Source organism: Leguminivora glycinivorella, chromosome 8 (assembly GCF_023078275.1).
Source record: "Leguminivora glycinivorella isolate SPB_JAAS2020 chromosome 8, LegGlyc_1.1, whole genome shotgun sequence".
Lineage (NCBI taxonomy): Eukaryota > Metazoa > Arthropoda > Insecta > Lepidoptera > Tortricidae > Leguminivora > Leguminivora glycinivorella.
This window is the reverse complement of record NC_062978.1, coordinates 3,324,465-3,396,553: the sequence shown is the minus strand read 5'-3', so window position 1 is coordinate 3,396,553 and position 72,089 is coordinate 3,324,465. Positions and strand designations below refer to the sequence as shown.

General features: G+C 39.3%; 2 protein-coding genes across 3 annotated transcripts; both read right to left on the bottom strand.

Annotated features, from left to right (window-relative positions):
• Positions 1–41,249: 41,249 nt before the first annotated feature.
• On the bottom strand, positions 41,250–42,236 carry LOC125229209. The gene is made up of 2 exons (XM_048134004.1): positions 41,650–42,236; positions 41,250–41,575 (listed from the first exon to the last, which is right to left on the bottom strand). The coding sequence occupies exons 1-2, from the start codon at positions 42,149–42,151 to the stop codon at positions 41,571–41,573; spliced, it is 507 nt and encodes a 168-aa protein (XP_047989961.1). The 5' UTR covers positions 42,152–42,236; the 3' UTR covers positions 41,250–41,570.
• A 5,551-nt stretch (positions 42,237–47,787) lies between these two features.
• Positions 47,788–65,284, bottom strand: LOC125229054 (cytochrome P450 4d2-like). 2 transcript variants are annotated; one of them, XM_048133831.1, is made up of 10 exons: positions 65,143–65,284; positions 56,302–56,471; positions 55,465–55,574; positions 53,151–53,244; positions 52,398–52,653; positions 52,005–52,131; positions 51,467–51,679; positions 50,938–51,181; positions 50,395–50,562; positions 47,788–49,163 (listed from the first exon to the last, which is right to left on the bottom strand). In XM_048133831.1, the coding sequence occupies exons 2-10, from the start codon at positions 56,462–56,464 to the stop codon at positions 49,000–49,002; spliced, it is 1,539 nt and encodes a 512-aa protein (XP_047989788.1). In that variant the 5' UTR covers positions 56,465–56,471; positions 65,143–65,284; the 3' UTR covers positions 47,788–48,999. The 2 variants fall into 2 exon arrangements, with proteins under 2 accessions (XP_047989788.1, XP_047989787.1); XM_048133830.1 differs by lacking the exon at positions 65,143–65,284 and adding an exon at positions 57,425–57,564.
• Between the last annotated feature and the right edge of the window lie 6,805 nt (positions 65,285–72,089).

The following is a 72,089-nucleotide window of genomic DNA, read 5'->3' as shown; positions in this document are numbered from 1 at the left end:
GTTAGCGACTACTGTTGATTTTTGCTGTAACTCGTCCCTTTTAAATGGATAATGAGCTTCGGACTACGTTTTAAGTCCCGTCATTTCGGCCCGATGCGATCCTGTTAACACCGATCAAATTGATTTAATACTGTTACGGAGTTTTCGAAACATAGTGAACCCAATTAGTGAATCATTGACAGTTTTGTCAAGATTATTAAGCTCTTCATGCTTAATGAAAATCGGTGTAATTAGTATGCATTTTTAAGGGGTCAATTCTCCATACGAACGCTCTCGACTAATCCTCCCTGGTTTTTGAAGATAGATCAATGATTTTTTTCAACAATTTATTTTTATCTGTGTCAAAAAGGGCGTGGTATTCTAAATTGGTAACTATTAGCCAAAAAACTAAACGGCCCGACATAGACCATTTCATTGTTAAGAGTTTTGAATGATTCACGGTTATTTTCATTAGAATTGAACAAACGTAGTGACACTGTGAGTGTAGTGTGTTTGGACAGACCATCGAGTGTGAATGCGACCAGTGGTAACGCTGAAAGTGAACGCAGCCGACGCGCGCGAAGGAGGGTAGATCGCGCGCTGTCTATGCAACTTTAACATCCACCCGCCGTCGTCAGTTTTCCGTGATCACGATGCATGCAACTGCGTCGAAATATCGGGAGCTCGACAAAAATCAAAAAGGTAATCACGGTCTATATCCCGGTCAATATAAGTCATTTCATTGTTATTCAGATTCTCAAATTTCGTTACGATTGATTAAGTTTTCAAGGAGGAAACAGTCGGGACCGGAACCTCGATTTTAAAGATTTTTTTGCAATATCTTTTAACTGAGTTGTTCTGAATGGGCATTTTTTTTAAATAATCTAGTTAATAACACTAGTATATTTATCAAAAATTCCCAAATTTAAAGGGGGGCTGCTTTCTATTTTAGCATTTTCGCTCCTGTAGCGTCTAATACTTTACCTACTTTTATTATATTGTTGAAAGCATTTGTATGGAGTAATGTCTCTTCCTGTTGCATCTTAAGTATCGAATTCAGTTACATCTTGACCTTTAAATACTGAATTATACAACCATTTTCTCACCATACAAAAGCAACACCAAGTGTGGAATTGGTGTCATCGGAGCACCAAACTAAATTCACTAGAGAGGTCGGAGCAAGAGGTGTGACACAAGAGACACTACCACGACTATGTCGTTATATACGATACTCGCTAGTGTAAATCAAAATCTAAGAATATTCCTTTGCTAATTTGCAGCCAGTTGCGATGCGCTTACGATGCAAACATTTTTGACTCCTTGTGTATTAAACGTACAATTTAAACTTAAGTGTTAGGGTCTCCCCAAACCTATCGACTTTCGCTATCCATTAATCGCTCGTTAGTACGAACATGTATCTACTTCTACGGATTAGTTAAGCATCGATGACGAGCGATTTGTGTTAGGCTAAATAGAGTCGATTTCGCGTCGATAGATTTGGGAAAACCCTCGATTAACCCTTCCAACGCCTTGTTCCAAATCTGTCCCAGACAATTTAAACTGTAACTAACAGGTTGAAGTAGTTATTAATTCAGTAGCAAATTTTTGACAACGGCGTTCCAGGGGTTAAGTCTCGTATAAATTTCATAATATTTGTGAAAATCGTGTCAATTTAATTCAATGTCATGTGACAGTAATCCATACTAATATTATAAATGGGACAGTGTGTGTCTCTGTTTGTTTGTCCGTCTTTCACGGCAAAACGGAGCGACGAACTGACGTGATTTATTAAATGGAGATAGTTGAAGGGATGAAGAGTGAAATAGGCTACTTTTTGTCTCTTTCTAACGCGAGCGAAGCCGCGGGCAAAAGCTAGTTGTTTATAATTTTTGGCAATAGAAAGTACGAGTGAGTATAACTGTTATAGTCCTTGAGTTTCGCGCTATCAAGTAAGGTATTTAATCAACAAAACCCGTGGTAGGGTCCGGAGAGGCCGGGCGCAAGAGGTGTGACAAGGAGGGTTGGCGCGAGAGTTCCTAACTTAATTCATTATACTGCTCCGTGTTTGTGTTCCTGAGCAGTCGCTTGGCTAGGGTTACCTAAGGCATATCAAGTATGTTATATATTCGGATAACTGGATACGATTATAGGAGAATTTGTTTATTTGTGGAAACTAGTTTGGCGATAAGGAATCAGACCGTACGTATATGGTGGATATGATATGCAAGGTCAAATTTAAACAGTTTCTTTATGTTATGTGGTAAAGGGCTAAAAGGTAAGCAGGTATGCAGCCGGCGTATTGTGGTTTTGTCACCGTATCGTTTATCATTTAGCTACTTGACATCTGACAAAACGATAAGTGATAAAATCTGGTGTATCTCCTTTCTGGCAATCCTAAACATATGCGGCTCGCTTTTTCACGTCGCCTCCTCTAAAAAACCATTTGATTGACACCCATCTATCTAGAGACTAAAGTAGGTGGCTGTAGGATTTCTAGCAAAAAGCATCCTTTGTTTCGCTGACTGGTGACTGGTAATACGCTATTATCAATAAGTGAGGCCTATGTCTATGTCTAATGTGTATAGTGTGTATATATTTACATTACAAGTTTATAAGTCATAAAAATGGTTGTCTCCTTCTTTGTTTCTGCGCTTTCCTTAATCATAGTTTCCCAGCGTTATAGCTACAACCAGATAGCCATCATGGTGCAGTTTTTCATTCCAAGTTATATATGTAGTTCTCCTCCACATACGAAGCTACAGCTGTCATGATCATCTTATTGTATCGCTCAACCAGGTTTACTTGTGGAGTATCAAGGTCCGTAAAAAATGTTACGTAACGCTTCATTGTTTGTATACTAAGTATGTAATTTATATTAAATACAAGCCTCAACACCGTACAAAAACAGTTGTCTTGTCGGCAACCCTAAGCATATGCGGCTCGCTTTGCACGTCGCCTCGTCTAAACAACCACCTGATTGACACCTATCTAGAGTCTAAAGTAGGTGGCTGTAGGATTTCTAGCATCTACATAATTGGAACCAAAATTTAAGGGTTCAAATTTCTTGGAAAATTATGGCTTGGTCTTATATAGGTATAAGGTCTTAGAAGTTAAAGAATAGTAGATAAAAACTATAAGAAAGAATACAAAAGAAAGTAATATGCCAATGGGTTTGAATATACCCCACTGTCGACTTCTACAACCCCTTCGACGGGAGGCAAACGGGTGGTGAAATTCTTATTCCGTGGTACACAGGAACCAAAAAACTGTTTAAGCAAAAAATACACTTTTGATACAGATATATTCATATTCATATTCATCTTATTTAGTATTAAGCATACATTGTCAATATATTACATAGATCTTAATAGTAGGATCGAATATTATTATATTACACGATAACATGCTAACTATGACCTTACATAATATATTATGTGGATCTTATGCGCCATTAAATGAACAATTGTAATAAGCTATAAATAAATTAAATTATTATTTATACATCAAACATGTACAAACAAGCGTGCTCCACCGTAGACCGCATCATCACTTACCATCAGGTGTGGTGTGATCGTGGTCAAACGTCTACCTATTCATACAAAAAAAAAACAAATTGTATGTGGATACAAATAAAAGCATGTTAGTCAAAATATTACTGATAAAATTAGAGCGTGATATTGGTAAAGTCATATTTACCTATTTTACTGTACAAATACATTAGTGCCCGACGTACCCGTGTAATTCTAGCGTACATAATGGAACCTATCAAAATAATATTGTAATAACATCATGTATTAGGAGTTCTAACCGTGACTCGGAATAAATAATATACAGTGTGGTGAAAATAGAGGAGGGAAAATTAAAATATTTAGTTTGAAAAGGAATGATTATTATTCGGAATTATATTATTTTGTTAATGCAGTAACCTTAAATTTTCTGTACACTTTTCACAACAAAAACCCTCTTTCAGAACATAAGAAACTAAAAGAAAACTTTTATACGACCAGTCTGGCTCAGTCGGTACCTATAGTGACCCTGCCTGCTAAGCCGCGGTCCTGGGTTCGAATCCCGGTAAAGGCATTTATTTGTGTGATGAGCACAGATATTTGTTCCTGAGTCATGGATGTTTTCTATACATGTATATAAGTATGTATTTATCCATTTATGTATATCGTCGCTTAGCACCCATAGTACAAGCTTTGCTTAGTTTGGGGCTAAGTTGATCTGTGTAAGGTGTCCCAAATATTTATTTATTTATTTAGACAGAGTTTACAACTCGATAAACTAGTCCACTTCTCTTGTAAAACTGTAAATATTCACGAAAAATCTACCTCAGAAATATATAAAACTGGAAACGCGTAAAACCTTGACAAATTATAAACCGAAACCTTCCTCAAGATGTACTCCCTTGATAAGTGAATACCGTAAGGAAATGAGTGTGCGTCGCCGAATGCACAAACGCTCACGAAACGCTCACGATAATATCTCTTTCGCTCTTGCGTATTGGCACGACAGAGACAGACTACCTTTCTGCGGCGTTCCGGTGGCGTTTAGCGTCGCAGAAATGCCATTCGGCTACGGAGCCAGTAGTTCTTAGTTTATCGCGACCATACAGACACATTCGGTCTATACTAGGGACCGAATATTGATTTGGCCGACTAGGTCCACTACCGACTAGTCGGCGCTTGGGTGGCCGATTAGTCGGCCGACTAGTCGGCTAGTCGGCCAGAACATAATTTTCGAGTAATTTATCAAAATTTTTGTATTACATTGGTCCTTTGTTGGCGCTTTTCATTATTTTTTAAAGGTTCAAAGGTCAATGAGAATATTGATATACAATTTCCATTTTTAACAAACGGTTTGGCTTGAGAGGGTAGGAATCCTGCCTATGAAACCGATAGTCCTTGGTAGGACATTTCTTTCTGTGATTAGCGCAGTTGTTCTTTTGACTAACAACATAACAAATAGGTTCATAATACAACAATATCAGCTGTTAATTTATGTTTGTACTGTTTTCCTATCACTTATAATGTGCCGACTAATCGGCCTTTTCGCCGAATAATCGCCGACTACAAATGTGGCCGGATAGTCGGCTTTCCCGACTAGTCGGTACATCCCTAGTCTATACAAAAAGATGCGGCATGCGGGACCGTTGTTTCATAATTGCATAGATATCAATCTACTCGCACTTTTAACTGGCCTCTATTGGTTCCCATAAAGTATTAAGTCATAATGTATCGTTTGTCCACATTTTCGTTAGTTGTAATTTAATTTTTCTCAGAAATGGGTAACTTTTCAGGATTGCTATAAACCTAAACTAACCTAACTTATCAATAGATGACCTTAATAAAAACGCTGAAAAGTTAACTGTTTCAGAATTAGGACTAACTAGCATTTGCTCGCGGCTTCGCTCGCGTTAGAAAGAGACAAAAAGTAGCCTATGTCACTCTCCATCCCTTTAAGTATCTCCACCTAAAAAAACAAAACAATTCATCGCCCCGTTTTGACGTGAAGGACGGATAAACAAACAGACACACACACTTTCCCATTTATAATAGTGTGGATGGTAATGATAATGTAGCAATCATTACATTATGACTGGCATTGTCACGGTTGCATAAATTTATAGTATATAAACAATATAAGTATGTCAGATATGTACAACAAGAACTATATAACTAGGTATAACAAAAAAAAACTGATAATTATAATAATATAAATTTTGTTTTCACTACCGTCCGTTCCAATACGTTAGGCAAATATCAACTTACAATCTACGAGTATATGTCAAACACAGGGACTTTAAACATCTCTGTAACCAAATTATTATAAAAAGTAAGAGCAAAAGTACGAGCACCTATTAAGCCTACCTCACGACTGAAAGTTATTAAGACAATTTCACCGGTACAGCTCCATGTCAACGGCAGAATTTACCGGAACAAAACAACCTTCAAGTTAAATTACCTCACAAATCAAAGGATTTTCGGGCATTAGGTAATTTAAATACTTTTGAAGAACCGCTTTATGGCTCAATTGCTATTGAAGATTGTTTACCTGGCGGTTTCATTATAAAGATGAAACAGTAACATAAAATAAATATCAATATTGAATTATAATTAATATTATTTACCAATTACTTATACGTACGCCCCGTGTGGTGACGGGTTAAGAATTTCACCACCCCCTTTCTGTCGTGGGTGTCGTAGAAGTCGATGGTGGGATATGGGTTAAATTGTGGCGTAGGCGAGAGGCTGGCAACCTGTCACTGCAAGTTCACAATTTGGATTTCTTTCAACCCCTTTTTGCCAAGAGTGGCACTGAAACTTAGTAGTTCATGTGCTCTGCCTACCCCTTTATGGGATACAGGCGTGATTACATGTATTTATGTATGTACCTATACGTACCTACCTTGAAATGTGACTTTTTTGTGTTACAGGTAGATGTGCAGGCGAGAATGTTGTACCTTTCGGAAATTCCTTCTTATCAGAATTTCCACACTTCTCTTAGACGAAAATATGCGAGAAAGTTTAATTTTCTTGTAAATACTTCAAAAAAATTACTCGTGACCAAGTATGAAGACTAATTTTTATTTAAGTGGGTAACAGGTACTGTTTATTTAAGAAGGTATATATTCACTCGTATACTTCATGATTTGCTGTGAATATCATCAGAGACTAGTTTGCAAAAAACATTATTTATGAGTAAGTACATACACTATTACTAATTTAAAAAAAGCTAATAACTACGGTAAATTTCATAGCACAGAAAAGGCGCTGGCAACTTGGCAAGCCACATCTTTGTTATTCTTCCACTATTTAGATCAAAAATAGGTTCTACGCATCATGTCCTTCAAATAATTACACAAGTTAAATATAGATTAATTGCGATAACCCAAACAGTCAAAGTAACGTAGCTACTTAAGACTTCCAGCGAGCGATAATAGCGACAAAATCGTACTAATGAAACAAACTTTGTCCTCCCGAATGTCGCACTTGTAGTAAGCCATTATCGTCGGCGCTTACAAGGTAGACGTCTGGGTACGTAGCCAAATGCACAAAAACTTACGATAGTAGCTAGTTGTCTCTATCTATCGCTCGTCCGTATTAATGGCGCGATAGAGCCTGACTGTGTTTCGGTCGGCGTCTGGCGTCAACGATTGTCATTTCTGGCTGGCTTTATATTTATATCCTAGAGAACTTGACGTTTTGTAGCGATCGAAACGCAATCTGGCTCTGTCACTTAACAATTCCAATTGGGACCGTGCGCGACGACAACGCCACGTCGTGACAGGTGACCATTATGGACAATATTGTAACCGCTGTCAAGCGAGAAGTAAGTAAACATTGTGAAAAAAATAATTAGATCGTATGTTATTTTACTACATTAGACAATTTTGGGCGATGGTGGTTACAACATTATCGCCAATAACATTAAAATTGTTTTTTCCCCTCACTAGCTCGGAAACACGTGTTTTGTCCTTTAATACCAGCGGGTAAAAACGCATTTTATCCACTAGTGGGTAAAGTAATTTGGCCTTGAATAAAGACAAATTTACTGCTGTAAAATTGATAAAAGTAGGTAAATCTAGTAATAAAGATGATTTACCACCCTGTGGAACTACTGGAAGCAATGATAAACGCTTTTTTTGCGTTGTAGTTTCCTCGCTATATTGAGGGGAAAAGTTTTGTATTACACTCGGGTGCAAATGTATTTTACTTCTCGTGTGTTAAAAAACTCGCAAGTTCAGGATTCTATTCTCGAACCACTCGCTTCGCTCGTGGTTCAACTATAGAATCCTTTCACTTGCTCGTTTTTCAATTCCACACTCGGCGTTAAAATACAACTTTGCCCCCTTGTATAACAAATAACTATTTTCAGTGAGAAATTAACAAACTGTTGACTAAAACGGGGTTTCGTGCCATCGCTCACGAAATCATTTTCCAACCAGAGACGATGACGACGACGATGAATAAAGGCAAGAAATTGGTGCTAGCTGGGCATTTTCTACAGATTGAAGACATTATTTCACCATTTGTACCTTTGTGCAATAAAGTATAAATAAATCATTGGCTTTTGAAATTGTTGATCAGTTCACTGCTATACTATGTCATTTTCATAGGCTAACTGTAGGTATTATAAATATCATTTACAGGGTACAGGGTTTATTGTAAAATAAAAACAAACTAGCTATAATAACTTTTAATTATAATATACATTACAAAAACTTGTTTCATTTACTTGAAAATATTGGAGGTTTACTCTGGTAAATGGTCTGGGTCTGGGTCTGGGTCTGGGTCTGGTATCTGTATCACATCAAATATGTAATCATCAATGCGATGAAATAAGTTCTCAGGAATTTTATTTAAAATGTGAGAAGCCTTCAGTGGATGGACTGCTTCTGCTTCTATTGTTCTCGTGCTCCTTCGTTCCATTGAATCCTCGATATTTACGCATTTTCGTCAATCCGTTTCGATTTGTACACAGGAGCACACATGAGGAAACAAATAAAATGATTTTGGAAAATAACTGGGATTGGCTTCCACGTCGGCTTTTCTACCTTCAATAAAATTTGCTCTATAAATTCACCGTAAATTCAATTCAATACTTGTATCAAATGATTACGCACTTTAAGTAAAACTTCAGAGGTTGGACGACACTTTTCTTTTACGGCAACTATTCACTTAAACGGTGGTTTCGTTTCCACCACGGTCTTGGAAATAGCTAAAATTTAGTCGCTATTTTTCTTGGAGTTATTACAATTCACCATAACAAATTTTACTAGGCCCATATTAAATTTACTTATCTCAAAAACGATATGAAAATGTTTACTGCAATATGGATTTGACAGCGTAAGTCAGCGACTAAGATGTCAATTTTGGCCGTAGTGAGCGCTGTGATTGTTTTAGCTACCCCCTCCACCCGCTTTGCACCCTGCCAATAAAAGAAAATTACAGTGGCTTTTTAACCACAGTGACATTGACACTTGACAATTAGGAGGCACACTGACATTTGATCCCGCCAGGCGGCGCCTGTGCAAGTGCCTAGGATGAATGACAGTGACATGCCTAGGCTCTCTCTCACATATTATGTGAAAGAGAGAAACAAATATCATCTTCTCGCTCCCGCGTATGAAATTCTTTATCTCTGCAATGGGCTAATAAGGTGGCGCCATCTGACATAATCTTTGAGTGTGCTTCCTCATTCTGTGCCTATTTTCAGATTGATAGCATTATTATGATCGTCAATATGTCTTTATTGAACAGGCAATGAGCGACGCAGTGTCACTGTCGGGCGACAATTGTTACTTTGGTGGAACAGGTCACAGGTGATCGATAACCGAGCGCCTACTATTATTAATACGATAAATTGGTGACCTTCGAAAGACGCATCGCGTAAGTTTCTCAACGCGTTGATCAGATAAGCAATCACGGAGCCACCAATTAAACTAATATTATCGGCACTCGAAGTTCCGCGCCTAAGTGGGGCGATACTCTAAAGTTTCTGCCCTGCATAACGGTATTATCCGACCGGACCCGACTCCCGGGTCTAAGTGTTTAATTACTCCGTCTTTGTTGTTATAAACACGGCCACAATCCTACGCTGGGGCAGCAGTGACATTGTAATAACTTAACTAATATTCATATGTGGAAATATCAGACAAACCAGTATAAGTGCCTTACCCAATTATAAACACTTTTCATGGTACTCAGGGTCAGACTATACTGGTTAGTACGGAAAGCCAACTCGCGATTCGAAAGGCGTGCGGCCAAGACCACATCTGTGGCGGCTGCCGACATAAATTGCTGACAATGCCTAAGTAAATTTTGCCTCTAATCTGACACTTTTTGAATTATTTTAGCTTAACACATACGTACTTGCTTACGCTCAAGCCTGTTTCCACAAAAGCGGTAGGTAAAGCACATATTGTTCTTGAACGAAAAAAAAACAGTGTTCAAGAATAAACTTAAAAAACATCTCTTGGATATCCTATATCTATAGGAATGGTGATGGCCATTACTTCCTACCGGATTGTCCAATAGATTATTCTCGTTAATATAGCGATATTTTTGTTTTGTTATATTAGCGAGCTCTGGGTGCGTAGCCGAATGGCACAAACGCTCACGAAACGCTCACGAAACGAAACGCTAGTAGATATCTATCCTTATCGCTCTTGCGTATTGGCGCGACAGAGTCGGACTACGTTTCGTTTTCGTTTGGCGTTGGAGAAATGCCATTCGGCTACGGGGCCTGACTCCACAGTCAAACTATATAAATCGTTTTGTGGAGCAATATATTTAAAATAATGTTCTTGTATCCACATGTATATTAATTGAATAAATAAATAAAATAATAAATAATGTAAACGCTCAAGTTTCAGTGTCATTCTACAGGGTTGAAAGAAAATGAAATTGTTATAGGTATTGGAGTGTCAGGTTGCTAGCCTATCGTCTATAGCATAATTGAATCTTTTCCCACAGACGACTTCTACGACACCCATGGGTAGAAACGGGGTGGTCAAATTCCGTGTAACAGACTGATATAAATAATTGTGCAATTTGCATGGCATTATGGGACCCTTTTTTACCCCCGACGCAAAAACGACGGGGTGTTATAAATTCAACGTGTTTGTCTGTCTGTTTGTTTACCTATTTGTTTGTCTGTCTGTGGCATCGTAGCTCCCGAATGGATGAACCGATTTAGATTTAGTTTTTTTTTTGCTTGAAAGCTCAATTAGTTTAGGTTTAGTAAACTACTAGGGCCCGACTGAAAACCAGCGTTGCAATAGAATTTACTGCAACATTATGCTGAGTCGCGGCCCATTTTAATATCAAGCTGTTTGTTCCACTTATTTTAATTTTAACACTTTAATGTGATATTAAATAAAGCCTTTCTATGTCTATGTCTAATTAGTCGGGAGTGTTCTTAGCCATGTTTCATGAAAATCGGTCCACTATGTCGAGGGTTTTTCCAAAATTTGTGGTTAGGTTATTATACTGCTTCATACAAAAACTTTTAAAAAAAGACAATAAGTTTCTAGAGCATAGAGCATCAAATAAAGAATACTATGGAACGCTGTGTGACATTTCTGAAAATTCATTTTATCTTTAAATGTGAAATACAAAAATGTAGTGTACGGAAACCCGTTTATAACATTTCCATTGTGTGCAAAAAATTACTGAGCTTTTATTAATTTACTTTTCCCCTCACTAGCTCGGAAACACGTGTTTTGTCCTTTAATACCAGCGGGTAAAAACGCATTTTATCCACTAGTGGGTAAAGTAATTTGACCTTGAATAAAGTCAAATAAACTGCTTTAAAATTGATTAAAGGAGGTGAATCTAGTAATAAAGATGATTTATCACCTATGGAACTACTGGAAGCAGTGATAAACGCATTTTTTGCGTTGTAGTTTCCTCGCTGTAGTGGGGGGAAAAGTTTTGTGTTACACTTGGGTGCAAATGTATTTTACTTCTCGTGTGTTAAAAAACTCGCAAGTTCAGGATTCTATTCTCGAACCACTCGCTTCGCTCGTGGTTCAACTATAGAATCCTTTCACTTGCTCATTTTTCAATTCCACACTCGGCGTTAAAATACAACTTTGCCCCCTTGTATAACAAATAACTATTAAAGGCAAATTTATGTGGGTATCGTCATTGTCATCGAAAGTAGGCGGATAAAGTTCATCGAGTTATTGGAATTTACTGTAAACTACAGAGCTATTACGAATTATATTCACTTCATACAAAGTATTGCTATCACATCCCATACAAATTTAGTTATCTTAGTTGGCATCGGTGGCATCGGTCGAAGAGGTAAAAAGTTTTTGATCTCAACGATGATGAACATAAGAGTTTTGAATGATTGACGTTTATTCGTGTTTTAGTTTTCCACGATCATGATGCATGCAACTGCGTCGAAATATCGGGAGCTCGACAAATCGGCCGGTCAATATAAGTCTGATGATGAACATGTTCACAAAGAGAAAATCACGTTACCTATGTTACAGGTAATACTCATAACGGCAACCAATAATGTATCTAGAATGTAACTACACTGAGAGAAAATACAACCAGTTTTCATGTTTGTTCAACAAGTTTTTTGGTTAAAATGGCGCCTACGTGCTCTTTGGTTCAAACAACAAGCTTCTTGTCATTTGAATCGGCAATATATTTGAATCAACAAGTCGATTTTATAAAAACAACCTGACACATATTGTTTTAAACATACGTTTGGCTGATTCAATCGGATAAACCGCAACAAGTCGAACTTGTTAAATTCACAATGCAAATTTCTCTCAGTATAACATTGATTGACAACAAGTAGAAAAAGTTTTATCTACGCACAGCTGAGACCGAGCTCATTTTTTTGTTTTGTTTGTCACGAAATAAGACTATTCTCATTCGCTGTCCATCCGATACGGTCGGCAGTCCGCAGAAGGGTCGGACCGCGGCCGGCGGATGCCAGTTATCAGGATAATCCTCCGATTACAGCGCTCGACACACCATTCGGTCCCTAACTTTCATAAGCCTTACTGAACAGCGTAAATAACCTTGTCATTATGAGGGATGCAAAATAAATCCGTTTTCTTCTTCTTTTAAGCCTTATTCTTGTACTTACTTTATTTCTTGTTTTATATTATTATAGAGGACTTAACATTACCATAATTGGGGGAAGAATCGAGGCGAAGAAAGGCAGAGGAAGACCTATAAGACTGTACACGACGCAAGTTAAAGAATGGGGCTGTACCCATGTCACAGTATAATAAAGAGCACTATCGTACAGTATGGCCACTCCCGCTCCCCGCTGAAAGTGTTGCCCACCCCCTCTCGGTTACCTCACAGTTACCGCCTGTCATAAACGTGAACAGTCGACCTGTCATATCTCACTCATACAAGCATGGTACGCGTTCACCTACACGAGCTTAGAATGTGTGCTAGGAACGCGCCTCTTTCATATGTTTGAAAGCCAGTGTCCGCCAGTGTCCGAGATGTGCCCATATATTATGTACCAAGAAGTTAAGCCGAAGGCCGAGAATAGGCACGATTGAAGAATGCTGCAGCGACAGAGGGTGAGATCCTCTTAATAATGATTATGATAATTATATTACTGTAATGTGTGCCTGCATATTTACTCTTTAGTCCAACCATGAGTCCACATAATCGCATTCAATTACCCTTGAAAATTCAGCTGCAATGAGGCGGTTGAATATTAGTAAAAGTATCCGTAATTTGAGATAAGAGAACCTAGCCCGAGAGTTTTATCAGAAATCTTAGCTAAAGTCGTTAAAACAGTCGTAAGATAAAATTCTTTGAAGTGATTTGCCTCACTCGAGGCGAATTGATTGAGCGAGCTCGTAACACGAGGCCGGCGACAGACAGCTCTGGAGTGTGTTATAAAACTTTAAAACAAAAGTTTTGTATTGGATCGGGCGAGTATTGAGTCGCGTAGGACGGTTGTTTCACGTTTTGGCCATCGGCGAATTGGAATTGAAAAAGCCTTGATTGGCGCAGTCAGTACTGGGATTGTATTCGACTCATGTTAAGTTTCGAAGTCATGTGATTTTATATTATTATCAGTTGATTCTATGTGATTCTATCAAGTCTGGATTCAGTGATTGTGTTTTCCATAGCCTTTAAGGGGTTCCACTTCTGAGCAAAGGCCTCCTAAACTTCCTATCTGACAAATTAAATGTAGCATGTAGTTGACTAAGAAATGAATTCAGATTGTCCGGCCATCTCTCCCCGGGTGGATTTCCTGCGGGCGTTTGCGTTCTGACACCCAATCTGTGGCTAATTTACCATACAATCAAAATGACTACCATTTAAATAAATTGTAAAATTTAAATGTATTAACGGAGAAAAAAGTGTTACAGAAATCAACTTGGGCCCATAATTGGCCACACGTTGGGCTACTATTACCAATTGGCCCTACGTTGTGCGCCAATTATATCACCAACACTGAACTTATTGGCTCCACGTTGGGCGCCAGTGATGTCAACAGCCGGACATAGTAGCCCTACGTTGCGTTGGGCGACAATCTTGTCACCAGACCAACATATACAGACCTGCTGTAATATGCACATGACTGCAATGAAATAAAGAATAAAGGGTATTGGCCCCGCATTAGGCCGGTTATGTCACCAGTCGGACACATTGGCCTCACATTGGGCTCCGATTATGCCACCAGACGGACATATTGGCCCCACGTTGGGCGCCAATTATATCAGCTGGCGCTACGTGACAAGCTGACAACAACATACGATGTTACGTACATCGACGCAGAATGATCACAAAAAGTCCGTTTTGGCGTGTCGAATTCAGCCCCCGTACAAATCGGCTAGCTGCATTCGCAACTTCAAAGGCACGTCTAAGCCACCTATAACGGCATCAAAAGAACTTCACTCATTCGAGAGCGTTTCAATGTTCGACAGTTTCCGGGGAAATGGAATTAGGCTTAGCTTTCAGGAATAAATCGCTAGTTTTTTTACGGAAACAAACCTGATAGAATGAAATGCAAATTTAGATTTGAATGTTAAAATACGGTATAGTGAGTAAAAAACGGGAGTTTGTGATTGAATTAGCTGACTAGCGCTGCTAGTAGGTTTGTCCGTAATCCTATTGCGGTGCTCGCGCGCCAGTTGCCGCTAAAAGTTCAAAATACCTAGCCAACGATACAATGTCTCGTATCGTAGCTAGCTGTCCCTACCGCTCTCGTGTAGCGCGACAGAGCCAGACTGCGTCACACCTCAGACAATGGCGATCAAATTATATTAAAGAAGCGCGTTCCTACGCACACAGTCTAAACTCGTGTAGGCGAACGCGTACCATGCTTGTATGAGTGAGATAAGACAGGTCAACTGGTCGCGTTGTTGAAAGGCGGTAACTCTGAGGTAACCGACAGCGGGTGGGCGGCACTTAAAGCGGGAAACAGGGAGTGGCCATACTGGTGGATAAGCGCTGGTAGCCTAGTGGTAAGTGCGTGCGACTTTTGTTCCGGAGGTCGCGGGTTCGAACCCCGGCTCGTGCCAATGAGTTTTACGGAACTTATGTGCGAAACGTCATTTGATATTTGCCAGTCGCTTTTCGGTGAAGGAAAACATCGTGAGGAAACCGGACTAATTCCAATAAGGTCTAGTTACCCTTCTGGTTAGAAGGTCAGATGGCAGTTGCTTTCGTTAATTAACTAGTGCCTTTTTTTTGTCGGAGTGGGGACTGCGTTACGCACCGTCCCCCCAGCCGCGGGAAGGCCTCCCTCCTGCCCCCTACCTCCTACTCCCTCCTTCGGCCCCCTCTCTTATACGCCAAATCTCGGGATTAGTTGTCAAAGCGGACCCCGGGCTCCCATGAGCTTTGGCCAATGCTGGGATAACGCAAGCAGGATGAGGGAGAGGCTATACAGTACGATAGTACTCTTTATTATACTGTGTCTGAGTCTCGCGACAGAGCCAGACTGCGTTCCGATCGCCAAGTAGCGTCAACGATTGTCACATTGGCTAGGCCGACATTTGCTGTTAAAAGTTCAGAGTGCGCATTTCCAGCAAAACGCTGCCAACGCCTTGGGACTTACCGCACAGCTGAAGGCTTTGTTCTCATGTGTACGTATTTATTTCTAAAGTCATCGGCATGTGGATATTACTAGACTAGCTTTTACCCGCGGCTTCGCCCGCGTAATAAAAGTATTCATTAAGATTTTCATTTGGATCCGTAGGGACCGTAGGTTTCTCTGTAGGTATATTTATCTGCGATTATTTCGATTGCACATAATACTTTTGCTTGCAATGATTGTAGAAATATTACACATCGACCACAGCGTAGGTAATTCTATATACGCTGGGGAAACCTTTATAAACATCCCACATAGCCCGTATTTCGACACTATGATCGGTGGGTAAAAAGTACTTTTTTCTATTATCCCTTACAATTTTTTACATTTTGCTTATACTTATCGCAAACGTAATCTTCAAGCAAGCAAACAACGATCGTCTTAGAGCACATTGATTGTAAGAGACCATCATCATTCTCTTGCCCTTATCCCAGTCACTTGGGGTCGGCGCAGCATGTCTTTCTCTTCCATACATCTCTGTCACTCGTCATCTCATCATTAACTTGTTTTAGTTCCATATCATGTCTCACACAGTCCATCCACCTCTTGATTGTAAGAGACCGCCGACCGATTATCCGTATCCCGCTAACGATACCCATATTATCCGTATCCGTATCCGTATCGCTATCGCTAACGCTATCGCTATCCCTATCGCTATCCCTATCGCTTTCCCTACCGCTATCCCTATCGCTATCCCTATCCCTATCCCTTATCAAGATGTTTAATGATATAACACTAAGTTCTCGCGCTTTGTACACATATTTAAAGTCACATACAGGTCGAACGCGATTAATTAACATTATTTTTACCTTTTTTCCCAACGTTTCGGCCAGGTTGCACTGGCCGTGGTCGCGGAAGACTGACGTCCCAGCAAAATGTCACCGGAGATGTAAACAACACAAAACTACCCGATATTAATTTATATAAAGTTCGGGGTAGACAAATAAATATAATCTACCCGCTTTTAGTTAATGTTTATTTCCCACCATGTTTATTTTAAAGGTAAAAATAATGTTAATTAATCGCGTTCGACCTGTATGTGACTTTAAATATATGTTTAATGATTTCTTATCAAGTGCTAAAATATAAAGTTTCATGGTTTTATCATTTAAAATTAAGAAGTCCCATACAAACTTTCAACCTCTTTTTCAACCCCTTCATCCCTTTTTTTCGAAATAAAAAGTAGCCTATGTTCTGTCTCAGGGTCTAAAGATTGTCTGTTCCAAATTTCATCAAAATCGGTTGCGTGGTTTAAGCGGGAAAGCGTAACAGACAGACAGACAGACAGACAGACAGACAGACAGACAGACAGACAGAGTTACTTTCGCATTTATAATATTAGTATGGATAGTATGGATGGATAGTATGGATATGGATTATGTACTATCAGCAGCATAAGTGAATGGAGAAATTTTTAATGAATTCATTGATAAATTCGCCATGCACTTTTGCAGCTAATAGTACAAATAGGGTAATTTAAAATGCGCAGGTGGCCTAGCGGTAAGAGCGTGCGACTTTCGATCCGGCGGTCGCGGGTTCGAATTCGAACCCGGCTCGTACCAATGAGTTTTTCTGAACTTATATACGAAATGTCATTTGATATTTGTCGGTCGCTTTTCGGTGAAGGAAAACATCGTGAGGAAACCGGACTAATTCCAATAAGGCCTAGTTACCCTTCGGGTTGGAAGGTCAGATGGCAGTCGCTTTCGTAAAAACTAGTGCCTACGCCAAATCTTGGGATTAGTTGTCAGAGCGGACCCCAGGCTCCAATGAGCCGTGGCAAATGCCGGGACAACGCAAGGAGGATGATGAGTACAAATAGGGTAATTTACATTCTTACATTTCACGAGAGTAAGCAACAAGATCCCGGGAAAGCCATGAAATATTGCATTTTAAACGATTTATAAATAAATAGCTGGTATAGGTGGGCCATTTTTTTCAACGTTGTCCACTCTACGTTTTTTTGGATTTGTAATTTTTTATGTGGTTTCCACTCAGAATCGCGAGCTCTTTCAATTCTAATAGGAGAAAAAAGTTTCCCAAAATTTTTTCCCATTCCGTTACCATTTTTTCATACATTTTGTAGTGCGGTAACGGAATGGAAGGTTCGAAAAAATATATGGAATTCTTGGGACATTTTTTTCTCCTATCATGATCGAAAGACCTCGCGATTCCAGGTATTAATCGCGCAAAAAATACCCCTGTTACAAAAAAAGTGGGGTGGACAACTTTGAAAAAAATGGCCCAGATATTATCCATGATTCAGTAACAAATATCTGTGTTCATTAGCATCAAATAAATACCCTTACCGTGATTCTAACAGAAACATCGGCTTAGCAGGTAGGATCACTACTGACCACGACGGACTGTTCGTTTAAAAATGCATTTCAGAACAGGGGGTAGATACTATTCAGGACACATAAATTAAGTTTCCAACCTAGGTACATTCGAACCCAGGACCGCGGCTTAGCAGGCAGGGTCACTACCGGCTGAGCCAGTCCTCTAACTACTTACAGCAGAAAATTCCTCATATCTTCCATTGTTTTCTATACTAACTGCTAATCAATCACCGTAGTCTATAAATAGACGCCATGCCCATGCCCGAGGTGTTATATATGAGTTGCTGACCCCAAAAATCTTGCACCTTCGCTTTAGTACCGCAGGAATATTGTGAGTAGTCTAATTTCCATACCTATTCAATTTACTTACCTACTAAAAATAATTACTTAGTAATACAATACAATACAATACTCCTTACTGCACGCCTCAAACAGTTTTTGAAGTTTCGACATACGCACGTAATGAACCACTTCTCGCACTAGTGACATAAAATAGCACCGTGTGTACTGAAAATACATTCACGCAACTTAATTCCGAGGCATCCCTAAAGAGTTTACCTAATACTGCACCGTCACTTCGTCTCGCGTTATAAAATATGCAGATAAGTAACGGGAATTGATTCGAGGCACAAAGGAGGCCAGCGCCTGTCTATAGGCGAGGCGGAGAGATTTCGGCAGTAATTTCCCGGGAGGCATACCTTTATCTCATGACACTGAAAATATTTTGAATAACGTAAATAAGTGTGTGCTCCAATTTACTGCATGTTCTCGGCTAGCTAATTTATGAGGTTGCGGTACAAACTACTCATTTCCAAAGCTTATTACTCGTATACAACACAAGACTACATTAATGATAAAACAACGTGGGGTTTTAATTATTTTTTGTTTTTTATTATTATTGTTGATAAAATTAATATTGTATTTTTTGGACAATAGATTTTTCCTAGAAATATTCTAGACATGTATTTTTATATATATAACGATTATTTTTATATGAAATTGTATTTATAGACTCAATATTATTATGAACAATAATTACAACAGTAAATTGCTCTGATAATGTAATGAACTATTCATAAGAGCTTGTAATTAGGTCTACATGAATAAAGATGTTTTGAATTGAATTGAATTGAACTAGACTATGTAGTCTAGTTTGTACCTAGTAGGTAGGTATATTTTTTCAAAATTCCGCCATGACACTTTTAGGCGTACATAATGGTATTTGAACCGAGACCGACTATTTACCGGCTGGAATACCAGGTGGGCCCTGTAACAAAAGCAAAAAATTAAACTGTAAGCTATACTTCTTAAACTGACCAACATTTTTTCAGGGACTTCAGAAATTATGGAGTATTTAATTTTTTCATTTTATATACATAATAAATATTAGCTTCAATGTAGTACATCTTGAGCACAGATATTTGTTCCTGACTTTCCTGAGTCATGGATGTATAAGTATGTATTTATCTATTTAAGTATGTATATCGTCGCTTAGCACCACAGCTTAGCACCCATAGTACAAGCTTTTGCTTAGTTTGGGGCTAAGTTGATCTGTGTAAGGTGTCCGCAATATTTATTTATCATTGTATTGGGGTTGTCGTAGATTTAAGAACAGTCTACCAATACCTACTCAATTAAGTTAAAGTGGCATAAAACATAGTCAAGTGAATATTAAGGTTCTTACCTTAATGAAATGGAAACAGGTTCATTATTTCATGTGGATTAGCGTGTGAACAGCGCAGATACAATAAGACCTGTGAGCCGGCGATCACTACCCGAAGCGCACGTGATCCTATTTGCACCGAGACTTGAACTATACAGTGGCTGGTATATACTGTGGCGGTATATAATATATAAACTGACAGTTGCAATACTGCCGCTTGCGAACAACGTTTATAAGATGTGAGCAAGATGTTACTGCGAAATGATTTTTCATTTGAGTTCAGTTTTTAACCCCCGACGCAAAAACGACGGGGTGTTATAAGTTTGACGTGTCTGTCTGTCTGTCCGTCTGTCTGTCTGTCTGTCGGTCTGTCTGTTTGTCTGTCTGTGTGTGTGTCTGTCTGTGGCATCGTAGCTCCCGAACGGATGAACCGATTTAGATTTAGTTTTTTTTGTCTGAATATGAGGTAGTCGGAAGTGTTCTTAGCCATGTTTCATGAAAATCGGTCCACTATGTCGCAGTCGGGCGATTTTTCAAAATTTTAATTTTGTGGTTAGGTTATATTGGAACAGTAAGTACGACAGTGCACGGTGATTTAGCACTAGTAAATTGAAAGCTAAATTTTACAAGAGCACGTGGACTAACGATCGTTGACGACAAAATCGTGGCTAAACGCGTTTCGAGATTAATTCTTTATCAGATTTTCACTACAACATTAGTTTACTTACTGCATAGTAAGCTATCAATACTATACTACACTAAGTATAAACACTATAAATGAGCAAAAAAAAATCACGACACTAAACCGCTAAGATGGCGCTCGAACTGGAAGTCCGATATGATTTTTATCTATCAGTGTCAAAGTGACGTTTCGCCATATTTGGGCCTTTTTTGGAAAAGTTGTCCACCCCAATTTTTTTCTAACATGAGTGTTTTTTACGCGATTCATACTCAGAATCGCGATGTCTTTCGATCCTGGGGTCCGATTTTTGAATCTCATGGCGGTCGAATTCAGAAAATTGTCACTGAAAATAGTAAGAAATTTCGGTAACAATTTTCTGAATTCGAACGCCGTGAGATTCAAAAATCGGCCCCCTGGTGGAGAAAAGAATTGGCCCAAGATTCCCATACATTTTTCAAACCTTCCATTCCGTTACAGCCATACAAAATGTATGAAAAAACGATAACGGAATTGAAAATAACCTTGGAACACTTTTTTTATTCCTATTAGGATTAAAAGAGCTCGAAACCACATAAAAATTTCCAAATCAAAAAAAAAAGTGGGGTGGACAACTTTGAAAAAACTGGCCCTTTTGATATTGGTATGCATAAAGTATATTGAATAGTAGTGTATGATCCATACCGTGTTGTACATACTATGTATTAGAAACACCGGAACGTATTTTAATTTCAGTATAACACGTATAATCCTATTATTCGGTTTTATTAAACACAAATATCATATAAATACTCCCGCAATAACGTATTTGTTTCACAGCGTAATTAATTTCGTCAAATAAATTAATGTTTAAAACATTATTCCGCTTAGCACGTCGAACATATTATTTTAGTTTCATTGTTTTTAGTACAGTAGCGTTCAGTTACATCTACTGTAACTCAGTTACTCAAACAAAAATATATAAACATGCTTTTTTAGGGTTCCGTAGTCAACTACGAACCCTTATAGTTTCGCCATGTCTGTCTGTCCGTCCGTCCGTCCGTCCGCGGATAATCTCAGTAACCGTTAGCACTAGAAAGCTGAAATTTGGTACCAAGATGTATATCAATCACGCCAACAAAGTGCATAAAAATAAAAAATGAAAAAAAATGTTTTATTACGGGTACCCCCCTACATGTAAAGTGGGGGCTGATATTTTTTTTCATTCCAACCCCAACGTGTGATATATTGTTGGATAGGTATTTAAAAATGAATGAGGGTTTACTAAGATCGTTTTTTTATAATCTTAATATTTTCGGAAATAATCGCTCCTATAGGAAAAAAAAGTGCGTCCCCCCCCTCTAACTTTTGAACCATATGTTTAAAAAATATGAAAAAAATCACAAAAGTAGAACTTTATAAGGACTTTCTAGGAAAATTGTTTTGAACTTGATAGGTTCAGTAGTTTTTGAGAAAAATACGGAAAACTACGGAACCCTACACTGAGCGTGGCCCGACACGCTCTTGGCCGGTTTTGCCCATAATATGATAGTCGGGGCCTAGCGGTAACGGCGACTATCAAACCATTCAATACGGACGTCGCGGGTTTGAATACCAACCAACCAGGAAATACCAAATATCATTTGATATTATTTTTGAAACCGGGACTTAATCGCGAATGACTACCTACAAATTAAACTGACCTCAACGACTCTGACCTGAACGTTTCAGGGGCGGTTATGATGTAGTCATACGCGATAAGTCCCGATTTAAAAAATAATCAATAGGCGATGTGTAATAATCGTAAAAGTTTAAATCTGTGCATTATTTCATATTATTTGAGCATTTATTTTTTTCGCCACTTTTATGAAATGTGATATTTTTGAAAAAAATATGCTATTTCTACTCAGAATCACTAGCTTTTTCAATCCTAGTAGTAACAAAATTGTCCCATACAATTTTCTCTTATTTTGTTACCATTTTCCACGCATGTTGTGTGGGGTAACAAAAGAGGAAAGTAAAAAAAATGTATGGAAATTCTGAGGCACTTTTTGTCTCCCAGTGAGATTGAAAGTACTCGTGATTACGTAATGTAATATCAGTATAATTGACCTAAAACTCCCTAAAAAAATCAAAATAAAAAAAACGGCAAAAAAAGAAATGCTCGGATAATGAAATCTCGGATTTGAAATCAGGAGGTTATCCTCCTGATTTCAAATGCGGTTGAAATTCGGATGAGCACAAATATCGGCCACTGCGTAACCGGTAGCACGTGACAAATGGCCAACTTCCATTGGTGGTGCACATCATTTAGTGAATGAACGAGCGGAACCAGGGGTCGCCGGTAACATTTGTTCAAATGAAATGCATAATTTCAAGCAAAGACATATTATAACTCCGTATAGACCGATAAAGTCTGAGCTAGATACACCTTTGGGGTACGCTCAGCTAGATGGCGCTAATATTAATATTTGACATTTTAACACATCAAGCTAAAAATATGAGCCAAATTGTCAAAACGGAGGTTCAAAAGTTTTAAGCCTGTGTCGAGACGAGAGATGGCAGTCTATGCACTGTGATTACACATTATACTCTGACAGTAATTCTCTATAATACTCGATCCTCTTTGTTTCAAGTCATGTCTGTTTTAAATAGGTGTATAAACCTATAGACAAATAGACTTTCTTATCGTTACTCAAATGAACTTACCTAATTTGGATAGAAAAATTATTTTAAATAAATCATATTGTAAAAGTAATGTATTCGTTCTTTTTTGGCAAATAAATATGGCTTAATTATTGTGCAAACAATTGCGTGAAGTTCTCGAATGTTCTTGAAAGAAAATGGCGGCCAGCTGTAGAGTTGTAGACAGCGTTTAGCCGCGGCACTGTTTGATTTTATTTCGCCACGGGCAAGTTTGAGAAAACGTCGTTATCGAGGGAAGTTTAGCCATCGGACTTTTCCATTATTAAACTTTTATCCGACTGCGAGGAACCGATACTAATGCCAATTTTCTTAACGTTTTATTTGCCTGTCCGTTTTCGTGCGGTACGTGTTTATATAAGTTTACTAGCTTCTGCACGCGGCTTTGCTCGCGCTAGAAAGAGACAAAAAGTAGCTTATGTCACTCTCCATCCCTTCAACTATCTCCACTTAAAAAATCCCGTCAATTCGTCGCTCCGTTTTGCCGTGAAAGACGGATAAACAAACAGACACACACACTTTCCCATTTATAATATTAGTATGGATTTTTTTCTTTCTAACCAGGCAGGCAATTATGGTCACGCGATAAATGATAAAACATCAGGCCGTCCCTATCGCACTTATTAATAGTGCGATAGGGACGGCCTGATATTTTATCGTCTATCGCGCGACCATGCTACCCGTGCAGGTGAAATAAAAAGAAACAACCATAGTGATTTTTGAGGTACAAAAAAAGTTAGTTGGCGGAAATTGGTTATGTATTATGGTCTTTCGCTTTACGACAATTTCGTGGTGTAAATTGCCGTAAAAAATATAATTATTTCCTCGCAATCGAAGTGACTCGTCTACGCTTCGCACAGACCAAAAAATTGCCTCGGTTAAAAATGGATCACTTTACGCCCTCGTTGTACAATCTACTATAGAAGTAATGGTCAGTTTTAACGAAAGTCCTTGTAAAGTTGTGTGAACGTAAAAAAGCATATATTTTTTACTGTAACATAAATTCCCCGTACAAAAGCAAATAATGGTTGAATTATATACTAGACCCAATACGTTCCAAGTAATAATTAGGCAAAATGGCGGACCAGGTGAACATTGTCGATTCGCAACACGGACGGTGCACCTCAATCGGCCGGCCAAATAGGATCACTTAAATTCCGTTCTCGTAGTCTCATACTCGGATACTACCAGAGCCTTACTATGATCTTTTGAAGTTTTTGACGTGACCCGTGTGATGGGTTAAGTTTCATCCAACCCTTTTCTTTCGACTGTGGGGTTTGGGTTCAATTGTGGCGTAAGCTGGCTACTTCATCATCCTCGCGTTATCCCGACATTCGCCGCGGCTCATGGAAGCCTGGGGTCCGACAACTAATTCCAAAATTCGACAGTTTTTACGAAAGCGACTGCCATCAGACCTTCCAACCCGAAGGGTAACCAGGCCTTATTGGAATTAGTCCGGTTTCCTCAAGATGGTTTCCTTCACCGAAGAGCGACTGGCAAATATCAAATGACATTTCGCACGTAAGTTCCGAAAACTCATTGGTACAAGCCGGGGTTCGAACCCGAAAGTCGCATGCTCTTACCGCTGGGCCACCAGCGCTTTCTAGTGAGAGGCTGGCAACCTGTCACTAAAATATTACAATTTTGTTTTTTCATACCACCACTAGAACATGTTCAGTGTACTATCAGCTGAAAAAGTGCATGGAAAAATTATGAATAATTCATTGATAAATTCGCCGTGTACTTTTGCAGCTGTTAGTACATGTACAACTGGTTACGAACTTCCCTACTCCACTTCCTCCCTTATATGTCGAAGAAGTGAACTGTGGGATAAAGGTTCGATTGTGTCTTAGGTGAGAGGGCTAACCTCTAAAACTATTAGTCAACCGGGGTGACTTTAGGAAAATTTGGGGCTACTTTGATAGTATTTGAAAGGCCTTAAAATTAGCATTACTCATTATTTACTGAAACTGTTCATGTAACTAGTTAGATCAATAAATATTCTTGTAAATCTACCATATATATTTAATTGCAAATTTACTTACTGTATGACTTTAAAACTAAATTTTCAAAGTCGCCCCTGCGTTTTAAATTCACCCCGCTTGACCGTACTGCAATCTTAGAATAGCCGCCTTCACACAGTCGCTCTATCGCGCGTTGACGAAGCGTACAGGATAGCGCGCGGGTTGTTAGTTTTTAAGGTTCACGTTCTTTCGCGCGTAATTGCGCGTCATAGCTTTTGAGAACGGAAAGAGCGTGCGTGTAAAGGCTAATCGTGCGCGATAGACCGCGTTATTGTTATTAATAGTATCGATTTATTAGAGCAAGTAATTCAACCACAATTCTTTAGTCCACGAGCGTATGTCCGCCAAGTTGCGCGCGCGAATGAAGAACGTACGTGTAAAGACTAAGGACTGTATCGTTAAGTATAAGGACAAAACAAACCTCGTCTAAATGTTGACATGTGCATAATTTTGTATTATTATGTTCCGAGAGTATGATCTTAAGGTATTGGTAAGTACTTGTTGCAGACCGCGTCCGCAAAGCTTCCTATCGACGGCTCGAAGTGGAGAGAATGTGCTGGAGCTCGTGCGACTCACTCTTTCGTCCCGGGCCTGTACCTTGAGCTTCGATGTCGTCCTCAGCAATCAACCGTACCGATTATGATTTTGGAATACACTAACTAAAAAACGAATCAAATCAAATGGTTTATATTTACAAAAATCAACGACTCTAATTTTAACGCGGTTATAAAAATACTCCTAAGCTAATATCCTAACTTGATCCTAACGAAACGCTCGGTACGGACGATACGTCGCGATGCTGTCGTTTTCTGCTGCTGCCGCTACCCGTCGTGGAGGGTGGCTGGCTGCTGGCTGTAGGCTGCTAGCTGCTGGCTGTAGGCTGCTGGCTGCTGGCTGTAGGCTGCTTGTAGTAGGCTGCTGGCTGCTGGTTTTCCTTGGAGGCTGCTGGTTCTTCTTGTTCCGGTCGAATTCGAATGTCCCATACCGAGCGATCGTTCCTTTTATACCCCTTTTCAGAATGCGCCTACGCTTCACGGAAAGAAACATTTCAATTTATTCGCCCAATCACGACTCGGCTGAGCGCGAGGCTCCGTGCGATAGAGAGGTAAATAATTGCGCCCGATAGGCGACGGATGGCGCGTCGTGATTGGTCGAACGCGTTACGGCGCTCGATTACGTGAATTTAACGCTATCATTTTTCGTTCGAATCCTAATTACTTATAAACTAATTAGGCTATCGCTTCGAAATTACGTAACAATGCACCTGACACTAGGGTCATTCACCTCGAGTGGAATGCACCTGCGTTTGTTTACGTTTTTACACAATAGAAGAGGTGATTAGCCGTCCGGGCCATACAATAGACTGGTTTCGCGGCTCGCCTTGAGCTCCATTGTTATCGATAACGGCATATTACTATGGAAATGTAGGTTATCGTGTTACGTAAGTTCCCAGCTACGTTTTAAAACTATTTACATCTTCATATGTCTTATAGTTATCGAGTTATTGGCTTGGATTCGAGTAATCCTAAGGCAATTTTCGGGTGAAAGGAAAATGATTTCGGAACTTTAAGGAAATATTTTTAGCCAATCAGAGGAGAGTTCGGTTTTCTCGCTCTAAGCCTCTCACGTTAGTGCTTATTGGCTATTAATCGTAGTCCAATGGACAGTCTGAGTTTAGATTGAACTTTGGACTCGGTTTCCGCGACTTGGGAAGGAAGGAATATGGGAATTGCCTGCTATCGAATACATCACATATGAGTCTTATTATCATACTTAATAATCGGAATTGACAAAATTAACTTAACTAACGCAGTTCTACCCGTTTCCTACCTACGAAATAATCTTTATTGCGAATACAGTCTTAATCGAATTCTTATGCTATTTTACATATATTTCGACGCGTCGCTAACATTTTGTCCCCGCAGTCGAAGACTCCTGGTGCATGGGTTGCGACGCGATGACCGCCAGCCTGCAGCTGGGCCTGCGTAGCGTCCCGTGTCTCGTTCTGATGTCAGCGGAGCGGACCCGTCCATCGGGTCCCGGGTAGGTAGTCTCGACGACGCCTCGGGGCCACACGCTGCGTGGACCATTGGGTTCAGCGACGATGACCACATCGCCTGGTTGAAGTTGCCGCCCTCCGTCGTGGGACGACTTCCTCGGTGCCAGTAGAGGAAAGTACTCTTTGGTCCAGCGCCGCCAAAAGTGGTCGGCAAGCGCTTGGGCCATCTTCCATTGCTTCTTCTCGTTCTCGTCGTAAACGCCAATCATCGGTAGGTTAGCGTTATGAAGAAGTAGAAAGTGTGCTGGAGTCAAACTTTCTTCGGAGTCTGGATCGACGTTGACATGTGTAAGTGGTCGTCGGTTGACGATATTCTCTATCTCGGCGAGTAGAGTTTCGAAAACTTCGGGTTTCGGTGCTCGTTCGTTGAAAGTGTAGGACATCGCTATCTTAACTGTCCTTATCATTCGCTCCCACGCGCCCCCGGCCGAAGGATTGCCAGGTGGGATGAATTTCCACTCCATTCGGTTCTGAGTGGCGTAAGTTTGCAGTACAGGCAGCCATTGTCGGTACGCCTCACGTAGTTCCGTCGCCGCCGCCCTGAAGCACGTCGCGTTATCGCTGTACATCGTCCTGGGCCATCCTCTTCTCGCGGCGAATCTTCGTAGTGATAGTAGCGCGCTGTCGGTTGAAAGACTGTGCACGCTTTCAAGGTGAATAGCGCGCGTCACTAGGCACGTGTATAGACACACCCAGCGTTTTTCTCTGCGCCGTCCGATCGTGACGAACATCGGTCCCATGTAGTCTTGTGCGGTGTGAGTGAAGGGACGTTGATACGCCTGTAGTCGCTCGGGCGGGAGATCGCCTAAGGGCTGCGCTCTCGGTGTTGCTCGTCGTAGTGTGCATAGCGCGCAGTTTCGAGCTACAGACTTCACGGTCGGCCGCAGATGTAGTATCCAATATTCTTGTCGCAGTTCGTTGATTACTGCTTCGTTGTGAATGTGCGCTGATCGTCGGTGAGCTCGCAGGATGAGTAGACGGGTGAACGGCTCGCGGCCATCCAGTATTATCGGTTGTAGCGCGGTGTACAATACTGGAGCGCTGCCCAGCCTCGTCTTCATGCGTAACACGCCGTCATCGCCTAGCTCGGGTGCCAGGTCGTATAATCGCGATTTGCGATCGATGAGCCTATTCTGGCTTAAGGCTCGAAGCTCTTCGGGAAAGCTTCGTCGTTGACTGTATTGCAACCACATGTGTTCTGCCTTTCTCAAATGTCTGACTTGTAGCTGCAAGGCTTTATTCTTCGTTCTCATTTTCTCGATGAATAGCAAGACGTTCGCTGTCGCGTTCAACAGTCTGTCGTAACTGCTAAACCGTCTCACGTCTGGCAGTACGCTCGAAGGGTCTGGCTTCGCTGAGATGATCGCCAGTGATGTCTCGGTTGACGGCCTCGCCTTCCTCTCAGGCAGGTCGTCTGTTCGATTCGATGTGTGACTAGGCCATGATGTCTCGGGTCCATAGAGAAAGCGCGGTCCTTCGTACCACTCGTCCTCGATGCGCACGCTCTGCGCTGGTTGACATCTCGTCGCTCGATCTGCGGGGTTCTGAGCGGTTGGTACATACCTCCACGCGTCTCTATCTGTTTTCTCGGCGATCTCCGCAAGTCGGTGTGACACGTACGGACGATAGTTTCGCGCGTCATCGCGAACCCATCCGAGAACAACCATGGAATCTGTCCAATACGTCACCTTTGTCACAGGATAACGCTGCTCGCGTAAAATTGTCTCCGCCAGCCGCACGCCGACGACTGCTGCGGTTAATTCGAGCCTGGGAACTGTCATTACCTTTAGCGGGCAAACTCGGCTTTTCGCTATAGCTAAGCTCACTTGCGTTTCCTCCTCGTCGTTCGATACTCGCCAATAGGCCGCCGCGCTGTAGGCCTCGGTCGATGCATCACTGAAAATATGCAGTTCTCTTCTAACTGCACCGGTGGGCGTGGCGTATCGTCGGGGTATTCGCAGCGCGGACACGTCGCTCAGTGCCCTCAGCCACCGGAAAAAGTCCTCCGCTTCCTCCGCCGGCAGCCGCTCGTCCCAGTCCGTGCCCTTTGTCCACACACGTTGGAATATGATCTTAGCGCTTATCATATACTGCGCTATGAGGCCTAATGGGTCGTAAACTGACATTACGGCACTCAAAAGTTCCCTTTTAGTGGGCGATCGCTCGTACCTTTTCACGTCGTCTGGCACTCGTAGCATTTTCGTGTTGTACCCCAGCGTATCCGTCTCTGGGTCCCACGTCATTCCGAGGACGGTCTGTTGCTTTTCTCCGAGATGAGAAGGTCCCGTCGCTCGCTCCTCCGGATCGATGTTTCGCATTAACAACTCGCTGTTGCTAGCGTAGCTGCGCAGCCGAAAGCTAGCCTCCGCGTGTGCTAGTCTCACCTGTGTCGCTGTTGATATGAGTTCCCGTTCTGTCTCATATGATGCCACATAATCGTCCATGTAGTGATTATTATGGATATCGTAGACCGCGTCCGGATAGCGATCCTTGTTGTCCGTCGCATTCCTATTCCGCACCGAGTGTGCGAGAAAAGGAGAAGAGATGTTACCGAAACATACCCGGTTTAGCTGGTACGTCCACGGTGTCACGTCACGCCGCGATCCCCTCCAGATGAAGAGCTGACTATGCCGATCCTCTCTTCGCAGCTGTATTTGAAGGAACATTTCCTGTATGTCCGCGGTGACGGCGAATTCCCACTCACGGAATCGAAGTAGTATCCCCAGCAGGCTCTGTAGTAAATCCGGTCCCGCGAGGATGAAATCGTTCAATGCACATCCCTGACTTTTCGCGGCGCAATCGAATACAGCGCGATACTTTCCTTTATTTAGATTGTAGACGCTGAAATGGGGCAGAAACCACATCCGATCTGACTGCGGTGGTTCCATGATGCGCTCTGCGTACCCCTTTTCCAGAAGCTTGTGTATCTGTGCTTGATACTCGTTGGCGAAGTCAGGATCTCTCGACATGCGGGCTTCTAGATTGCGTAATCTCGCCTTCGCCATGTTGAAACTCGGTGGCAGCTTTATGTCGTCGGCAGCCCATAGTTGGCCGACTTCGTATCTCTGTCCTACCTTTTTTACTGTTCGTTCGAATGTATCGATCGCTCGCTGGTCGTCGGGTCGAATGTTGTCCTTTGCCGTTATGCCAAGCGCCTCGACTGCCCAGTGTTTCTTGACCTGCTCCACGAGATCACTGTCGTCACTGTGGCAGTGCATCACGACCTGCTCGTTATTTGGTACATACCTCGGCATTCGCCCGAAGAAAACCCATCCTAACGAGGTTTTAACTGCGCACGGCTCGTCCTCGCCGCCCTGCCTCACCTCCGTCGGGTTTATAAGATGACTGAAGTCTCCGCCTATTAACATCTGCGGCACGCCCATGCCCGTGTAGCACTCGTCGCCCAAGTCCGCCAGATGTTCGTATTCCAATAGACGCTTCTTATTTAATGACTGCGAGCGTATCCCTAGTCCGTCTACCGTTTTTAGGGATATATCGTATGTCAAGCCGCCACGAGCGGGGCTTACTTTAGCCTTGACCGTCTGTGTCACTGAGCTAAGTTTCAACCGCTGAATACCTCTTATGCATAGCGGCTCGTCTTGACCGACCGCGCCGATCTCGTCCGCGACGTCCTGGTCGATCATTGACAAGGTGGATCCATCGTCAAGGAAAGCGAAGATATGCGCCGTTCCCTTTGGACCTGATACGGTTACGGGTAGTACCTTTAGCAGCACGCTGTAGTCCGGTGTTGACGACACGTACACGCGGGCGTCGTTCTCGTCGTCCGCAGCTCGCGGCTCCGTCGTGTCCGCTGGCTCGGCCGATGACGTCACTGCTGACGATGTGGGTACTGACCTGATTTCTTGTGTTAGCACCATAGCCGTATCCTCACGCACTTCCTGCGGCGAGTCCGCATGAAGCAGTCGATGGTGTACGTGAGGACAGCCTGCAACGCCGCACGCTTTGGCCTTGCATTGTGTTTTCATATGCTTCGCGTCGATACAGCGATAGCATATACGGTTTAATTTCGCCCACTCCCATCTAGCGCCCACGGATTGGGCGGCTAACTTGCGGCAGTCCGGCGTCGGGTGACCGCCACCGCAGAACAGGCACGTCGTCGAACGGGATGTTGTGGCTTGACGTGTCGCGTACGTCACTTTCTGCACCTCGTGTTGACGTCCTGTGGGAGCTCTCGGCGGGTTGTGCGTTGCGGATATTTTCACGCGAGCGCCGGCTGCGCGCGCGTGCGGCACTGATAACGGCGCCTGCGCTCGCCTCGGGGCGGCGCGGGCGTGACAGAAGGACATCTCCTGTTCGCTCTCCTCCATGAGGAAATCCGCCAACTGCAGAATCTCCGGGTCCTTGCTGTCTCGATGTTTCTTCGCGTAGTCGCACCATCTGCTTCGAAGATGCGGCGACAACCTGTCCGTAACCTCTCTGATGAGCATGGGGTTATCGGCATAGTGCCTTCGATCGATATCCATAACTGTAGATACCACGTTCATTATTTTTATCGCGAAAGTGTTGAGGTCGTTCGCGGTAGGCCCCAACTGCGGCAACTTTCGCAGGTCGTCAATCGCCTTGTCTAACAATACCTCGCTGCGTCCAAACTGCTTTTTCAGTATTCTCACGATCATATCGGGTCTGGTGGCTGTCGATAACACGTGAGACACACACGTCTTTGCGTCCCCGCGTAAAGCCATCCTGAGCCGCGCCACGTTCTCGTAGTCAGTAAACTTATACCGCTTCGATGTCTCTGCGTAGGTATTGTAGAAACTTCTCCACTCGCTGACGTCTCCGTAGAAATGCGGCAGCTCAAATATATCCTTCGGGGCTGGACGGGCCGCCATCTGCATCCTCTCGAACAGGTGCAGCATGGACTCTGCTACAGTACCTTCGGTGGCGCGCGTGTGCGCCGTGTGCGGAGTACGCGCGTCCAGCTGTGGCGACGTCGATCGCTCGCGACGCGCCGGCGGCGTCGTCGATCGCCTGCGTCGCTCCGGTGGCGATATCGATCGCCTACGCGACTCCGACGGTGGCGATATCGATCGCCGATATACCTGGCGGTCCGGTGAGAGGCCTCGAATATGCCGCTCCGCCTGCGCAGGTCGTCTCGGAGTCTCGTACTTGGGTAGAGGTTCGTCGGTTAACCTCTTACAAATGGGTTTTGACGTCGCGTCTCGCGAGTTCTCTAGCCATTCGTCTAATCGATCTTGATTCGAATTTCGCACGCTACCAGCAGATTCGTGCTCGTCTGCGCTATCCGCATTAGCGCGGATCTGCAGTTTTCTGGCGTCTAGCCGTTTACGTACCATGTCCGCTTCTAGCTGCAACTCCCTCCGGGATATCTCCGCTAGCCGTTCGCTGGCCTCGAGCTCCGCCTGAGACAGCTGCGCTTCTATCACAGTGCGACTGCTCGCATGTGATCTGACGGACTGAGCTTTAATAATTGGTTTATTTACCTCCTTGGTAGTTTCCTGCAGCGACTTTCGTTTCTCGGTAGTTCTGTCTATGACGGCAGCCTTGGGATGTCTAGCTGGGATCGGCGTGGGTCTGGAACGACGCCGTAACCGCTTGGCTAAATCCCTTCGCCATAGCAATGTCGTGTCGTAGGACGGTGACCTCGGTGTCTCTACGGTTAATCCATACCTGAGCGTGCTGTTAGCTGTCGCCGCGCCCATCGGTTGCGCGCCGGCGACGCTAAGCCCTTCCGTTACGCCAGCGGGTCCGGAGGGAGGTGAGGGAGGGCGCGCCGCGTCGGCGCCCATCGCCCTCTCAGCGCTTGCGCGTGCGGCCTCTCGTTCGCGGGCCGCCGACGCGCCTTCGTCGAGTAGTTGCTGCCTCTCCTCTTCGCTCGTCACTGACGCAGCTCGGTTGGACCTGGACCTCGTCCTTACCATCCTGTCGTCGCTCATGACAGGTACGTCGCTGTAGACCCGTAGTCCGCACGAAGATCCGGCTCGAAGGACCAGAAACTGTTGCAGACCGCGTCCGCAAAGCTTCCTATCGACGGCTCGAAGTGGAGAGAATGTGCTGGAGCTCGTGCGACTCACTCTTTCGTCCCGGGCCTGTACCTTGAGCTTCGATGTCGTCCTCAGCAATCAACCGTACCGATTATGATTTTGGAATACACTAACTAAAAAACGAATCAAATCAAATGGTTTATATTTACAAAAATCAACGACTCTAATTTTAACGCGGTTATAAAAATACTCCTAAGCTAATATCCTAACTTGATCCTAACGAAACGCTCGGTACGGACGATACGTCGCGATGCTGTCGTTTTCTGCTGCTGCCGCTACCCGTCGTGGAGGGTGGCTGGCTGCTGGCTGTAGGCTGCTAGCTGCTGGCTGTAGGCTGCTGGCTGCTGGCTGTAGGCTGCTTGTAGTAGGCTGCTGGCTGCTGGTTTTCCTTGGAGGCTGCTGGTTCTTCTTGTTCCGGTCGAATTCGAATGTCCCATACCGAGCGATCGTTCCTTTTATACCCCTTTTCAGAATGCGCCTACGCTTCACGGAAAGAAACATTTCAATTTATTCGCCCAATCACGACTCGGCTGAGCGCGAGGCTCCGTGCGATAGAGAGGTAAATAATTGCGCCCGATAGGCGACGGATGGCGCGTCGTGATTGGTCGAACGCGTTACGGCGCTCGATTACGTGAATTTAACGCTATCATTTTTCGTTCGAATCCTAATTACTTATAAACTAATTAGGCTATCGCTTCGAAATTACGTAACAATGCACCTGACACTAGGGTCATTCACCTCGAGTGGAATGCACCTGCGTTTGTTTACGTTTTTACACAATAGAAGAGGTGATTAGCCGTCCGGGCCATACAATAGACTGGTTTCGCGGCTCGCCTTGAGCTCCATTGTTATCGATAACGGCATATTACTATGGAAATGTAGGTTATCGTGTTACGTAAGTTCCCAGCTACGTTTTAAAACTATTTACATCTTCATATGTCTTATAGTTATCGAGTTATTGGCTTGGATTCGAGTAATCCTAAGGCAATTTTCGGGTGAAAGGAAAATGATTTCGGAACTTTAAGGAAATATTTTTAGCCAATCAGAGGAGAGTTCGGTTTTCTCGCTCTAAGCCTCTCACGTTAGTGCTTATTGGCTATTAATCGTAGTCCAATGGACAGTCTGAGTTTAGATTGAACTTTGGACTCGGTTTCCGCGACTTGGGAAGGAAGGAATATGGGAATTGCCTGCTATCGAATACATCACATATGAGTCTTATTATCATACTTAATAATCGGAATTGACAAAATTAACTTAACTAACGCAGTTCTACCCGTTTCCTACCTACGAAATAATCTTTATTGCGAATACAGTCTTAATCGAATTCTTATGCTATTTTACATATATTTCGACGCGTCGCTAACAGTACTATTTGATATAAGAAGGTCTGATATTTTTTTTATTTTAGGGACTTTATGGTACTTTCATTAAGGTCTAGCAAATAAATTTCGGACAACCCCTATCTGGCTTAATTTGAGAATATTTCAATGACTCTTTGTACGATTTCAACAAACAAAGATTAATATGCTGCCAAAATATATTCTTTAAGAGTCCTCTTCATGGTTTTTCCAATTGGGTACTTGTAGAATAAATGCGGCGAATTTATATAATTTAAAAAAACGCAATTTTGAGCAACGTTCCGGATTGCCGTAAATTTTTGATGCTAGCAGGATGAGAGAAACAGATAAAAAAATTAGCCATTGGCCAAAGTCTAATTGACATTCATGGTGTTTGAACAGTACTTAAACCAGATCGATATAAACAATGTATGATAGTCAAATTCAACATCAAAGTCGGAGTTAGAGTAAGCACCGTGCCACATTCTCTAATTGGCCGCCATACACAGATCCTGAACTATTTTTTTTTAAATAACAGTGGCTAGACTATGTCCAGATATTCTGCTTTGTGGATCATGTGTCGTTGAGGTTCGCACCATACAATTTTTTTTCGCAATCGTATCGTCTTTTACGCACTTTGTGAATTTTCTAGTAGCATTTGTCCGGAATCGTAATTGGTACTCGGGAGGATTAAGTCAATACTGTCTAAACCATATGCTTTACGTCGAGTGTCTAGGACAAAATGTGTACCTTATTATGTGCCTTATTAAGCCCATGGCTTTTTATAAGAAAAAAATATAATAGCAAATAAATACGGCTACTCAAAGTTGTCTTCATACTTAACGATACAGTCTTTACCTCAACCACGCGATTGTGCGCCCGCACTGGCAGACGCAATCGCGCGTTCTTTCCCTTCCCCTCTCGCCAGCTTTACATGCGCATTCTTTCACACGCGATTGCTGTATCACGCGCGATAGAGCGTCTGTGTAAAGGCAGCTAATGAGTTCTACTGCTGAAACTTGAACAATTTCATGAGCTTGACTACTTCTTTCGACAACACAAGCGTGGATTTATGTATATATGTAGAATACGTTACTGGATAGATAAGTTCTGGTTCTATTACGCATGGTTCTATTGCGTTGCGTTTGGAAGCGCTGTTATAAGTGTAATTTTCCGAGACGTTTACGATGTCGAGTAACATTCTAGAACGCGAAAACCCATGGTAATGCCCCAGTTAGCCTCCTTATATGGGGGTGCCTTAGGTAATTACACAAAAGAAACGAACCTAAAGAAAACATTTAAACATTGCCTCCACCAGCTATTAGATCCGTTGTGGCGTAAACCGTAAATTAACTGGTATTGGCCTTTATTGTGCTAGTTCTGGTGAGAACAATGGGCATCTTTAGTAAAACTAAAGAGAATTGAGTATAAACTGAAACAAATGAATTTTATGGATGTATGAATAGTATGGATATCAACCATGTATAGGAGTTTCTCTACTTTGAGGGCGTTCCCTGCGCCAATGACCTTCGATTTGAATCCGTTGATATTATGATAGTTTCTAAAGCTTATAATAACAGCATCGTCTTTAAACACAATAGTATCTCATAATTACTTCACAGATTGTTTCTGTGATATTTGGCATTAAAGTTGAACAATTTTACGGTCAAAAACTGTTTTTTTGGTCATGACTTTTGTCTTAATTAAAAACATTAAAAGATGTTGAATTTTTAGAAAAGTCAAAGGTAAATCCAAACATGTCGATTTCATATATGTAAATAACACCCTTCACTAAAATCTAATTTTGATGAAAGCGTTTTTTTAGTCCACGTTTAAAAAAAAACATAAAAAATAAGTATTATTATTATTTTTCAAAATATGGCTCTTACGAATAGAGATAAAAATTGAAGTACCTATGGCCGTTGGTCTTATAATTCTCTCTGGAGTGCAAATTTAGGAATTTCAACTCAAACCTTCTCAAAAATCGATGACAACCGGATGGAGCCCCTTAAATAAAACAAGTTTAAAAATGATTTAATGTGTTAAAATTTGTATGAAATTACTTTGCCCCCTTGTGGATAAAATGCAATTTTGCTATCTGTTTTCGAATAGCAAAGAAAATCTTTACCAGGGTGTGGTGAAAATAAAGTTTGTAGTCACAGTATATTACTGCCATTTTTTGGCGCATGATTAAAACATTAAATTCGGATGATTATTTGACCGATAGTCTTATATATTCCTTCTTTTCACTGATATGTGTCAAAATGAGGAAGCACACTGACATTTTATCCTGTGCAAGTGTCTAGGTATGTCACTGTCATTCATAATTATGTGTGAGAGAGAGAAAAATGTCTTCTTCTCGCTCTCACATATGAAATTCTTTATCTGTGCAATGGACTAATAACCAATAACCTTTGAGTGTGCCTCCTCATTGGTCAATATCAAACGGTGTTACCAAGAAGATCGAATACTGACTGTAATTTATCTCCAATCAAAAAAAGGCCAGCAAAAGGGAGTGTAACACAAGTTTCTAATGGGGTGGCAACGCGCATGTGGGGTGGCAACGCGCGCGCGACACTCTTTGAGTTGCAGGCGTCCATAGGTTACGGTGACCGCTTTCCACCAGGCGGACCGTATGCTTGTTTGCCACCGACGTAGTATTAAAAAAAAGTAAAGTAAAATTTTGCGTTTTTTTTTTCAATTTTGTATGTATTTAACACAAAGTTATTCAATATTATCTTTAGTATAACATGAAATCATGCAAGTTTAGTCCTCGTTAACACGAAAATCTTTTTATCACGATTTTCCCTTTGTAAGATATCGGAGCGAACAATCAAATCGCACGAAACTTTGCCCATCGGTTTCTAACTATTGTCAAAGTAAAGCACTAAATTAGAACAGGCCTAATCTTTTTGTTGTTCATGTTGAATTATCGGGAAAATCTACTTTCTGCCTAATATCGAACTTTTAGACGCACGATTAGATAGGTATTCCACCAATTCGCACGAAGAACTTTGCTTCTTCTTTTCTTGTAACGCACTGCGAGTGTAATTCCTTGCCGGTGTCTATTTTTCCCAAGCCTACCCTACGTAACCTTTATTTTAGTTACCTACTTATGTACTTTTTTGTTTTTCACTGCTCTCACTTTGACGCATTTCTATTTCGCCCCATGGTTGACTGGTTGAGAATTCCTAAGGGCATTAAGTCCACCAATTGCACTTTTTTATGTTCAATAAAGTTTAAAATAAATAAATAAATAAATGAGTCAAGTGTGATATATTTAGGCACCTTCTAGCCGAGCTCGCTCCATCGTAGGGCCTCGGAGAGTTTGTGGCTATGAGTGAGCACATTTGTAAGCGACAGGCTCAGTGTCACGCCGTGTCTTGCGTGGGCGACGGTCGCGCGACCGTCGCCGTCGCGTCTCATACTTCCATATCGATAAGGTTTGATTTCGTATGCGTCGCATCGCCGTCGCGCGACCATCGCGCGACCGTCGCCCACGCAAGCCACGGCGTCAGCCTCACAGATTCATATCCTATGGTCAGCCTGCTATGCTTGGTCTGAGCACCATGGAGGTTCGTGTGAAGCGCGCGCACTGGCCATGCGAACCGACGCGCTTATCGCGCTTCTTAAATTTTGTTTTAAAAAGTGAAAATTTGCTTGTTCTGAAAACTGCTACGCAGCGCTTTGTATTGATAAAATTGTTTAGTTTTCATTGTAAAATTGTTGTGATTCCGCGTAAATAATAATGTGTCAAAAATATGTGTACAGAATTTTATTGCCTGTACATTAAGGTGATAGTAGTAGTTATTTGTTTTACAAGGGGGAAAGTTGTTGTTTAACCACACGTGCCAATATTGATACCCGAGCAAGCGATGGATTCCAATATTGTACCGCGAGCGTAGCGAGTGGTTCTAAAAGTGGAATCTTGAGCGTTGCGAGGGTTTCAAGGCACGAAGGTTAAACAAACTTTGCCGCCGAGTGAAACTTAACGTTTTTCACCACACCAACACGAACAAAATACAGACTATAAAACATCAAACTAAATCAAATCCATCAGTCTATTCAATATTTATGATTCAAAATCATCATTTATAGGTAAATTCTACCAGTCAGTTTAAGACATCAAGTTAAAATTTGTATGAAATTACTTTGCACTCTTGTGGATAAAATGCAATTTTGCTATCTGTTTTCGAATAGCCAAGTAAGCCTTTACCACTTGGTGTGGTGAAAAATATTTTTGGCACTTCCTCTGTATTCACAGCTGTGTTGTTGACTGTACTTTCGTGTTTTTATTTTTCGCCCGCGACCCGATCTGGGGATCGATTTTTGAATTTCGAACGCACGAATTCGCCGTTCAAAAGTCTCTGGGAGACGACGAAATGCTATTTTTGAAAAATAACGTTTATTAACCTTAAATCTAGTGGTAATGACCACTCGTTTTCGTTTCTATAAAGAAGAAACGATGTCGTCGGTGGCAGAATAGCAAAAGCACTTTATTCCATATTCAAATGAAATACATAGACAACTATTACACTGCGAGTATCAAAAGAGTTTATCAACTAAAGAGTTTCCATAACTATATAGAGGGCGCTATTATTCAGTTATAAAAACACAATACCCCCACTATCACTAATAATAGTAAAACAAATTAAACATTAACCATACCTAAGGCTTTTATAAAATTATAATGCTTCTTTGCACATAAACTTTTTGTAAGCAAATCAGCGGGCATATCAGCTGTGGGCAAATAATGCAATTTAACTAAATTATCAGAAACACACTCTCTAATGAAGTGGTAGCGGACGTCGATGTGCTTTGACCTTTTATGAAACACAGGATTTGACGACAGCTTAAGTGCGCTCTGATTGTCATTAAACAGGTTCAAAGTATACATTTTATTGGTAATTTCGAACTGCAGGTTTCTTAAGTACACTGCCTCTTTACAAGCTTCCGAAATACTCATGTACTCTGCCTGGCAAGTTGATAAGGCCACTGTCCTTTGCTTTTTACATTCCCATGATATAACACCGTTAGACATTAAAAAGCAAAACCCAGTATATGACCTCCTATCCTGAGTGTCGCTAGCCCAGTCCGAATCTACAAAACCTTCAATTTCTGAATTTCCTTTCTTAGAATACTTAATACCGAGTTTCTTAGTTTTCTTTAAGTATTTTAAGATCCGTTTAGCATAAGACCAATGTTCATTGGTGTGGCAATTGTTAAATTGACTTAAATAACTTACAGAATAAGTTATGTCAGGTCTGGTCAAAACTGATAAGTACATTAAGCTACTTATGAGTTGCTGATATGGTACTTCATTGTTAAAATTTTGACTTGAATCAGCATGCAACTTATTTTCCATTGGAGTATCAAAAGTTTTACAATCAGTCATATGAAATTTTTTCAGCAAACTGTCAATGTACTTTTCTTGGCTCAAAGTGATTGAACCTTCCAGTTTATTAAATGTAACGTTCATTCCTAGACATTGCTTTACCTGTCCTAAGTCTTTAATTTGAAAGTGACTTGATAACATGTCTTTGACTTGTTTACATTCATTGTCATCATTTGAAAAGATAAAGAAATCATCCACATAGACTGTGACAATGGTTCTGCGATCACCATCAAGCTTTGTATACAGACAAGGTTCTATTTTGGATTTCGCATAACCATTCTCAACCAAGCAAGTGTCTACTTTCTTATTCCAGGCCCTAGAAGCCTGCTTAAGACCATAAATAGCCTTTTTAAGTCTTAATACCTTTTTAGAACTCTCAGGGCAGTCAAAACCATCAGGTATTTGCATATATATAGTTTCCTCTAACTCACCATTTAAAAAGGCTGTTTTTACGTCTAAGTGAGTAACTTCTAACCCTAACTGTACTGCTAAAGAGAACAACAGCCGTAAGGTTGTATGCCTGACAACAGGTGAATAAGTTTCTGTATAGTCAACACTGGCTTTCTGAGTGAAGCCTTTTGCTACAAGTCTAGCACGAAACCTCACTGAATTGTCACTGTCATACTTTTTACGTAATACCCACTTGCATTTCACAATGGTGCTGTCCTTGGGTGCATCGGCGAGTTCCCAGGCTTCATTGTCATCAAAGGATTGCAGTTCATCATGGACGGCCTCCAACCACTGAGCTTTCTCTGGACCTTCCAGCGCTTCTTCAAGCGTAAGCTCACAGGTATCACCTCCACTCTCTGTACCTATACAAGTATTTGAAAAACCATACCTCTCTGGTGGTCGCCTTTGCCTCTCGGAACACCTTCTCACCTCAGGGATGACCTCCACAACACTGTTAATACTGCAAGCTGAGTCTGAAGAGTCCTCTTCCTCTGGCTGATATGTGTCATCTCCATCATAATATTCACTACCTGAAATATTGGAAACATCCCCCACTGAATCCAATGACATCCTATCTTTTACCTTCTCCGAGATGGGTTTTTCTTCAATTTCAACTGTGGTAACTGCTGGCACAGGGTTCTCCATCACCACCACATCTCGGCTGGTTGTGATATCATTGGTTCTAGGAAGATATATTCTGTAGCCTTTTATATCATCTGGATATCCCACAAATATCCCTTGTTCGGCTTTCTTATGCCACTTGAGCCGTTTTTCCTTGGGAATATGCATCATTACCACACTTCCAAAGATCCTGAGATGGCTTATATCTGGCTTTCTGCCTGTCCAGATCTCAAAAGGTGTCTTACCATTCAGAGCTGACACTACAGTCCTGTTAAGTATATATGCTGCAGTATTAGTCGCTTCTGCCCAAAACTTGTCCTCCAGTTTTGCATCAAATAACAGGCATCTTGCTTTTTCGACTATGCTTCCGATGATAGCGTTCTGCTAATGAATTTTGTTCTGGCGTATATGCATTTGTCTTCTGATGTATAATTCCTTCTTTACTCAAAAAATTGTCAAAATCTTTATTACAGAATTCCTTACCTTGATCACTTCTTAGGATTTTAATTTTCTTATTCAGTTGGTTTTCTGTCAAAGCTTTATATTTTTTAAAACAATCAAACGCTTCACTTTTATTCTTTATAAAGTAAACATGCACCATGCGGCTATAGTCATCGACAAAGACTATATAGTATCTGGAACCTCCAAGAGATACATTTTGAAAGGGGCCACAGACATCCGTGTGTATGATTTGGAGCAGCTCTGTAGATTTGGTGTTACTCTGTGGAAAAGGCAAACGTGTCAATTTTCCCTCACAACACACTTTACATGACGACTTAGAAATATCAATCTTACTGTCAAGTGTGAGCCCTTCCACGGCGTCCTGCATTTTGTTCAAGTAGTTACTGTTGCAATGTCCGAGACGACGATGCCATGTCTCTCCTGACACCATTGCAGCAGCTCCAAAAACTTCAGTGACATTTAACTTGTATACTCCATTTATCAAACACGCTGTCGCAACAAGCTCTCCAATTTTATTGTAAATATTACAACCAACTTTCGTAAACTTAACTGTGTTTCCGTTTTTAATTAACTCGCTGACAGATAGCAGATTCGTTGTCAAACTTGGGACACACAAAACATTTTCAACTTCGACATCATATTCACACTTCTTTGTAAATGTCGTAATCATTACATTGCCACAGCATTTCACGGGTAGTTTTTCTTTATTCGCGACTACAATCTCGGTCGTAGTAAGCTCGCTTGACATGTTTTTGATCCAGTTCTCGTTTGCAGTGAGATGAAAACTACAGCCCGAGTCAACATACCACTCGTCCTTCCCAAAATCGGAACTCATGAACACTGCACTGAACGCATTTGTTTGTTTATGTTCTTGCGACTTACTATCAGTTGAACTCTTATTGTTATCACTTAATCTGCAATATTTACGAATATGACCCGGCATTTAGCATTTGTGACAAATCATCTTTTGTTTTGAAAAATTTGAGTTTGACTTTGACGTTGACATATGAGCATTGTTGTCTTTGGTCCCGCTAGTGTTGTGACCAAACCGTTTTTTCCGAAACATCGCAAATGCTCCACTTACGTCACCACTGTCCTCTTCCAAATCCATCAATTTGGTTTTAATCGCATCAGCAGATATAGAGATACCTGAATGCTCAATCGCCATTATCATTGGCGAAAATTTGTCGGATAATCCAGCTAGAAGTAGCGATCCGACCCATTCGTCATTAATCTTAAAACCCGTTCCATTCAACTTTTGGCTAGTTTCTATGACTTGCGTGACATAAGACGTCATAGAGGAACAATTTTCCAGACGAATCGAAATAAGATTTCTCAGCAAACTAATCCTCCTTGTGAATCCTGAGTCATCAAACAATTTCTTTAGTTTGTCCCAAAGCTCCTTTGTCGTTGTTACGTCTTTGATATGCACGTAAAGCGACGGGTCAATCGTTAAGATTAGTTTGGCTTTGGTTTTCGCGTCAACAGCGGTGTCTTCCGGCTTCGCGCTTGTAATGTACGCTGAAGTCCCTTCTAAAACAAGAAAGTTTTCCGCCGCGAAAGCCCATTCTGCGTAATTTTCACGGCCTTTAAGTTTAGGCACACTCACAGCATAATTTGTGCTGGACAACGACGACGACATATTACACACTGAACACACTAAACACAATAGCGCAGCATCAGCATCACAATTCTCTATCAGCAAAATAAATTGCGAGAATAAATTAAATTTAAATTACTGGGAACATAACCTATAAAGAAGAAACGATGTCGTCGGTGGCAGAATAGCAAAAGCACTTTATTCCATATTCAAATGAAATACATAGACAACTATTACACTGCGAGTATCAAAAGAGTTTATCAACTAAAGAGTTTCCATAACTATATAGAGGGCGCTATTATTCAGTTATAAAAACACAATAGTTTCTTTTAGTAAAATTTAAATCGCTAGTAGTAGAGATATTACTAAACTAAATTCACGAAATCGAATGGACGACATACAAAAATGCTACACCATTAAAAAAAATCTAATCGAAACGAGTTTCGAGAAACTTTTTTAAGTAGAGGTACTCTCAGTTTGTGGGTAATATTTCCAGCAATGCAACTGCACTTCTAGTCTCGGCCAACTTTGTAGTTTTATTGTCTTCGCTTGAATTAAAAAAGTTTTAACCCAGAAGTTACATAATAGAACGCATATTTATTGCCGTAGAAATATAGGTAGCTTGATATATAAAACTGTGTTGCTATACAGTTTGCAAATTACAATTTACTATTAAATGAAAAGTGTCGTATATTGACAGACATATAATTTTTGAAAAAAAAAACCTAAATGAATTTAGTGCATGTTGTTTTTGTTGTAGTCCTAAGGCACCTCAGAGGTGCAAAGCACCTTCACAAGCTAGCGGTGTAAAGGAGGAGCGTTGATGGAAACAACTTGTTGGTTGAATGTATGCTTTATTACTGAGGGTGAATTGCAGAAAATATGTACCTTTTGGATTTAGTAACTAAACTGAGAAAAAACGAAACTGATAATTGCTGTAACGAAACTGATAACATAAGCGTGGAACACATGGGAATAAAAATGTTGCCCGGTTCTATATAAAACAGAATTATCAATGAAACATTATAATTCTAATCAACAATATTTATTATAAATTTTTGACATACATAATCGCAGTGAAAATAGTTTCGTTACGTAACGAAAAATAACGAAACTGAGAAAGATATATGAGAAATCATAACCTCAAAAAATATTTATCGTCAAACATGTCACATGTTGCTTTAAAATCTTGTAAATTTGTAGAAAACATTGTAAAAACAATCATTTATGAATAAAACTGTGTACGATAATCAAACTATTTACCTTGGAAACTCACCGTTAATCACCCTGAGATTTTATAGCAATAAACACCACGCGTCCATCCATGAGCCACTACGTTGAAAACAAAATGGATGCCGCTGTGTTCAACAATTTGACAGTTGTTCCCTCTGTGTAATAATAATAATGAGAAGTAATTCTACTAATATTTTTAAACTAATCTTTGGGATATTCCTCTGTAACTAACCCTGAGTAACGAAAGTTCTATAAGTTGGGACAATATGTAATATTACCAAAATAATATATTATTCCTAATTTAAGCAAATATTTTCGTACTGAACATAAAGAAGAACATGTAAAGACTGAATAATTTACAATTAAACTTTTAAGAAACTAATATGAGTCGTAACAAGAGTAGAAGTACGGTCAACATTGGGACATGATTATACTGCTGTGAAGTTACTGCATGCATCACCGAAAAAAAAAAAAAAAGAAAAGCAACAATTGTCTTAAGATTAATTTTTAAATGAATCAAAAGATTCGCTTTTATTAAATTAACGTAACTCCGGTGTGCCTTATTTCTCAAAATATATTTTTAAACCCTCCTTGTTTTCACGGGACACTAAATTAGCTAAAAGGTACACATTTTCTGCAATTCACCCTATGATCCTTAATCTACGGAAACGAAAACTTTGCTCTCGGCAGTAGGTATTAAAGTTTTAATTCAAGATGAAAATGATGAAATTTTGTCCATTTTTAAAATCACTTATTATAATATACGTTTTGAGTGTCCGTTGCTGTAAAATTTATGTATGACTTTCACTGTTACTTCACGTTCCAAGTCCTGACAAAACTGTTCGTTTGTTATTTTTCCTCTCCACACACTTACGCGCATATTTATTAATGTCCGAAATGTTTTATTTAATTCTATTTATGTTTCACTTCACAACCTTGACTGGCAAGCGCAGCGCGCTGCCAGTGCAGCACAAGGCCGCACTGGCAGGGTCGCCGTGTAAAAGAGGAGCATTGATGGAAACAACTTGTTGGTTGAATGTATGCTTTATTACTGATATATGTAAGTAAGTAAGTAAGTAAATATTCTTTATTGCACCACAAGGATAACAGATTACAAATAGCAGACATTAAACATAGGTAGCAACAGGCGGTCTTATCGCTATATGATCATTAACCTACGGAATATAAAGAGAGATTACGTGAAGGTCTGTGTAACGTACAGTGTACACTACAGCGCCACGTTTTCCTATCTTCCGCGACCCTCGTGATCGTTTTCGACGGACCGCTTCCATGAGTGGATAGAGCGCCCGGGGCCACGGCTTGCATTCTGCGGTTTCCAGTCGAGAGCAATGCTTGCGTTATTTCTTTCCCATCTCCGAAAGTGTCTTAACCTGCTGGACTCCGGTGTGTCCAATCCAACCCCATTTTCGTGTCGCGATTTCCTCGTCAATGCAGAGATTATGGATTTAGTAGATATATCCATCCCATACAAAAAAATGCGACCGCCTAAAAGCACGCCAAATGTAGATGGCATCACTACAAATTTCTTGTTGCCTTGAGATCACTGTTAGATGTCGTTAAGTGTCACTTTCGAGACATAAATCTTTAAAAGAATATAATGAATTTTAGGACCAAATTGTTCAGGTAAATTTGAAACCTTAACCGCTTCTATACCAGTGATTTTTTGTTTTTTGATAGATGACGCTAAAAATTTGCTCTATTATCTGTAAACATAGATTTAATTTGTTTCTAATATTTTTTGAAACAGTTTTTATTACTATATGTCAAGAAAATTAGATCTTAACATGTAAATTTAAAAATTAGCCATGTTTCAAAATTTATTAAATTTAGATCAATGCCAAATGGCACTATTTATGAGTGACATCTATCATTTTCGCTGGAATCAATAGAGTTTCGTTTTGACGGTCGCATTTTGTTGTACGGGACGAACTAGTCTGTATATATGTGGTTTGTGGTCAATGAGTGTTTGCTGGCAAATACTCCACAGGTGTTGATTTCGGATAGTGTTTGGCCAGAAAACGCAAAATATCGACCTCAGGGACTTAATTTAGTATTAAAACTAAAACCGCGTAGAAATAAGATATTCATTCAAATCCTCGCCAAGCTGCCTATTATCACTTTCGAAACGTCATGCCAAAGTATTAACTATTTCAAAAATAAATGATATTAGAGGTTTCGTGATGAATGTGACGATTGTCCGCGGATACCGGTAATATCGTAAGTCGATTATGATTATGAATCATCAAATGTCGAAATTGTAATATATTTATTAATACGTTTTGGTTGTAAAGTTGATCGAATCAAGATTTGGTGGGATCAACATACAATATCCACTGTTGATTTAAAAATAATGCGCCTTTGACAGTTAATGTGGGTCGAATAAAGCCTCTGGACTATCCATACTAATATTATAAATGGGAAAGTGTGTGTGTCTGTTTGTTTGTCCGCCTTTCACGGCAAAACGGAGCGATGAATTGTCGTGATTTTTTAAGTGGAGATAGTTGAAGGGATGGAAAGTGACTTTGGCTACTTTTTGTCTCTTTCTAACGCGAGTGAAGCCGCGGGCAAAAGCTAGTAACATTATCGAAATCATCACAAGTATTGAAATGAAATAATTCCCACCTTCCCATTTTCCTTTAATTTAAAAATAAGGTGTTGAATCATAAATCATTATAAAACTCTCTTGGTCAGCGGTCGGATCGTGACGCGGGGAATTTCCTACGATCCAGAATATGCGGATAAATTGTGATCAGCCGGCGTAGCCATATGACAATCGTTAGCTCTAGCCCTGGCTCTTTGGAGCGATAGAGATGCTAATATCACACTAGCAAGCATGCTATAAGTCCCGCAGTTCTTGACCGGAGTTCTTGACTTTTTAACTCGATTTGCGTTTTGGGGTAAATAATTGTGATAAATTTGTTTAAATAATACCTACTTGAACGACCCTTACAGCTCACAGAGTCACTAATTACATACATATATACAATCACGCCTGTATCCCATGAAGGGGTAGGCAGAGCACATGAAACTACTCAAGTTTCAGTGCCACTCTTGGCATATAAGGGGTTGAAAGAAAACGAAAACTGTGACATTACAGTGACAGGATGCCAGCCTCTCGCCTACGCCACAATTTAACCCATATCCCACAGTCGCCTTCTACGACACCCACGGGAAGAAAGGGGGTGGTGAAATTCTCAACCCGACACCACACGGGCTAAGTAGCTATAGTTAAGTAGATTATGATACCTCATATACCTAACACGGATGCGCTGTCATTTATATTTTATTCATTATTACAAGACGCGTTCTGTTAATGGATGCACTTAATAGGCTTTTAGCTAAATCAATACGGTGTTGAATTCTGCACATGCTATACTTCGATATTTCGCATAACAGCTGTACTTACAATTTTATTACAATTGATAATTTATGAATGATTGAAAACGAAATAAAGGGGAAATATGAACATACAATGAATGTGTCTGTGTACTAACGGGATATTTTTGTAAAAAGGCGATTTCTTCCAGTTACCCTGTTAGTATTTTCATTGTATCAAATTATGACAAATATTTTCGGGTATACCTAATGACTGTGTTACAGGGATGCAAGCTTGAATAATATAATTTGTTTAGTTTATTTCATTTATTCAAGATAATTGAAATAAGTTACAAAATGATTTATCTACTTAATGGCATAAAATATTAACATAAATACTATTCTACTTAGATTCTATTTTACAATTGTAGATCACATTTGTATTAGTTTATTTTACACTTTATTTTAGATTCACTGAGTAAAATTACATGTGTTCTTCTAATTTCGTTACTTACGTAGAACTCCTTTACCTATTCTAAAAATCCAATTCAGTTTTCAGTTCTTAAAACAAATGCAATGCAATAGTAATATACTAAAATGGTTCTTATCAAATACATTTATAGTGCAGTCTAAGTGAGTTTAGAGATAACCGAAACCAACCAATCGAAAAACTCAAACACAATGTTCTATGATTATTCAAACGGTTCTGAAATGTATTTTATAGGATTTCAATTGAGAATAATTACACTCAGCAATAAAAGTGTCAATAAATACATACACGCACATCATAAATATGTCACTTATAACTAGTATATCAATCACTCCACAATTGAAAAAATGCCTACCTAGTAAAATCTATTAAATACTGTGGCAATAATAGCGACTGACCAGACTTGCCAATTCTGGCCACAATCATAGAAAAATAAGTAAACATAGATTGCTCACTCATACATCGGTTTTCTTACCAAATTGCTTATTATACTCTAGTTTCCATCTAGCGTCAAGTAGCGTATTAATCAGTACTGCTATTTGACAATAGATGTCGCGACTAAAATGGACTTTATAAATTTCAAATTATACTACAACTGGATTTACCAGTACTCTTATTTTAAGCCTTTCTGACATATTAGTTGTAAATTATTGAACAATTTTCTGTTTGCAGACAGTCAGTTTAACAACAAGACAGTTTACAGACATTCGTAATTACTCATTACATCTAATCTCATGTAACAGGGTATATAGCCGAATGGCACAAACGCTCAAGAAACGCTCACGAAACAAAACGCTCGTAGATATCTATCTCTATTCGCTCTTGCGTATTGGCGCGAAGAGCCAGACTATCTTTCGCGGCGTTTCGATTTCGTTTCGCGTCGCAGAAATACCATTCGGCTACGGCACCTGTACTAATAAATTGACAACTTCTAGTATCACGTGGACTAAGCGTTTTTCGAAAACTCATGATTTCAGTAAAGTGCTATCTTAACTTATTTCTCTATGACAATTGGATAAACAATCTAAAGTTCCCTCTTTCTCAACCTTAGTTTGACGCCATTGATGGATTCGGTTATGATTCTATGGGCGAACTTCGGTTCGTCTTCGGGGGCGCCGGGGAGCACTTCGTACCGGCGAAGGAAGTTGGATAGTGTCGCCTTCATCGCCACCCAGGCGTAGCGGAAACCTGGAAATCGGGAAGCAATTAGGAAACTTGAATTGTGAGGTTTGAACGTTTGGTCACACAATTTAGAGCAGTTTGCGGACCGTTTTATTCGATGCGTAAGCTGACGTACGTACTCGTATGTTGGTGTGGGTAAAAATGATTTGTGGAATAGCTATAATCACATTAATCACCTATCAAATTTTTATCGCATAGTTAAGTGTCAACCAAAGTAAACAACTTAATGTTATAAATCATAATTATTATGTAAGTAGTAATAAATTATAAGGAACTGGCACCCGAGATGGCTATTTATGGATTTTTTTCTCACTTTTAATATAAACTTTAAGTGTAATTCAAGCACTCACAAAAGTATGGAATTATGACCACTTTCATGCAAAGCTTAAGAATCAGGCCATTCTGGGCGCCAGCGTCAGCACCTCATATATATTTTTCTGTTAATGCGCTTTCACCAGTTTCACCACATTAACAGTTGATCGAATCAACATGAAATAAATCAAAGTGTTGATTTGAGTTTTATTTCAGTTGTACGCGTCGAATAAAGCCCTGAACTCGTATCATATGTTTTTCGACCAGCCGTAATTCGTTCTCAAAAGAAATTATCAGTTCCGGGAATTAGGAAGGCCGAGAGCCGCTTACGAATAAAACAGGTGCCACCACCGTTATCTGTAATTACTTTCAGGGAGGAAAACTGTACGCATTGCCGTTAAATATATCTTTGGTGGGCGTACTTTTTTTAGAGGTAATAGGTAGGTATCGTAGATAGATTATGAGGAAATTGCCCCAAACATGTGGAGAGGGCAGGTTAGTAATTATCAAATGTCATCATTGACCTCCATATATAGGTAGGTATACTGTATTTATAGTCGGGATTATATTTTCTTTACATTGAACTTCTTCGTAAAATGTCACGCATCTATACTAACGGGGAGTTTTTTTTTTTTCAGAAATATCCTGCCTCTTACAAAATATGGATGAATTGTCGCCTGCGATATTTTAGGACCTGCTCGTGTACGATTTTCAGAAGCTTAGATAAAAAGGAGACACGACAATCCAAGAAAGCATCTCTTGGCGCACATATGTGTGGAGGCCCGACCTCAAATAACAGGGACAGCAGGGAAGATGATCTATCATTTCTCACCCTTTTGTCACGTTCTAAGTGTGAAAGTAACGCATGGCAAATGACAAAAACACATCCATTATACGACCACTGGGATGGAAGAAGAAGGTTTACCTATGCAGTTCCTAGGACCCGCGCTGAACGGCACAAAGGCGTATGGGTGCAGGCTGTTGAAGAATCTCTCAGGGTTGTACTTCTCGGGCTCTGGAAACATCTTCGGGTCCATGTACAGGGCTTCGTAGTACACCACCACTTGAGTTCCGGGAGGGATGATTCTGCCATCTGTGGAGGTAAGATCAGTTTCAGAAGATTGTTATAATAAGTTATTCAGGAGCAGAAACCCTTAGGATAGAATTTTTTTTTTTTGGAAGGAATGACATCGGATTAGAAATTTGCTCTGTAGATCAGATACTTCATACTACACATCATGGTCTATATATCCGGCATAGAGGAACAGAAAGCACGTCTGTAAGGTAAACAGATTATAATTCACTTGGTGGTAAATTTTCTGCTAACTTAGGGCCTTGAAACTCTTGCAACGCTTAAGTTTTCCCATTTCTATGCTTGTAGTTTTAATTTAATCATCTCGGTAAGTAATGAACCTAATAACTATTTCCATAAAAATAGAACTCTAAAAATTGTTTGAACATAATATACCTTTCAATGGCAAATCATTTTGCAGCTGCCTTCCTATTTTAGTAACAGTGGGGATGACCCGGATGCTCTCCTTGATAACAGCCTCTAGGTACTTCATTTCAAGGAGATCGTGGTTGGTCGGCATTCTCAGCTTGTCTCCGTTAAAGATGGAGTTCTGCTCCTCGAGTACTCGCTTCTGAACCTCAGGATATTTCGCTAGACAGTACAGGGTGTGTGCCATTGTCATTGTTGTGGTGTAGTGTCCCTGATCAAAAAAAAACGCAATAAAAAAAATACAGCAAAAAAAGTACAAGGCTCTATATTGAGTTCTAGAGTTTTAGTACAGTGGATCGAACTCAGACTTAATAAAATCAACATGCGATAGTATCTACTGTTGATTTAAAAATCATGCAACTTTGACTAATGTGAATCAAATAAGACCCGATTGCCTGGTTAAAATGCTTACGAGTAGGTTTACTTAAACCTTTGTTGGTTATAAACAATTTATCAATGAACACTTTATTCGCATAATGCTTTACAAAATACTTACAGTGAAACATAGCAGAGTGATTTCTTCATTGATGGTTTCATCCGGAGCAGGATCACCATTCGGCAGGGTACTCAGAAGGAGAGAGTCGAGAAGGCAGGCCTTCTCCGATACTTTCTCATGAACCAGGGTGTTTACGTCAATGGTGGCGTCTCTGTTATTGCTCTTTATTTCTTCGATGAACTCGTTCAGCTTTACTCTTCTTTCACGGATAAGCTGTGTTAAAAAATAACGATCATTAATATAAGTAACAAAATATTTTATTAGGTTAAAAAAGTCGATTATATGCGATTGGCTTAAGGTCGGGATAAGTGGTGTACTTGCTCAGCAGTGGGCGATGATTGGCTGATATGATGTATTAAGGTAAAGTACCTCAGATGTGTACTAGTAGATGCCACTTTCAATCATAAGTCATCGTCAATAAAAATTGACAAAGGTGTTACCTATTAGGCAATAGCGAGTCGATCACTGGTACCTTATATGACTACAAAAAAACCCAATACATAATACAAGTAACATAAAATAAAGCTTTTAAACATACCTTGTCACTGTACCCTCTAATGGTTTTGATAGTCTCCATCATTTCACGATAAATTGGCGTCAGTTTGAAGATGAAGCTAATATTCCTCCAGTACGAAAAGTAATTTTCGGTAGCGATTTTGATAACCCTAAAAACAAAACGAAAATAAATTTGGGTGACTGGGTTTACACGTTCAGAAAGATTTGAGAACGGCTGTTTTAATGTTTTTTTTTATGAGATAGTAGGCAAACGAGCAAATAAGTCGCGTGATGGTAAGCCGCCCAAGGACACTCGGAACAACAGTAAGGTTGAAGGTGTGTTGCCGGTCTTTCAAATGTTTACAATTCTATTATTGTTTATGTTAAAGACAACTTGAAGCATTTTTGGACAACTTTTCTAAACTGTGTGACTTACCTAGCGCTAGCATCCAAATAAGGATGATCAGGGTTAGCGAGCATATTATGATCAACTCCCATCAGCGTGTTGCACAGGATATCAAACATGAAAGGTCTCAGGTATCTGTATATGTCCACAGGGGCTTTATCCACGTATTGGTCCAGCACCTGATTGAGGGCGTCAGTGCGTGAGTTGACAGCGTCAACGCGGGCCTCCAGCGTCTTGAAGTGGAAACTGGGAGTCATCAGTTTACGAGTCGATTTCCATCGTTCACCTAAAAAAATTGAGAATTGTAAGTCTCAATATGTCAAAATATTGTACGCTACTCATAAAATACTTAAATTCCCAAAATATTTGACCTTTGTATTTTTGCTTAACTTAAATGTCATACTACATATTTAGGGTCGGTTCGGTCGTTCTGAGCTCATCACTTACCGCGCTTTCTGCCAAGTTAAGGGCTGGCTAACTATTTTACTAAACGATATCTACTTTTAAAGAAGAAGGTGGAAGTCGACTGTGGGATATGGGTTAAATTGTGGCGTAGGCGAGAGGCTGGCAACCTGTCACTGCAATGTCACAATTTGGATTTCTTTCAACCCCTTTTTGCCAAGAGTGGCACTAAAACTTAGTAGTTCATGTGTTCTGCCTACCCCTTTATGGGATACAGGCGTGATTATACCTCTATGTATGTATGTATGTATATCTACTTTTAGGAACAAACATCCCCAAATTGCCTATATAATCTCAATGTATAAATGTTAATTAAATCACCTTCTGACGTTGAAACGGAGTTTCCGAAGAAAGGCATCATAGCTGCGTTCCGTTCAGTGGGCTTTGCCAACTCTGTTGGATGTGCCAGGATCGACTGTAAAGAAAAATGTTTATGAGTTATAGTTATAAGTTATGGGAATTATCTGTGCAAATGTTAAGACATGTAAGGAATGAGTTTTAACAAAGAGACCTTCCGATAATCCTTATTACAAGGTGATAAAGTGACTAGACTAGACTTCGACACATATATTCGAATGAGAATCAATGGTGAACAATAAGTTTACGTCAATAAATAGAGCGTGCAAGCTGTGGCGAAAAACCGATTCAACACTAGGAAGAACACGACACGAATACGATAAAGACAAAGTTTTGTATACATCCTAATGTATCCCTAGTGTACAGCAGGGTACCTAGCCACAGCCAACACGCTTGCGTTTCGAACAATGTCGATCAAATTCTATGAAAGAGGCGCGTTCCTATGCACACAGTCTAAGCTTGTGTAGCGTACCATGTTTGTATGAGTGAAATATGACAGGCTGACTAATCGTGTTTTTAAGCGGTAACTACCTCACTCTTTATTATAAGTACTGTGGTAGTTGCGCGACAGAGGCAGACAGCGTTTGGATCACCACCAATTGTTCGGCTAAGTGTGAAGGTGTGAAACAGTGCACTGATTCTGATGCAAATGCGGTGGGGGGTACTTTGCACAAAGAGATCGCAGACAATGGACAGTTGATAACGGGCAGTCAAGTTGGACTTTTTCGCAATCAAGATCTATGAGGATTCTTTTTTGTCGTATTATAGACAGGCGTATTTAAATGTTTGGTTACGTACCTAATATACATTGATGATGAAATTTAATAGGTATCTATTAATGTTATTGACAATAATTGAAGCGAAGGATAATTGAAAATGAATTTATTTGGTAAAATACTGAGAAAAAAATATGGAGAACAAATTATAAAGTAGGTAAATTAAAGTGAAACCTAGAACAGTAAAGTATACGACTACATCTATATTTTTGTTAAGATTTTTTTACTAGAGTGGCGTGTATTATTTATCCGTTAAATATCTTTACAAAGAGTAATGAAATTGCTATTATTATGAATATCGTTAAAAAAGTCGTGATTGTAAAGTATTGAAGGTGAAATTTTATTGTTTACGTTATATATTTGGAAATCATATTGACATCGAATTATTACTATTCAATCTTATTTTCATGTGAATTTTATTTCATAAAGTTGCGTCATAACCAATGAATCATATTACCACGTCACAATAATTGTGATTATTAACTGTAATCAAAGTTGCAATATTACATGTCAATTATCTTTCTCTGGTTTTCGCTGAGATTATCCTCCTTGCGCTGGGAAGTCCGCGCGATCGGCTCACTTGGATTCAGTTCACGACGAAAAAACCCACTTTTACCTTGTTTAAGATGTACTTATTGATTCTTATAATAAAATTTCTTATACTTGGTAATACCTATTCGTATATTTCTGAAATTCTGAAATTCTTTGTGGCTAACAATCTAGAATAAATATAGATTAGGCTAAGATATAAGCATGTACTGATTAATTTTTAAAGAAATAAACAGTTTAATTTTTTTTTACTTCATTGAAGTAAACAATTTGTGACTTTCCATCATAACGTGACCTCCTCATGCTTCCTTTATACTAAGGATACATTTTGTAAAATTTCAATAAAAAGGCCTATTTTCAAATGAAAGCATGGTACCCACGACCCACGTAAAGGGTTTGTTTGTAGATTTCATATTTAACTAAATAGTAAGTAGTTTTATATAAATAGTAAAGTAGATAAGTAATTACATGCAAATTTTGTGTTGTTTGTGTTTACAGGAAAATTCACATTTAAATGACGCTTTTGAATGATAATAACTTACCAGCCATTTTCACTTGTTTTGATTATATTTATCAGTTTTTCCAAAGAGGATCAAGTATTATAGAGAGTTACTGTCAAAGTAAAATATGTAATCACAGTGCATAGACTGCCATCTCTTGACACAGGCTTAAAACTTTTAAACCTCAGGTTTGACAATTTGGCCAATATTGTTAGCTTGATATGTGTTAAAATGTCAAATATTAATATTAGCGCCATCTAGCCGAGCGTCCCCCAAAGGCGTAACGCCATCTAGGCCACCGTACCTTTTCCTATATGGTTCTGAGGTACGTTTTTTTCTTAGACTGTACCTGTCTATACTGAGTTACATATGCCTTTGGTTTTTCCTAGCCTTAGTGTGATGTATACCATTTATAAGTATAAAGCAAACCTTTCTAAAAGACTATTCTCTTACCCCGGCATCGTCCGCTTCGCAGAGCATGACCCACTCTTCAGAGCCCACCGTCAAGCGATAGTTTGTCATGCCGTATTTTCGCCATTTATCTAACAAAATTTTAGATACACCTGAAAAGGAAAAAGAAATGATGTAATCTTTGTATATCATTAGAGAATGCCTCATAGCATTAAGTCCGCCTTGTGTACAATTGTATTTTCTTTGTTCAATAAAGACTAAATAAAGAAATAAATCATTCGTGTACTCGTCCAGTGCAATATTTAAAGTTACTAGTAAAAGAATCGTTCAAGTAATGATGGAGATATCAATTAAAACATAAAATAATATACACTTCGAATTGATTAACCTTCTCTTTTTTTATGGAAAAAAACATATAAGTTCTAATTGTATTAGACTGGAGTAACTAAAGACATAATAGTTAGGTAGGTTCTTACTTAAAACCAACTATGATTAATTAGGGCATTTTCAGAATTTGGGATCCCCCAATTAGCGTAAGTTGTTAACAAAAATTAACTCGCTGTTAGTTTTGTGACAAGAATTAATGATAAAATCTATCTAAAAATTTACTTTTTTCAAGTTTTGAATATAGATTATCGCTTCTAGTTTATGTTATTAAATCAAAAACAATATTTTTATAGAAATTTCATGCTTAAATAATTACCGTCACAAAACCGACAGCGAGTTAATTTTGTTAACAACTTAAGCTTAGGGGGTCCCAAATTCTGAAAATGCCCATTAACAAAATATCTATTCTCATCTCTTATTGCCGGGATTTCAACCCAGATCCATCGGCTTTACAGACAGGGTCAGGACCTACTCACGTATAGGTATACTAACCATCAGAATTGAATCCGAGTTCCAGCGCGTTACCAATGATAGGCAGTCCGTCGGAGCCATTAAACTGGCTGAGTAGTTTCTTCGCCCTCGTGTTCTTCCGCTTGTGGTCGTAGTAGAACACCAGCGCCACGGCCACACACATGAGCGTTGCCACGAGGATCATTGTGATACTGGAAATAAAAAGAGTCTATTAATGGTACATACATAATATTCAGTAGATATTTTATCCCGTAAGACTAAGGTCGACTTTTTAGATTTTTAACTGCCGCCTCAAATCTCTCAAGGAAGGAAGGTTCGTCTGTATGTTTTTTTTTTTTATGTTTGTTCCACGATATCTCCGTCGTTACTGGACCGATTTTTTTATTTAGAACTTTCTTAGTTCAAAACTCGACGAAATTCAATCGAAGGGCATTTAAAAATTTTGTATTTGTTTTTTTATCAAAGAAAACAAAAGAAACAACTGTGTTCTATTTGACTATTGGGGGTAATTTGTACTAGTACATTGAACTTCAAGGGGATAAAAATAGACGTACTACTTATTTGGTAGGAATAGGTAAATATAGCAGAGTTTGGAAACTCATGGAATATATATTTTGTAATATAACGTACCTATGGCTTGCAAATGAATTTTGATTATCTTTAAAATAATTATATTTAAGTAAATTATATTGTCACTCTGTTGAATTATGATTTTATATTTGCCCATTTTTGTCTCGGCTACATAAAAATTTAACCATCCGGTTATTGAGCCCAAAAATAAATATAATATACTAGCTTTTGCCCGCGGCTTCGCTCGCGTTAGAAAGAAACAAAAAGTAGCCTATGTCACTCTCCATCCCTTCAATTATCTCCTTCCGTTTTGCCGTGAAAGACTGACAAACAAACAGACAAGTTTCTAATGGGTCGGCAACGCGCACGTGACACCCCTTGAGTTGCGGGCGTCCATAGGTTGCGGTGACCGCTTTCCATCAGGCGGGCCGTATACCTGTTTGCCACCGACGTGGTATAAAAAAAAAAAAAACACACACACACACACTTTCCCATTTATAATATTAGTATAGATTATGTTCAATGGATTTAAATTAGATAATGTAGAACACAGATTAAAATCAAAATATTTTACCACATGATCCCAGTGAAATAGTACGAAACAGTTTCCATGTCCATTTTATTTGGTAAGAACAAGATATAAAATACCATACAACTATTTTCATAATCAATTTGTAACAAACTCATTTGGTATAAAATGTCAATGGTCTTTTAAGTAACAAAACATCTTATCGAGATAACTCAAGCGTGAAAATACTTGTAATTAATCAATAATCGTGGACGGTGGATTAACGATAGATATAAAATTCGGCTAAGTGGAGGGTTCCGTCGATAACTCAAAAAATACTGAACCGGTAATATTAGGAACAATTTTCTTTAAAAATATAGTTACATACGAATATAAATACCTACTTATGTTCCCTTACTTTTTTATCTTTTTAAATACCTACCCGTTTTTAACGTTACAAGGTCAGGTCATTCTAAAAACTTATTGCCGATTATGCATGAAAATATTACATTTATGAAAAGTTACCAAATGGACCTCAATGTTATTTCAGTGATTTTATTTATCCTATCGATTTTTGTTCAATATATTCATGTTTGAAAAATAACCTAATAAAATATTGTTTTAACAATTTCACTAGCAAACTGTGTAACGGTACCTACTAGAATCATACTTTTGTGAAAAATTCCGCCAATATTCGTGAAGACTCTCTGACTAAACTATGAATTAACTATGAGGATTTCTATAAGCAATTTAAGTAAGCACGGAACCTTAAAAAAATATTTTTTGTAATTTGGTGTATAATCCATACTAATATTATAAATGGGAAAGTATGTGTGTCTGTTTGTTTGTCCGTCTTTCACGGCAAAACGGAGCGACGAATTGACGTAATTTTTTAAGTGAAGATAGTTGAAGGGATGGAGAGTGACATAGGGCTAATTTTTGTCTCTTTCTAACGCGAAGCCGCGGGAAAAAGCTAGTAAACAATATTTTCAAGCCAGTATTTATAATGCTATGTATGAAAGTGACATGAAACCACTTCGAATTGTAAGGTCCAATGGCAGACGCTTTTGTAAACTAATGCCTACGCCAAATCTTGGGATTCATTGTCATAGCGGACCCCAGACTCCCATAAGCCTGATAAGCCGTGGCAAATGCCGGGATAACGCAAAAAGGATGATAAAGTTCATTGAAATTTTTTAATTGTAATTTACTACGAAATCTAAATCTAATTCCTAAATAAGAGAAGAAGAACTAAAAACTTTAGCATATACTATACCAAAGAGGATTGAGTATTATAAAGAGTTACTGTCAAAGTAAAATGTGTAATCACAGTGCATTGACTGCCATCTCTCGACACAGGCTTAAAACTTTTGAACCTCAGTTTTGACAATCTGGCCCATATTCTTAGCTTGATATGTGTTCAAATGTCAAATATTAATTATTAGCGTCATCTAGTCGAGCGTTCCCCAAAGGTGTAACGCCATCTTGGCCACCGTACCTTTTTCATTATGGTTTTAAGGTACGTTTTTTTCTTACGCCGTGTCTTGCGTGGGCGACGGTCGCCGTCGCGTCTCATACTTCCATATCGATAAGGTTTGATTTCGTATGCGTCGCATCGCCGTCGTGCGACCATCGCGCCACCGTCGCCCACGCAAGCCACGGCGTTAGACTTTATCCGTATATACGGAGTTACATTATGTCTTTGAAAATACCCTCTGCTGCAGGTTGAAGTTTTCAGTTATTTATCAATAAACTGGACGTTGAGTTAGCATACGATTCCTTCATAAGTTTCTCCCAGTTCCTTCAAGTTGGGAACTTGAAGCCATATACGTAATGAAGAGTTCATATTTGTTTAATCAACTTGAATGTAGTTTCATGAATGTTCCGCTTTTGATTACTTACATGGATGAATGGAATTTTAATATCTGTATGCTAGTTAATGTAGGGAACGAATCAAATTGTTTTATGAAATATTTTTTGATTTGTTTTTTTTTTAAGTAGTAACACGACGACCGGTCTGGCTCAGTCGGTAGTGACCCTGTCTGCTAAGCCGCGGTCCTGGGTTCGAATCCCGGTAAGGGCATTTATTTGTGTGATGAGCACAGATATTTGTTCCTAAGTCATGGATGTTTTCTATGTATATAAGTATGTATTTATCTATTTAAGTATGTATATATATCGTCGCTTAGCACCCATAGTACAAGCTTTGCTTAGTTTGGGGCTAAGTTGATCTATGTAAGGTGTCCCCAATATTTATTTATTTATAATTATGTTTTATTTCTGTCATTTGAGGCTACAATTACTTATCATTAGAAATAATTATCATTTCGGCCGGATCCTAATGCAGCATATTTCTTACTCTACCGGCCCGATTCGAGCTTCCAGATAGTAGAAATTAGCTCAAAATATTATCTTTGGATCCAGTATCGGATATATTAAAATCAAAAAAATATTGAAACAAACATTTTCCTGGCTCTGTTGGGTGAACTCTGGATCAAGGAGTGCAGGTCTCGCACTAGGCAGTAATTTTCCAACTTTTTTTAAATAACTAATGCACTACTTACAGTGTGTGATTTTACAAGTTTTGTAAGTTTATGTACCGGTCTGGTGTCGTTGGTAATCACCCCGCCCGCTAAGCCTATAGTTTTGGGTTCGAATCCCGGTACGGAAATTTATTGTCTAACACGTATTTTGGAAAACCCATACTTTTTTTAAATAACTCAGTCCCTGCAAGTGATCCAAAGTTGGTGTCATACAACAAAATAATGCTATTAATAAGCCCTTTCAAACGAGCCATGTCCCACCTGTATACACTCATGGGACAAAGTGCCCATTCTCCTTTATTTTGAGTTTAAAAGCGTTACTTTTGATACTGTCATAATCCTACTATCCGTTGTATCATAAATTAAATATAACAAGATCATACCATCCCATACATTAAAATGCGACCGCCTAAGACCGCGCTTACACTCCACCACACATAGATGGCGCCACAAAAAAAATGTCTTGTAGCTTTCGATTATACTTGTAGATGGCGTTAAGTGTCACTTTTGACATAGATTTACGGCTCGGAATTGACACTTAATGCCAATCTACAAATAATCGGTGGCAACAAGGCATTTTTTTGTGGCGCCATCTATGTGTGGTGGAGTGTAAGCGCGTTCGTAGGCGGTCGCATTTTAATGTATGGGATGGTATGATCTTGTTATATTTAATTTATGGTTGTATCTAGAGCGAATAAGTATTTGACATATCTTATAGTTCAAATCCCGCCTTGTATCCTATTCACAGGTGTGGTATATGGCAAGGCGGGGTTGCCTAGTGGCGGCCATTACGAGTACAAAGCGCCCTCTGTGGGGCAATATTGTGATTAAGGTAATACGATTGCAGGTTATGTTGCTACTGACGTATAGCGCTACTTACGGGAGACGTGATTGTACAATCTTTCCAAGCATTGCTGAATGTATTTTCACTGATTTTATAGTTTATTTTAGTAAATAAATATGATTTGGTCATAAATTAAACCAAAGACATCTGTAACTCCGTATAGACAGAATGATAAATTCTAAGAAAAAAACGTACCTCAAAACCATACCGAAAAAGGTACGGTGACCTAGGTGGCGATACACCTTTGGGGAACGTTCGGCTAGATGGCGCTAATATTAATATTTGACATTTTATAATTGGCTGTTTGTTACTAGGGTTATATTATTTATTCTGAATTGTAAGCTGTTGGTCCTCCAAATAATAAATAAATAAATAAATAAATAAACACATATCAAGCTAAGAAAATGGTCCAAATTGTCAAAACTGAGGTTCAAAAGTTTCAAGCTTGTGTCGAGAGATGGCTGTCTATGCACTGTGATTACACATTTTACTTTGACAGTAACTCTCTATAATACTCGATCCTCTTTGAGTAAATCTTGTGATCTTATAAACGTCACTTTTTGTACTGTCATAATCCTACCATTGTATTTAGCTCTTGATTCTAACAAATAAAACTCAACTCAATTTAAAATACAACCAGAATCAAAATTCCATGGCTACGTAGCTCTGACAGGTCACAGCAAAACTATAGAAAGAATGCTATAATTTGAAAAGAGACGTGATTTGTAAAGTGGTAAATAAATCGAAAGTAATTAAATTGACGTGATTTTTTTAAGTGGAGATAGTTGAAGGGATCTCTTCTCCCCCCTTCGTTAAAATAGGTGGAAGTTTGTATGGAACATTCCGCAATTTTTAATTTGACGGGCAAATGCTAGTCATCCTATAAATATTTAACTTGAGTTGTAATAAATGCTATGACATTTCTAAATAATATGCAGGAAAAGTTTTCATCAAAAGCCGCATAAATTAACCGCCGCTCACGGTGACGAGGCATTTGAAATAGTAATTTGGGCCATTTGCAATTAGCGGCAAATTTTCTTAAGCGGCGGCCAAGTTGGTCCGCGTTCACATAGAGGAATAAGAACAGAGTGCTCACTTCATACATCTGTTTTCGTCAAAGAGGATCGAGTATGCAGGATGTATTTTGATAGCGGGTCAGTAAGGGCAGCTATGAGATCCCGTGGTCCGAAAATGGCCTAAGGAGACCTTCCTTCGATTACAAATTGATGAAAAATGGCATTTACAGATTTTGCATTCCTATCCAGGATAAAAAGCTTGTATGAGTTGTATGGGACCAAACAAAAAATTCCTGCTAGAAAAGTCACATATCGCGAAGTTTTCCCATACAATTTGTATGAAAAAAAAATTAAAAAAAAAGTAATGAAAAAAAAGTTTGCCAAAACTGCCCTTTTTCTCACAACACTCACGCTATCCAATATTACTACATGATGTTTTTTTTACATATAGAGTGAGCTCTCTTTTCTTACTTGTTTCCGGGCAGCTTCGATCAGCCGCCGGCACGTCGGGAGTTGCTAACACTCATTAATTTCTTTCAAGTCCCGACAACTTCCTCGGGTCTTTCACACCAACAATTATTAAGCATTACTTTTGGTTCATTATTCCAAGTAAATTACGCGTCTACTCGTTAGCTGTGTTTCCGATTGAACACATCGCAAGTTAATCTTAACTTTGCAACAGCAGTACCATGTGTTTTTAATGTGTTATTCGATATGGGAAACAACACGGATATTGTATGAAAGTGAACAACGTCCCCAAAGTATGGTTCCATACTCCAAAGTGGATCGAGAATATAGAGAATTACTGACAAAGTAAATTGTGTAATAGTGCATAGGCTGCCATCTCTCTGCGCAGGATTAAAACTTTTGAACTTAAGTTTTGGCACTTTGGAACATATTCTTAACTTGTTAAAATTGTCAATTATTCATATCGTACCCAAAATTGTAACTAAAAAAAAGTACCTTCAATTTATAGAGGTTAACAATGTTCATAACCATTCCAAATTTCATATCGATAGCATAAGTAGTTCTCGAGATATTTAGTAATGTGACAGACGGACAGACAGACAGTCGGACAGAGCGGCGCCATAAGGGTTCCTTTTATACCTTTTTGGTACGGAACCCTAAAAATTATATATAATAATTATTTTTCTCTCTACCCGAGAATCAACAAAAGAATTTGATAAACATACTTTTTTCTTGAAGTAACGATTTGCGTTCGAGATTCGTTTGTTACTTAGACTTTATCTATCTAAACTGAATTATGTATACTTATATGTCAAAAATTTTTTTTTTCTCTTGCACTCTTTGTATTTTCTGTATTAGATACTATATTGTATCTTTTGATACAATATAGACTGTTTGTTGCCATAATAAAATAAAATCATTTTTCTGTGATTTTAAGCTATCAAGTAGCTTATTCTAAAACCTTAAAAATTCATGGTAGTAGCTTTCATATAATATTAATAATATTATAGTTCAGAGGTAGCGGTTCAGATTTTTTTATCAGTATAAAAATAAAATGAAACTAAAAATGTTTCACAAAACTCTACATTTTGTTTACGTTTGATGTAATAAAAACAGTTTTCATTCGAGTCTGTCGGAGAGGCTGTTAGCGAGAAATATATTGCGGCGGAACTAGAGATGTGCCGATGAGAACGTTCTCGTTTCTGAGAATTCCTTTCCGATGTTATTTCCAAGAAAAATCCAGCCTCCTCGAGAAAAAACGTTCTCCTTACTATTGTAAATTAGTCGTGAACTATCTTATTTTTATGATGGAAACGAGGGAAATTACATTTCTTCGTATCTTTACCTTAAATAGTTTGCTTCAAATAACGTGTTTGGGGATTTTTTTTAGATTTTATTGCTGTTTTATCGACTAGTATTTTTTAAATATTAGCATGAATACAAAGTATTATTTGGTATGTGTCTTATTTCTTTTACGAAACGATTAAAATTAGCTATTGGCCATTAAGGTTGGCTGGTAGAGAATGTCTCATGGCTTTAAGTTCGCCTTTTGTACATTATATTTGTATTTTGTGCAATAAAGTTTAAATAAATAAATCAATTAAATACAAGTATTTGCGACAAAAAGGGCTCCCAGGGGAAATTTCCGGAAATTTCCGAGAACGTCGTGGATACACTTTTTTGTTCTCGAGGAAATTTCGAGAACGGCACATCACTAGAGAGAACTCCTAGTCCAAGTTTGAAGAGAATCACTGGTGGGTAACATTGTGGCTACGTTATGCATTAAAGTTTTAATCGAATCAACTTTTCAATAAATCCTGGCTGGTTGGAAACGTGCAGCTAAACTCGAACAACTATGCGTACGGCCACTAATGGGTTAGATACAACGAGTATGTTTTGCTTTTATATAATCACTAGCTTTTTCCCGCGGCTTCGCTCGCGTTAGAAAGAGACAAATAGTAGCCTATGTCACTCTCCATCCCTTCAGATATATCCACTTAAAAATCACGTCAATTCATCGCTCCGTTTTACCGTGAAAGACGGACAAACAAACAGACACACTTTCCCATTTATAATATTAGTATGGATTATTTTTAAGTCATATGTATAACCTATTAACCAGCCTTAAATATCTTATTTGTTGTGAGTAGTTTTTGCACATTGTAATTTTTCCTCAGTCACCCGTTGACTACGAACGCTGTAAAGTGTTCAAAACGACGGGATGAATTGTAAATTCATTATACGCGATATAATCCGTTTCCATAGTTTTATTTCATAACTATCGCGGTAACCGAAGACAATATCACATGTATAATTTATGTTATATTTGTATATTAATTTTTAAGGCTGTATAGGTACTAGAGTTATTATAGATGTATTATAGAATAAGCATTTGTACGCCGCGAGGCATATCATGAAGGTCTACCCTTACATACTCGTAACATCTTAATATTAATTTACTCATGTTTAACAAATAAAGCATCTTATATTATCTTCCTCTCCTTGCGTTATCCCGGCATTCTCCACGGCCTGGAGCTTGTGGTCCGCTTTGACAACTAATCCCAAGATTTAGCGTAGACACTAGTTTTGAGCGACTGCCATCTGATCTTCCGACCCGAAGGGTAACTAAGCCTTTTTGGGATTAGTCCGGTTTCCTCACGATGTTTTCCTTCACCGAAAAGCGACTGGCAAATATTAAATGACATTTCGCACATAAGTTCCGACAAACTCATTGGGACGAGTTAGGGTTCGAACCCGCGACCTCCGGATTGAATGTCGCAGGCTCTTATCGCTGGGGTACGAGCCTACGATGGAGTGAGCTCGGTCAGAAGATGCCTGTTCACCCTAGAATTGAAGGTTGCCGAGTTATATGAGCTCGGAACCTTTTAAATAAAAATGATTTTGTAAACTTACTTGTAAAATAAAATCCTCTTTGCAAAAAAACACCAATAATTTAAAACAAAATAAACTTAATAAAATCCGTACTAGTGTTACCAAAATATGAAAAACAAATTGAATTTCCCGTAGCGCGACGCAACTTGCCGAGCGGCGCACAGGAAACGAATTAATTACACAAACAAAGTTCCTCCGTATATATTACGATGAGATGACTCTGCGACTACTTAAGCTTATGCTGTACCACAGTATAAGGAAGGCTCAGTAATTACTCTCCGGCAGCGACGCGAAAGGTACCTACTGCGTTCGAGAGCACGTGGTTGAACAAAATTACTATAAATGTTTTTTTTTTATGTTATTCGACTTCGTCGAAAGCAAAGACGTTCGAGTATTATTAGGCAGAGTAGAGAGTTACTGTCAAAGCAAAATGTGTAATCACAGTGCATAGACTGCCATCTCTCGACACAGGTTTATAACTTTTGAACCTCAGTTTTGACAATTTGGCCCATATTCTTAGCTTGATGTCAAATATTAATATTAACGCCATCTAGCTGAGAGTCCTCCAAAGGTGTAACGCCATCTACGCCACCGTACCCTTTTCTTCTTGGTTCTGAGCTACGTCTTTTTCTTAGACTTTATCTGTCTATACGGAGTTATTGTATTTGGTCCAAAGTAAAATGCTGTTATCTAACACTACTAACTACAATTATTAGTATAACAATACGACATCATATCAGTCAGAATACACAAAAAATATAATCTATACACATATTATTCTTATCCAGGTTAATCCAAATCCGCTTTCACGTGTTGCGTACGTACACGATGCGCTTGTGTGCACACCGCGCGGCGTACGTTTGTCAGAAGAGTTATTATACTTATTACTAGTTTACACTGTGCTTATGCTGTACGGAATCTGAGTAATGAAGTTAGGTATAATTGAGACGTGGGCATGCCCCCGGGTAACGAGTTCGCACCTCGCATACAGAATAGCCCCTTTTCACCCTCGGTCTGTTTATACAACAACGCATTTCTGTTAATTATGAAATTTATGAAACTAGCGGTATTACTGTTCGTCGTTGTAAGTGAGGGTGAACTTTGAGGCATGGTGAAAAAAAAAACTGTTTTTTTTGTTGTTAAATTGGATAGCTTGTTAGACTCATCAACAAAAGGCTGGTGTAGCGCTTTTCTCAAATATGGTATAAAATATTTATGTTAAGTTCCTAGGCTACGAAGTATACATATACTATGAAGTATGACGTTTCAGGTGTGCGGCTAGGAAAAAAGGTCCTCCTTATTTACAGTCACAGATATTTTTGACATAACATCTAGGTATTTAGGGTCACTTGCACCAAGGAAAATGGAGGGTTGACCCCGAGGGTTAATCCACCATTTTATATGGAATTTGATTGATGACAGCCCACTAACCCTGAGTTAAATGTTTTGTGCAAGTGGGCCTAAGGGGGTGAAATGGGGGTCCAAAGACCAACGTTTTAATAAGATTACTTTACGCGGGCGAAGCCGCAGGAAAAAAGCTAGTTTACCTATAAGGTTAGCTTTATCTGATACAGTATATGACGTCCTTTAGAATGGTAATTCCCGGTGATCAATGAAACCATGCCCGTACTTTCAAGAAAAAATGATTTTGCATTTAGTCTTGTACTTTTTCCTGTTGAAAACACGGTTACATTATCCTTAACCTAAACCTCTTGATCTATTTTCAAGAGAACCATCATGGTTCAACCATGTGTAAGGTTTTTAATCATAGTTATGCGAATAATAGTAACAATTACAAAGTTTGAATCTTTAACTTTTTGATTATTTAAAAAAATTGTGGGCAAGGTATTCCCGATGAACTTCAGTATGGGGTTCTTCAAAAAAGGAGTGTACAAGTTTCTAATGGGTCGGCAACGCGCATGTGACACCCCTTGAGTTGCAGGCGTCCATAGGTTACGGTGACCGCTTTCCATTAGATGGACCGTATACCTGTTTGCCACCGACGTGGTATAAAAAAACCAAACAACTGAATTCATATAATTGAAAAGGTCATATTCGCTATCAATTCGCAATTCGCTAATCAATCAAAAATTTGGAAAAATCCCAACAAAATGTGCGTCCATAAATTATTAAAATATATCAATTTGGCTGTGTATTAATATTGTGGCGACAAAAAAAAAGAGCTTGAAATATAAATCTGCGTAACAATGTCCAAAAATACCTACTTATTATTTGTTTATTTTGTTTAAGTACATTCTTAAATGTCAATACCAAAGATAAAAAGTTAATCGGTTCAGTCGCTTTGGAGAAAATTGGCTATGACAGACGGACAGACAGATGCACGAGTGATCCTATAAGGGTTCAGTTTTTCCTTTTTGAGGCACGGAAGCCTAAAAATGAAGAATCGATCGCAACCTATCTTTTACATGTACAGTCATTGAGTCACATCTACATACGAGAACAAAAAATTATGACCAAACTTTCAATCTTGTATTATTAACATAATACTCAACAAAGGCCGCAAAAAATGCATTTTGTGCCTTCGGCCAGAAAGCATCAAATTTCAGGCCGCTTCGCTAATTAAAGTTACCGCTTTCCGGCTTCTCACCTTTCGGCTCGTCTACTCGTTTGCTGTCTATGTCATAAAAACTTTTTTTCCTTTAGGAGCGATTATTTCCGAAAATATTAATATTATCAAAAAATGATTTTAGTAAACCCTTATTAAAATCCTCCATTGAGACGAAATGTACATCTGAATGTACATTGGGCGGCAAGAGGCTAAAGCTTGAAATCTAAAACGCCGCGCAAATCCACAATGTCGGTTTTCCGATTCATGATTTCCCACATAAGGAAGGAAGTTATTCGGTTATACCTACAATTTATACGCAAGGTGTTCCCCGTGACAGTTATTATTGTTTATTATTAACATTTACAGACGGAGTTGCGTAACATTATAGCTATGTTATGGTGCATTACGCGGCGGAATTCCCTTCCTGCGGTCTGCGACTCATTTCTGGGTTAAAGATCTTGTTGCTTCATTCATAAAAATGTGTAGGTATCTTCGAAGTGGTTAAACGCAGTTCTCAAAAAGTGAGTACAAAAATTAAGAAAAGTTAAATTTGTTTTTATTATTCCTAATTTGTTACCAAGTTTTTTTTTCATGAATTGAGATTTTAGTAAGTTTTATTTCGTTATTAAGGTTAGGGAGTATCTATATTTTCTTAATTATAACAATTATCATGTATGTATTTTACGAAAGTCGACTTATATTACTAAAGTTCGTAACACAATAGGATCAATTAAAATTTGCTGACGTGGCTATGTACAAACTTTTTGAGAACTGCTCAATTGCGTATGTTCTCATGGAAAATTCTCGGTATCGTTTTCGAACATTTGTTGCCTAGCTTTGGCATTTACAGCATTTAATTTTCTGTGTAGGTACTTAACACAGCAAAAGGAAGTGTACTAAGTTTTAGTTTCTAATGGGTTGGCAACGTTTTGTGACACCCCTTGAGTTGCAGGCGTCCATTGGCTACGGTGACCGCTTTCCATCAGGCAGACCATATGCTTGTTTGCCACCGTCGTAGTATTAAAAAGAAAAACGTGGATGCTAAATTTGACCCACTTCGGGAGGTTTCTGATTGAGCTGAAATTTTGCAGTCTTGTCTTTTACGCTCTCGAGTACCTAACGTAATACAAACTCAAGGTAGCATGTATGATTATAGTCATATTGTAGATGTATGACGATAGTCATGTTTTATTTTGACGAAACCTTTGACAAATGATAAGTCTGCCAAAAGTTTATAGGAATTTTAATAATCTGCTTTACTATTTGTACCCATTAAAAAGTTGTCATACAAAAAGTTGCTAAACATTAGTTGTCAAAATGAAACTTCGGCGAAATGTTGGTTGACAAATGAAATTCGGCCAAAAATAGTTCTGCAAAAAGAACACCGTTGTAACTATAATATAATATTATACCCGAAAATGAACAAATTATTTGTTTATTTGCTTTTAACTGACTAAGGCCCCCTTGCACCAACCACTTAACTCAGAGTTAGTGGGCTGTCAACTGTCAAATTCTATATAAAATGGTGGGTTAACCCTCGGGTTAACTCTCCATTTTCGTTTGTGCAAGTGGCCCTAAGGCTCACTTACACTAACCACTTAACTCAGGGTTAGTGGGCTGTCAACTGTCAAATTCTATATAAAATGGTGGGTTAACCCTCGGGTTAACTCTAACTCAGGGTTAGTGGGCTGTCATCTGTCAAATTCCATATAAAATGGTGGGTTAACCCAGCCCTTAGGGCCACTTTCAAAAACGAAAATGGAGGGTTAACCCGCCATTTTATATGGAATTTGATAATTGACAGCCCACTAACCCTGAGTTAAATGTTTGGTGCAAGTGGGCCTAAAAGTACCAAGTATAGGATGTCACTATCATATCAGTTTACGTTTGAATTGACTTTATACATACATACATACATACATACAATCACGCCTGTATCCCATGAAGGGGTAGGCAGAGCACATGAAACTACTCAAGTTTCAGTGCCACTCTTGTCAAATAAGGGGTTGAAAGAAAACGAAACTGTGACATTGCAGTGACAGGTTGCCAGCCTCTCACCTACGCCACAATTTAACCCATATCCCACAGTCGACTTCTAAGACACCCCTATTCTTCTATTCACTTTATAGATATAAATTGTGTATAAAATCAGTTTTAACTGCTTATCAAAAAAATATTTAAAGATAACTCGATAATACATTGATGTAATATTTCTTTTGTTTTCAATCTACTGCTGGATTAAAAAGATTAACGAATTAATGTCACAGATATAAGTAGAATCAGAGCAAACTGAGTCAGCTACGATTTAGACAAGGAATTACATCATAATACTGGTTGACTGGAAGAGATCCCTTATAGGGATAAGTTCGCCTTTGTATACCATAACTATACTGTATTTCTATGACCTAACTTGTCTTATAGTAGTGTTTACATACATATAAACATACATAATATTACTTCGTAAGCGCATGGTATATGAACACTAATGTCTTGTCCTTACTTTTGAACTCAACTTAACTGGTTTAAAGAGGTCTGTTGAGGTTAGATTTTGTTACTTTTTTTTATCATGCAGAAACGTCTGCGAGCGATATTACATATTTTTAATTTAAAGGAAAAATGGAAATTTCACACCGCCGGCAGGACTCGAACCTGCGCCACGGAGGCATCCGTGGCGCAGTTGGGAGCAAGCTGGCCCCGGCAATGCCAGAGGTCGCAGGTTCGAGTGCTGCCGGAGGTGTGAATTTTTCCATTTTTCCTTTAATTTTTTTTTACATTTGTTTAAATATTTTAAATACCTAAATATACAAAATTTGTCACTTTTAATTTTTACAGTTTTTTGCTAGGCTAGTAAGCTACGTTATTTTTTTGCAGAAAAAGTACAAGTAATTAACGGCGAAGCATGATACCTTAAAACTGTTAACCATTTGTAAGATTTCACAGCTATCCTGTGGCCTGGAAACTAGCCGAGTCGGGTTTCAGTACAGGATCCTGTAGGGAAACCGTTCGGTAGGTATACGGTGCTGTCCTCATTTTGTGGACTTTTCTATGATTATGACACATGAAAATAACAGTGAATCATTCAAAACTCTTAGGTTTTACACTTTTAAGTATGCATATTTAGATTTTATTTGTATTTACCGGCATAATTACTCGTGTGGCGTCGAAAAAGGGTTCATTATTGGAAACAGATGTACTGTCTGTATAGCTAGTGTATCTAGTTGGTAGATTGTTATTTTTAGATAAGATGGAGCGCATCGCCAACAAACTGTTTTACAGTTTGGCGAAACTTTAATGATATGCTTGTGTATATTGTCTTTTTTTGTTAAATAAAAAAAAAAGATATTTTCACCTTTCTATGTTAAATTTTACAGAGTCAAATTTTTTCCGGCGGTCGCTCGCATTAAAATTACACCTAGGTTCCATAAGAGACGTGTATTTCTGACAAACAGCACCATTATTTACGCAAGTTCCTAATACCTTCGCAAGCACCAGGTACCTACACCGATATTCGGAATAAGATTTATAGAAAAAGATAGGCTGTACCTCCAAATTGCGAACTACAGTGTTTTCTGTGAGAACTTGTTTTTGATATTTCACCTACGTTAAATCTTTGTTAACATGTCACAGGCATGGATATACCTTATGTAATTTTATATGTGAAAAGTTTGATTACAATACAACACGTAGTTTTAAAATGAGAACAAAATTCCGTTTGTTAGGCATTGAATTTCACCCGGCGCTTGCTCCAGTTCCTTAGGGAAGGAATTCCGGGATGAAAGCTATCCTAGATCACTTTTCAGATGTTATCCAATCCATTCAGTTTTAATGTAAAGTAGGAACGAGCATCAAGATAGAAAACCTTTCATTTATTTTAGTTTTGTAAAGGGTAGTGTATTAATTAAACAAAAATATATGACGCGATTTCACTTTAAGGTAATGTTACGATTATTTAAGCTACTTTAAATATTTTCTGTTCATACAATATCCGGAACACCACTCTGCGCCCCAAAACAAAAATAGTCGACGTACATAGTTCGGAAAGCGGCCAAGCTGAAGTGGGACTGAGCCGGTCATGTCTGCCGAATGCCGAACGAGCTATGGGCCAAGACTACCACAGTGGCAGCCCAGGCCAAAACGGGGACCCAGCCCACGTATGCGATGGTGGACCGAGTTGGACTCATTTATGAAAGAATGGCCGAGGACTGCACAAAACCGGGTGGAATGGAAAAAGTGGGGGAGGCCTTTGCCCAGCAGTGGGACATCGCAGACTTTCAATAATACAATATGCATCGGTTACCAGTGGAACGTCAACGATTGTACTTTTGTTTAGGGCACGTTTAGGGCCTGAGTGTATAGGTATCTTCACAATCGCCGTTTAACTTGGACAATGGCCTCGAAA

Excerpts from the sequence above, each read along its gene's own strand:
- LOC125229209 (XM_048134004.1), bottom strand. The coding sequence starts at position 42,151 with ATGAGTTCCGATTTTGGGAAGGACGAGTGGTATGTTGACTCGGGCTGT.
- LOC125229054 (XM_048133830.1), bottom strand. The coding sequence starts at position 57,537 with ATGAGTTTGTTACAAATTGATTATGAAAATAGTTGTATGGTATTTTAT. Across the intron at positions 50,563-50,937 it reads AAATGATTTGCCATTGAAAG|ATGGCAGAATCATCCCTCCC; the intron begins GTATATTATGTT and ends TTACCTCCACAG. Across the intron at positions 49,164-50,394 it reads GGGTCCTAGGAACTGCATAG|GTTTCCGCTACGCCTGGGTG; the intron begins GTAAACCTTCTT and ends CCCGATTTCCAG.